The following is a 72,089-nucleotide window of genomic DNA, read 5'->3' on the forward strand; positions in this document are numbered from 1 at the left end:
GGTTATAGCCTACGCCTCTAGAAAGCTTAAACCCTATAAAAAGAATTATCCTACCTATGATCTTGAGTTGGAAGTTGTTGTTTTTGTCTTGAAAATTTGGAGTCATTATCTTTATGGTCTTCATATTTATGTGTTCACTGATCACAAGAGTTTATAGTATGTGTTCTCGTAGAAATATCTTAATCTTTATCAAAGAAGGTGGCTTGAGTTGTTAAAAGATTATGATATAAGTATGTTGTATCACCCGGTCAAGGCCAATGTAGTGGAGGATACCCTTAGTAGATTGTCTATGGGTAGTGTTTCCCATGTCGAAAGTGATAAGAAGGAGTTAGTTTGTGAGGTTTATCATCTTGCTAGATTAGGTGTTCAGTTGGTTGATTCAATGGAAGGTAGTATATGGGTTTAGAATCTTCATTGGTTGCCGAAGTGAAGGAAAAACAAGATAAGGATCCCAGTTTGGTTAAGTTAAAGAAGTCAGTTAGAGACTAGAAGGTAGAGATTTACTCCTAAGAGGGAGATAGTGTGCTTCATTGTCAAGACAGGTTATGTGTTCCATGTGCTGATGGATTAAGAAAATGAATACTTGCAAAAGCATAAGGTGCATGGTATTCTATTCACCCAGGATCCACTAAGATGTGCCGTGATTTGCGAGAAATCTATTGGTGGAATGATATGAAGAGGGATATTGCAGAGTTTGTGGCTAAGTGTTCAAATTATCAGCAGATCAAAGTTGAGCACCAAAAGCCTAGTAGTACATTGCAGGAGTTTAGCATTTCCACATAGAAGTGGGAAGTGGTGAACATTGATTTTATGATAGAATTACTTTGTACGCATCGTCAACATAATTTGATATTGGCCATTGTGGATAGGATTACCAAATCAATTCTTTTTTTGCAAGTTCATAATTAGTATTCAACTAAGGATTGTGCTAGGCTTTATCTTAAGGAGTTGGTTAAGTTACATGGGATTCCATTGTCTATCATCTCAGATAAAGGTACCTAGTTTACCTTACACTTTTGGAAGGCTTTTCATAAGGGTCTTAGTACCCAAGTTTATTTCAGTACAACTTTCACCCTTAGACAGATGGTCAGGTGGAGAGGACCATTCGAACCCTAGAGGATATATTGAGGGCATGTGTTATTGACTTTAGAGGTAGCTCAGATGACCACTTACCTATTAAGTTTGCCTATAACAATATTATCACACCAGTATTCAAATGGCTCCATTTGAGGCTCTCTATGGAATGATATGTGGATTTTATATTGGTTGGTTTGAAGTAGGTGAAGCTACTTTGATAGGGCTAGATTCAGTGTTTGACGTGATGGAGAAAGTTCAGTTAATTCGAGAGAGGCTGAAGATAGCCCAAAGATATCAGAAATCTTATGCAGATGTGAGGAGAAAAGATCTTGAGTTTGAGGTTGGTGATTCGGTCTATTTAAATATTTCGCTCATTAAGGGAGTGAAGAGATTTAGTAAGAAGGGGAAACTCAGTCCCCACTATGTTGGCCCTTATAAAATCTTGAATCATTTTGGAAAGGTAGCCTATGAGCTTGAGTTACCTGCAAATTTGGTATCAGTGTATCCAGTGTTCCATGTCTCTTTGTTAAAGAAATCTATTGGTGATTCAGTAGTTATTATTCCTCTAGAAAGTATGAAAGTTCAGGATAGCCTTTCCTTTGAAAAAGTCCCAGTTGAGATTCTTAATCGTCAGATTCATAGACTAAGGAACAAAGAAGTTCTCTTAGTTAAAGTTCTATGATGAAATCAGTCTGTTGAGAGAGCTACTTGGGAAATAGAAGTAGATATGCGAGCCAGGTATCATCATCTTTTCTCCACAAATTTAGACTCAGCTTAAGGTAACGATCTTCCTTAGATAGACTCTTTTCCCTTATTTTTTTTAGCTAAATAACCATTCTCATGTCATTTCATGCATTCACGAAATTAGTTCAATTCATGTATCATGCATCAGACTCAGTTATTTAATAATGTTCCAAGTCATGTGTGTTCAGTAATTAATCTCAGCTATCATAGTATTCTCAATCTAACCAGTCTCATTCGAGAACGGATGTTCCCAAAGGGGAGTATTATAATACCCCATATCTTTACTAGTCTCTAGACTACATACGACTCAGCCCACGAGTTAAAAGATAGCATACAAGTTGTAAGTTGGACTCGTACCCAAATCAGTGTAGCATGGCGAACATTTTGTTACAAGTATGACTTGACCCCTATGAGTCATCAAGAGGGGTATGAGTCATATAAATATAGTTGTAAGGACATCAGTGTTGACTTCTTGATTTCTATCCAGGATATGAAAGGGGGCATCTAGTCGTATACAAAGGTATGACTCATATGGAGAGAAGTTGTATCAATAACAGTATTGGTTCCCTAAGTTATCTGTTCATCCTACGAGTGACTTTACCAAATTGTATAGGCATCTTACAAGTTGTAAGTATGACTCATATCTAGACCAGTACATGTTAATTGGAATCACCCAAGCTTATGAGTCAGCAGTCCAATCGTACCCAAATATATAAGTCAAAAGGTCGACTCATACCGAACGTGAACGCAATTTTCTGCATGTTTTTCTAGGGGCTTTTATGTCTTTCCCCATTCCCTTAAAATCCAAACCCATGTCATTTTGGCTTCAGAAGTGGTGGTATAAAAGGGCCCAAATCCATAATTCACAACATAAAACATCAATTCATAAGAAATAAGTCAAAAGGGTAATTTCTTCCTCTCTCTCCCAAGCAATTAGAGTTTGCTCAAGAACAAGAACAACTTCAAGAAATTTCCCGAAGGCTTCTACTTCAGGTATGTGAGATGTTCATCCATGGGTCCCTTCTAACCATGGAGCCTAAAAAACTTCTTTTCAACTAAAGTATGGATTTTTTTCTCTTATTATGGAGTTTTGTAAATTCAAGGTGGATTAAATTCATGTGTTTCCTTAGAAGTTTGACTCAATTAATATTCAAGAATGATTCCATGAAAAATTAGGTTAACCTGTGCTCTAGGTTTAAATCTCTCATGTTATATTCAAAGGGTATTTCATGTTATATTATCAAGTTATTATCTTAGTCACGTAACCATGTTGGTTTTCCATGTTTTAAGATATTCCCATGTTCAAGTTCATGATTCTCACATGTTTGATGAAATATCCATGTCTTGGGATCTTTAAACCATGATTTCATTTTACTCAGTTGTTATGATCATGATGTCCAATATCAATTGTTATGTTCACTTAAATTTAGTACATTCCAGTATCAGTGTCAGTTAAGTTAGGAGTAGGATTTAGCATTGAGTAAACCCAGGGATGGGGGCTCACCTGCTAGTAAAGGGTGTGATCCCTAGTAGCAATTCTTGAGTTCTATAACTACGTAGCCAGTGTGGGTTTAATATGTATTCCTGCCAGTTTAGGGTTGACACATATCTCATGAGAGCACCTTCCAGTAGAGGGTGACTCATAGTCCTTTGGTATACCAATTTAATGGATCCGCACAACTAGTGTTAGTACCCGTGGCACGGTACTGACACCCTTTTAACTAGGGTTACAGATTGGGCCCCAATTACCACAGATTGGGTTATGTCGGTTACATGATACCTCCCATAGTCTCAGTATAGTATTCAGTGTATTCTCAGTTCAAGTTTGATAGACAAAGTGTACAGATCCTCATTTATTCAGTTATACATATTCCAATCTTTCAGTTTACAGATGATTTCAGAAATATGTTTATAATTGGTCATGTATTCTCAAATTTCACACTTTTCATGCATTCACGCTAGTTATTTCATGTTTTTCAGTTAGTCCTTATCTCATATGCACAATACCCCATGTATTTTAGCCAGCCCTGATCTCATATACTAATACATTCAAATTACTGACTGCATACTTGTAATACCCCATACTTTTACCTAGCTTAAATTTGTTCCGAAGATGTCAAAGACGTGCATTAAAGATGAGTACACTTTTATACATGTGGAATTTTTAAGATTTTGAATTTTTTTGTGTCGAAAATTGAATAAGCTTTCCATCGATACCAAATTTGCCTAAATTCGATAACTGGGTAAGAAGTTATGGTGATTTAAAGTTTCAGTCATAAGACACCATCATTTCAACTAGTGGCACATTGCACCATAAGCCAAAATGATGTTTGTCAGTTTCCAATAAGACTCCATGATTATAGCGTGTCGCGAAGGGCTCCTAAATCCCAATTGTTCTTCTTCTAGTGAATCTTTGCGATGTCTCCACATCACGCCAAACTTCCAGGTTGCAAACAAAGTGGCAACGTGATAGCTCCACATTACGCCATTCCCTAATTTCTCAATTGTCAAGTTCCAGAGATACAGCGCAATAGAGTCGTGTCACGCCAGCCTGCCAAATCAGGAAATTTTGACAAAAAATAAATATTTCATCCAGGGATAAGTTGGTCTTTTCCCAAGGTTTTAACACGTCCAGCTGCGGTATTTAATCCCTAAAAACATTTCAAATCATTATTTACTCACTTTTTCCCCAAATCAAGAACATTCTCTCCCAAGAAACAAAACCCTAGCTTTCAATAAATCAAAGGCAATTCTGAGAATCTCTCCAAGAACTTCAAGAAACTTTAAATCAAGGTATGCATAGTGTTTATTCATGGATTCCTTTTGTCCATGAAGCCCAAGAATTAAGTTTTAAATCATTTATTATGAATATTATGTTGTGGGTTGATTATGCTTAGGTGATTGTTGTTGTATGGTTTCCAAGGTTGAATCTCAATGTGTTTTTATGGAATTACATTTGTATATGAGTTTAAATCCATGAATTGAGTGGTTTATGAGGTGTTAATTGATGATTATACCTATTCCCTAAGTGGTGCATGTAAGGGTTTTGATAAAATGCCTAGAAGACTAGAAATTATGTAATATAGCTCAATTGTAACTTAAGTGATGGATTCATGTTTTACCCTTATGTTCAAATTACTCTCATTCTATTGATGTGCTATGTAGATGTTTCTTGAAATACTCATGATGCTAGAATATGGAATTATGACATTGATTATATGCATTTCTTCCATGTACAAGATTATGATAACCATGTACTTCATTAAATCCCCAATTTATTGTATTATGAATTATTGACATTGGTCATGTGTTCAAGAAGTGTCAAGTTTTGTCAGTGTCATACTATCGAGTCCTGGGGGTACTTGTACCCGATAATTTAGTTGTGTTCCTAGAGCCAGTATCAATCAGTCATGTGGCTCAGGAAAACTCAGTAAACTTCGTAATCCCAGTAATCTCAAAAAGTTCAGTACTTTAGTAATCTCAGTAGTATTTCCTTTGGTCAACAAAACTCAATGAACTTAGTCCAGGTCAATTTAGTTAATCATGTTCAGTGTCTATTTAGATGGGAGTAGGATTTAGCATCGAGCGAACCCAAGGATGAGGACACACACTGGAGGGTACAATTCTTAGAAGCAATCCTTGCATTCCAGAACTACGTAGACATCATAGGTTGATACATCAACACTGATAGATAAGGGCTAATGAGGTGGATAAACACTGTCAAATAAGGGTCCCATCATTCTCTTTTGGGGATACTGTCAGATGAGGGTCACCCACCACTTGTCTTTACAAGTGGTGCAGTATTGAAACCCTTCTAATTGGGGTTACAGATTGGACCCCAACCTAGCTATATTGATTTATTTGGGGTATATCAGTTAGATGGATACTTCCCACAGTTACAGTTTCAGACTTAGTCTCAGTAATAGAACTCAGATAGGTCTTCAGAATTTTTAGACTGTCAGATACAGTTAACTCAGAACAGTAGGAAACTCAGTCAGTTCCATCAGAACCTACATTGTCAGATATAGTTGCTCAGTATTAGTTATATTAGTTATCAGTGACTTATGTTATGAGTAATTAGACTCAGTAGTCAGTACCATCATGAATTCACTCATAGTTACTTATTCATGCATGTATTCTAACGTTTATGTTATTCATTCAGTTAGCATTGTTCATACATTTGAAGCCTTTGTATTCAGCCTACCTCACTTGCATACCAGTATATTCAAATGTACTGATGCATTTGTGCTGTGGTGTTATACACTATAGCTTCAAAAGCACGAGCTCTAGAGCATCAGTAGCATTCTAATTTCAATAGTAAGAGTTCGCAGTGAGTCCTCATCCTTTGAGGAAATAATAATTACTTTATTTCTTCATTACTTAGTTTATTTTAGTAGTTGGAATTAGTTGGGGACATGTCCCATCAACTCCTTAGTCTGGTAGTTTAGAGGCTTTCGAACTATAGTATTTTCAGACTAGATGTTTTCAGACATTGTTTCAGTTTTCATATTGTCGTATCACATTATTCAAATATGGTTTTATCAGATGTTTATCATTTTGAACCTTATGGTATTTTTCATCCTACTATTTCTGTATTTATACAGTATATTATACAGTGTTCAGGTACAGACATCAGTCATGGGTTAGTTTGTGGTCCTTTAGGGTCATGAGCACCGTGTAGCATTTCGAGTACCAGATTTGAGGCGTTACAATACTCTTCTTTGCACTATGATGTCTTATATCATAGGTTTGGCTGCTTATTTCTCGATCATACTTAGACAACCCAGTGTTACAGTAGCAGTAGCAGTGGTGAGTCCTCATCCCTCGAGGACATATTTTACTCATTCAGTTATTTCAGTATTTCATAATATTATGTCAGTCGGAGTTAGTTGGGAGCCTATCCCATCAAATCCTCAGTCAGTTTAGAGGTTTTCAGATGCTCAAATAATCAGTTAGACAACTAGTCAGTTCTTTCAGTATTAGCAGTTGTCTAGTCAGATAGTTTTGATTTTTATTATTTTTATCAGATGTTTCAGACATGTTTTTATTTCATATTTCAGTATCCAATTTTACATTTTCTTTCTAAGTTACCTTTCACATATGGATTGTTTTACTGTTTTATTCAGTGCTCACAGTAGGTACCAGTGCATGGGTTAGCTTATAGTTACTTATGGCCGTAAGCACCATTGTCATGACTAGGGGTAGTCTCGGTTTGTGACAATGCTTTATCCTAGATAATTAGATTGAATTTTTTGTTCAATTTAGCTACATCACTTTGCTTTTTCATACGTGTAACTACTGTATCAGTTGTCTGAAGTGGTATCACAATCTAGAATGAGCTGTACGACTTCCAGATAAAAGAGGTGTTATTACACCACTTGTCATCATTGCTAATGCTATCATTCCTCTTGATATAAGATGTGCACGTAATGGACGATATAGGAATATTTTTTGGTCTCGCCAGGTTCGTCGATAAGGAATAATCTTGTTTGACCAGACTCTACCCTTTGCAATATAATCTTGAATGATTGCTCTTGTTTAGGATTTAAATTTATTTGTGCATCCAAATCTTTTGAAATCACTATTATAGACTTATCTTCCTTTATTTCTATACATTCTGATATAATTCCATCATTCATACTCTGTTCAAGTTTAGGTATGTCATAATTTTCAATTCTCTTATCCATGCTCTCTAAGAATTGGTTTATGTTTTTCAGTGTGCATTAAAGTTGAGCAATAGGAGCATTTTCATGTATTCTCTTAAAATCTTGTGACATGTCATTATAATATATATCCTAGATCTTTCTAGCATCTGTCAGTTATAATGAACCAAAATTGAAGAAAATAAATTTCTCAGAGTTGCTGGCATTTTGAAGACAATCGCTTTACGTAAGCATTCAAAAATGTTGTTATCTAATTCGATTAAATCTCTTTCTTCTGCAGCTTCTTTGAATGTGTCACATATCCTTTCATTAATAGTCAACAAGTATTGAAATAAAGTCATTTCTCGTAAGTGATTTAATAATAATCTCAAATAATACCTTTCGTCTTTTACTGGGTTAGCAATGATGTTAAAGAAAAGAGAATAAATCAATAATATTTGAGTATTTACAAATATTAAGAGTTGTCGTGTTGAATTTCTTACCAACAACAATTTAACCAATTACTGATCTTGTCTTTCTTTGCGTCCAAATCTTACCCTGAGCGTTCCAAACAAAGTACTCTAGAAATTCTTTGAATATGTATTTACGTGCTTTATTGTTTGTTGAACATTTGTAAAAATACTCAGTGAGCATGGTTTTGGAGGCATATTCCCATGAGACAATGTTTTTCAAATTTTGGTTGCTCCAATAGAACACTACAGTGTGAACAAATAGTATTAGAAAGATTAGCAGAATATTTCATACAATATAATTTTATGGATTTTTTCATGGTAAATCATAGCTAAAAATAGATTATTATAAACTGAATCTATGACTATTTCTTCATAAGGGTGAAGCTGTAGGATTCAGATAGCTTAAGCAAGGTAATAGAATTGACAAAGAATCTCCAATCCCTAGATGGTGAAGCTAAAAAAAGGGCATAGGCAGTAGGAAAGAGTGTGTGTTTTAATATTATAAAAGTGGACTATTGCATGAAAGCGACCCCACTGAAATTTTTAAGGTACATCTCTTCTTCTTCTTCTTCTTCTTCTTCTTCTTCTTCTTCTTCTTTTATTTTGCTTTTATTTGTTTGCTTCGTATGTTCTTCATAATTTCACTGGTGGGAGTAGCTGAAATATTTTATAACATTCTTTTAACAAGCTCTAGTACTATGTTTTTTTATGTCTTTTTAGTTTTATAATTTGTATGTCTATAATAGATTCTCATAATTGAATTCTTTTAATGTATAAAGCTAACTGGCAAACACACTTAATGAAAAGTAGATGAAATTGAGGAATATTACATATAAATATTTAATGGAGAGTAGCTGAAATTTGTATTTGAAATAGTTTACCTGTTTGTTTATTTGGAAGATGTTGTTGAAGGTTAATAACTGGAGGCTGTATTTCACTGAGATCGAATTCATGAATTCCCCATAGAGATTTTGGCGCAGTAACCTAACACGCATCTTGAAAACCATTAATTTCATTAATGATTTTTTCTCCATCATCTGATTCGATATAAACAACGCACCTCTCATGTCCTTTATATATGTACTTATAAATATATTTTATTGCTTTTACCCATGCCCAAGACTCAACATTGATATGATAATTGTTTCTACTTAGTAAATAAGAATTATATAGAACTACCCACCAATTATTCATTGCCATGCCTGAGACTTTTTCTTTGTTTCCATCATTTTGCCTCTTGTAAATAGGATAGCCATACTTTCTTTGTATTGATTTATTACTAAATGGTCGAGGATAATGACTTTTACACTGACCATCCCTCATTTATGAATTCGTTAGATAATTTTTTCCACATGGGTCATGCATCATATGCTTGATAACCAAGTCATAGAAAACTAGAAATTCTTCTTTATCGGGAAGTTCAGCGAAAATAAATTTGTCATATTCATCCGATGATATCATCTTGTATCCTTGTTTCAGTATAAACAGAAGGTAAATGTGTGGTAGGCCTCTTTTTTGAAATTCAATCACATAAACATATGCTACAACCGGCCCCAAATTTTTTTTCTTGAAGATTTTATCTTTTAATCTTGCAACTTTGATCTAAAAACTCTAATCACCAAGTCAGGTCCGTCTTGAGCAAGTTGTCCTCCTATCGAATTCTCTTGGATCTCTGGTCAATCAGGATTACATGTCATGGTAATAAACAGATTTATTCTAAAATGTTGAATCAAATCCATTGCATCCATATATCTACGACACATATCCCTAGGTCCTCTAATAAATGATGTAGAAAGTATTACTCTTTGATCAACTTTTGAGCCTCTATTTTCTCCAGCCATAATATTATCAACTATGCCTTGTAATATTTCCGTTCTAAAATTTGATTGCTCAAACTTAAAATATTCTAGTCGAGTGGTTTCCATCTTGATGTACATGTCGATAACAAATTGCTGAAATAATCGTCCGCACAATAGTATTATCGTGTTTTCTCCAGTACATATTTGCAGCTTATAACAGTAGTACTCTCTACAAGAGACATAATTTTTAGCTACATGTTGTACACATACAAAATATTTATAAATATATTGATATGAGAGTTGTAAGTACATAATTCTAAGGCCAGTTGAAATTTTATTTTCAATTTTTACCTTGCTCCTTGTTGTCAAACACTTCATCAGCGGACATAAAATGTAACAATATTCTGGTTGAGGCCTGTAACTTCAGTTCTATGCTTATCTTTATTTTTTTTTATGTTGTTTTTGTTTTCTTTGGTACAAACCTAGTTCACCACTTGAAAAAAGCAAAGGATACCGTAGTGGCTCATGACAACTGTAATAGTATTTAACTCTATGAATATTGCCTGAATGTTTATGAACAATAATCTCTTGATCAAATGGTACATTAGGATTTTTTTCCTTTTATCCAAATGGCAGCAACTTGATCTACTGATGGTTTGTTGCAGACACGTAGATCTAATTTAGCAGTAGAAGCAATTCGAATTTCTACATACTTAAAGTTTGAATGATCCTTTAGCTGGAGAAACAATTGTGCATAAGGATTGTCATCCATTATCAGTTTAATTATTGTAACAACTTTCTTAGAATAATTGGCTTCTTTGACTTTCAAAATCTTACTGTGTGACTTATTTTATATGTCAAAAAAGTACATCTAAAAATAATATGGATTATTATCATGGGGTAGTAATGAGGGGAGGAGATCATGATTTATTTGACCCTTTGCTCGAAATGTATAAACTCCTTTTCACGAAGATGCCAGATCATTGTCAAGTTCAACATCAAAAGAAGTAAATCCAAATATGTTGTTATATATGCTCTAATGAGTCTTTGAAATTCTTCTGCTACTTCAGATTTAATGAAGAATAATTCATATAATTGAATTGAAACTTCAGTATTTATAAGTTTTATTGTTCCACTATCACAGCAAAATGTTGGAGTTCCATGTTGAAACCTCATAGCATGACAATTTGTGCATTTAAGAATATTTTTCAATTTTTGAATACACAATATTAATGGTATGTAGTCAATTTCACCTAATTTGGTGTGGAAAACATTAAAATGTTAGTAGATAATAAATTTAACACAAATATAATGCAAGTAATTTTAATTGATAAATTAGTATTACATTACCTTCAATTTCACACCTTTGTGATCGAATCTTTATGAACCAATGTTTTCTGTGAGGAAAATTCAGGATGATAGTTGTGCAGCTTTATTTCTACTAAAACTTATGACAAGAATATAGATAGCATGATCAATGTGCTTTACTGGAGTTAGAGTAGTACTCTAGGGGTTCCGATGATGCAAACATAAATATTCCATTATAAAATGGCATATGCTATGTTTAGCCTGCTCTATTTACCAAATTGTAACCCTTAATGCCCGTCTACTAAAATAGTTTTTTGGTTGCAGTCTAACATGAGAATTTTCGTAACATGACCCGACCGAGGGCCTTGTCGTAATGGGCATCCCAAGTCCAACCAGGATCGGGGACCACCCCTTATTACCTAACCCAACCACCATTAGCATACCTTGAGTCGACTGATTTTCCAACATATAACAAGATAGCATAATTATCCAGATTACAGGCTTTGGGATAGGTCTATCACCAAGATCGACCCAACCAAGTCCGACTGTCCCATATCAACCGTCTAACCATGCCAAGCCAAACCAAACCATAGATCAACCGATAACCAAATAAGTTTCATTAATGATAATTAAATAATCCCAGAATAAAAGTGGATGGAACAACCAATAATATCATCAACCGGTATCAGCCCCAATACTAATGCTAAGCCTGACACTAATACCGATGCCACCCATTCTGACCCATAGTGGTTTACAAAAGACTTTAACCAAAATAATACAAATATCTGGTTGGGTCATACCCTAAACTATATCCAAAACCAATATCCATAAATAACCCAAAGTGTAAAATGACATCCATGAAATAGAGCCTTCCGAATAAATGGAAGCATACCACTTCAATCCAAAGCTGACCCTCAAATTTTTGAATGCTAAGCAGGAGGAGTAGAACAGCCAGTTCCTCCATTGCATGGGGATACAGCGCCTGAAGATGGGTTAGCAGGTGAACGCTAGCATGAACTAAGGATAAGGATAAAATTATGCCTTTTATAAAACCAAGTAAAACCATCCAAATGTACACAAACCATACATATATATAGATATATAACCATTCTGGGAAAGGGAACCGGATTTGGTATTCCATTGAAAACTTTTACTTGGGTTGTGTAGCTCTACTGTCCTAAACCACCCATAGGCTGTACGGGTTTAGTTCCCATTGCTGAAAGGGCCCCAATGCGTGAAGCCACACGAACAGGATAGAAAACCTAGGATGACAAATACATCCCCTAAAATATAAAGTGTGACATCATGCACACGATCACTAGGACCAAACCTCACATCGACAAATATGACTTTCCAGTTTCGACCCCCCCCAACCCCCCCCCCCCCTTTTCCCCCCCCCCCCCCCCCCCCGAGACCTTCACCTTCCACGGCTTTGCTACATACCCCTCTCCTTTAAGCCTAATTAAAACCATTTCCAACTAAACCATTATTTCATTATTGATAACCAAGGATATTAGTAAAGGTATCGTCATACCAACTATAACTTGCAAGAATTATCCATAGCCAATCCTTAGGGGATTCCCATGTACCCCATATGATTTCCAATTAACCAAAAACATGGCTACTAAGGATTTTTCAATCCATTCAAAACCATTTAAACCATTCATATCATTTAGGGTTCCATTAGCAGGTTTAAACCTTGCATAAGTTCTATTGAAAAACAAATATTATAGTGAAAACATTATTATAGGTATTTTATCAAACACTTTGGGGGCATAGTATTCCAAAACCAAAGAACCATTACCATGAAACCAATTATCCAAAACCACCATTAATTCATATAAAAGCTTAATTTAAAACATTGGAAAACTATAACCAAGCATTTATAATCAAAACCCCCAAATCATATTTGAAAACCCAAAATCATACAACATTCAAATCATGAAAACATTGTATAAAACCATGCCTTTAGTTGGAACTAACAATGAAGGAAGAGAACATGCCTTAAAATTAAGATGATGATGGAGAGAAATCACCAAGAGAAGCCCCAATTTACTCCTTAAGATAAAACCCTAGCTTTATTTGCCCAAAAACTCTAGAGAGGATTTAAGAGTGTTTTTCAAGTGTTTAAGGATAGAATAATAGGGAAAATAACCTTCCCAGTGCAATATAAGTCATGGGACCTTTTTAGGATAAGTGTGGGAAGGTTTAGATTGCCCTCACTTAAACTGCATTAAATTCTTGTCATACTGTATGACTGACACTTACGAGTCATACCCATCTTGTGCGAGTGGTACCCACCTTTTGCACCCTAGGATTTTCCCCTTGGACCCAAAACTATCCAAGGTATAACATACCTAAACCCAAGTCGTATTCAAGTGTACGAGTAGTACCCATAAATCGTACCCTTTGCAGAATAGAATCTAGGAGGTTTGAACACTAACCACCATATGAGTTTTGGGTATGACTCGTACCCTATTTTATGGTTCATGGTGAGCCACTCCTACTAAGGTCCGAACATATCCACCTCATCAAGCTCCCCAACCAATAGGAGATCTATACCTCCTACCATACAATGCCTCAAAAAGGTCTATATCAATACTAGAATGATAGCTATTATTGTAAGAAAACTTTACCAAAGGTAGATGCTCAACCTAACTGCCACCATAATCAACTACACATGCCTGAAGTATATCCTCTAATGTTTGAATAGTTTATTCGGCTTGCCCATCCATCTGAGGATGAAAAGCAGTACTAAGACTTACCTTAATACCCAATCCCTTCTAAATAAACCACTATAAATGAGATGAAAATTGTGTATCGTGATCAGATATAATTGAAATAGGTACCCCATGTAGATTCACATTCTTCTAAAGATATAACTTCACATAATCCTTTAGAAAAAAAATATTCCTCCCTGGAAAGAAGTTAGAAGACTTTGTCATCCTATCCACGATGACCCAAATTGAATCATATTGATTTTGAGACTGAGGAAGACCAGTAATGAAATCCATATTGATTATCTCTCATTTTTATTTGGGTAAAATAATCTCTTGATATGACCCACCACGTCTCATGTTCTCAACTTTAAATTGTTGACACACCAAGCACATAGCCACAAAATTAGCCACATCCCATTTCATACCATTCCACTAATACATCTCCTTGAGATCATGATACATCTTTGTTGAGCTAGAATATACAACATAGCATGATTCATGCGCCTCAGTCAAGATCCTTTATCGCAACCCATCGACATTAGAAACACACAACCTCTCTTGGTACCATAAAGTACCATCACCAATAATCTCAAACACCATTACCTTCTGCATACCCATATTACTATTGATATTAAGATAGGATCTAGCACTTACTTCTCCTTAATATCTACACCAAGATATGACCAAACCAGTTCCTGTACCATCATCCCACCATCTTCGAAGTCCAAAAGATAAACTCCCAGATTTGCCAAGTGGTGAATACCTTTCACCAATTCCTGCTTTCCTTCCTCCACATGATCCAAACTCCTCATCGATAACCTGCTAAGAACATCATCAACCATATTACAATTACTAGGGTGATATTGAATACTCATGTCATAATCTTTGAGAAGCTTGATGTTAGGTGTATTTATGCATTCTAGCATTGTTATTCTAGCCTTTTTAGCCTTGTTTTGAGGATGATTCTTAAGCTATATGTATTGATAATGATATAAATGAGAATTTATGTGTCCAATTATGTGTTTACAATGTTTAATGGTGTTTTCATATGAGTTTTGATTCCATTTGAGCACTTAAAATTCAACCGAGAAAACTAATGTTACTAGCTTGAGCTAAGTGTTTATCTAGTCTATTATGTTGGGTTCTAAAGTGTTTAATGAGTTTATAAGGTTTTTATTGTGTATTTATATGTTAAAAAACTTTTTTATAATGTTCAAGGGTCAATTGGATCAAGTCAAGGGTCAAAATAATGGGTTAAAGATCAAAGTGAAATTAGCCTATGCTTAGCTTGTGTTTTTGATTCACCGTCTTGGGTATTGTGTTGTTTTGAGCTCTAAATTGCTGTTTTTAATGATATATGATGATTGGTGAATGGATTATGATGATATATGAAGTATATACAAGCTTCAAATTAAGTGGAAACAACTCAAAAAGGCTCAAAATGGCTCAACAAAAGTACAATACAAAAATTGATACAATTTGGATCCCTGAAATGTATTGGGCGCGTGGAAGCTGTAGGAGTGGTAAATGGATGTGTAGAAAATTGCAATAGATTCAGAAGAGGTCCAAAATATTAACCCACTGGCGCGTGTAGGTCCTAACGTAGTTTAAGGAGGCACTGCGATGCGGTGTTATCGCAGCAAGATTCTAGAATTTGACAATTATGATTTGGCTCAACCCCACGACGCGGTGATGCCCAAAATTGGGACAATTCTACCTAGATGAAATAAAATAGCATGGAAACCCAATCCAAGTCAGTTTATGACTTGAATACTATAAATATAATGTCCCAAACTCCATTTTAAACATCTTGGAACACCCTAGATCAACTTGGACATCATTGGAGGCTACCACAACTTCTTTTTACGTTTTATCATTATTTAATTTAGTTTTTTGTATGGTTATTATCATCACTCCAAGAGATTGGATGATGAATATTTCCATTCAAGACTAAACCCTCTTTCCGGGGTTAGGCCAAGAACATGATTATATTGTTTTGGATTAATTTTGTTTAATTCACTTATCATTATTGGTTGTTTGTTTATTCTTGATTTAATTATTTTGAGGAATGATAACCCTTAGAATATATATATATATATATTGTCGACCTTTTGATCTCGCGAGAGGGAATAGAGAGATAGAACATGGGAATAAACAAAGTATGATTCTTATTTCTTTATAAACTAAGGAATTCAAATTAGCATCTAGGACAGGGATGTACTTAGATGCCTTACTTGATTCAATGTAGGATGATAGCTTTAAAACTCTTAATTGGATTATTACATCCCCACTCAGCGATGTAGTTATAAGTTCCAAGTTAGGTAAACGGTTAGAGGTCGGGAGACCATGATCATCCAATTGACCCTATGAATCAACAACCAAGATAAGTGAATTAATGAATAAAGTCCAATAACGTTGTATGATTGTTCGAAGTTCTTCAACCCTGAGATTTACTCCATTGATTGTTCCAAGACTTTTACTTTACGCATTCTTTACTTGAATTTTTAGTTTACAATTATTAAACACTCTTCTTGGTTACTTTGTCTTAGTTTTTAAACTAGAATTGGATAGGTGTTGACACAAGTCCCTGTGGGATCGATACTTGGCTTCTTGAATGCCACTTTACTACTTGATAAGACCACATACACTTGTGTGTGTGCTTGGGCACTGTCAAGTTTTTGGTGCCATTGTCGGGGACTTGTAACTAGGAAACTATCTTATTTTTAGTTTTTCTATATTAAGTTGTAAATAATTTTTTTAGTTTCTTTTTATTTCCTTTGTTTCTATTTTCTCACACTCTTCTTAAGATGTCAGCCTGGGATAAATGGTTTTTAAGTGATGATAATTCTTGTTGTTTTTATGGGAGACCATATCATGAGGCTTATTGTCCAGATTTTGAAGAAAGTGTGTGGATGGGACCTTCACAATATGATGCGAATATTGTTCTATCTGTAGAGCAGACTGTAACTTGGTGTTTAGTTTATGGTTAAAGTGGTCATACTACAGCTATATGTGCTGTCAATTTCGATTTAGAGTAGTTTGTTGGCTATGCTTAAAGGCAAAATAATATAAACAACTATAATCAAATGGTGCAGAATCAGCCACAAATTTAATCATGGAACAAATAATAGCAGTTTCAGCAGTTAGGCCATAACTCAAACTAGCAAATTGGAAGAGATGCTGAAACAACTTTTAGTGTCTCTAGTATAGTTCTTGGAAGACATAAAGAACCATCGGGAGGTTGCAAAGCAATTGTATAATCATCTGGAGGTAGATGGAGAGTTGACTCATTAACCAATTATAGACAAAGTTGCTGATAATTCGAGGAAGTCTAAGTACTTGAAAACTAAAGTTGTTGAATAGGTTGATGAGATACCACCGCCACCATGTCTATAGATTTTAACCAAAGAAAAATATGAGGAGAATATTATCCAATTTGTGGATCAAACACAAGAATCGTAGCCACTCAACTGTCATCTTTCTTTTGGGACTAAAATTGAGAAGGTGAATAAGAGTGAGGGTGTTGAGGATAGTGTAAATTTTGAAGTGGGATTGGTTAGGCCTTACTCAAATCACTTTTCAACATTATATTTAGATGATTTCTTGTCTATGAAATCATTAAAAGTAATGGAAAAGTGTGAAGATGAGGAACAAGAATCCTATATTCTTAATTTTACACCGAATAAGCAACATAAGAACATACCTCACCTCAACGCCGAGTGGTTTTCCATGAATCATCTATTACTCGGTTCCTTAGTTTTTATAACAACACCCTATGAGTGAGGCAAAAAGATGGATGTGAAATTGGGGGTGAAATTTATATCCTCAAGGTGGAGGAAAAAATTGATATGGGTCGCGTTGCGACACTAAATTAGGTGCTTCTTGGGAGGCAACCTAAGCTAAGGTAAGTTTTATTTTTAGTTTTTGGTTTTTTATTTCATGTATTTTTTTATTTTTTATTGAGTTGTAGATTAATGGGAAGTTTGAGTACCGGAAACCTGAGCGAAGGAGCATGGTGAAGACTGAGTGTGGGGTCACGGACCTTGTTGATGCAAAATAATGCTACTACCTAGGCCTAGAGGACTCAGGGAGTATTTATATCTCTTATTTTTAAGTTCACTTTGGGGACAAAGTAGATTTTTAAGTGTGAGATGGGAAAATTCTCAATTTTTTGCTCAATTTAAAAAAAATTAGGTTAGGAATAAGTGAGATATTATTTTTGGTTCTATTTTTTATTACATGGTGCAAGTGGGTTGTTTGTAAAAGCATGTTGATTTGTGGAATTACTACTTTTGAGACTCTTAGGCTCATGTTTGTGACTCTAGCACTTTTGGCTTAAAATTTGAATTCATGTTATTATTGGTTGAGAGTCTATGATGATCCTATGTGAGTCAATCATATATCATGTGTGATGTGAGTTTTTGTATATTCCTTGTTGCATGTGATGTCTAGACCTTGCCCGATGTGTATGCAAAGCAAAATAAAGAATGTGAGTTTAGGAGATGGTATAGGCATTTCTTTGATAGCGTTGTTTTTACCTTCTATTTGACCTACCCTTTGTGCATAATCCTACTGAGCCCCGTTGACGCTTTAGATTTTTCTTTAGAATCCTCATATGTAGCCTAATCCCTTTTCTTATGGACCTTAATTTGATCCAAAAAAGCTCCTAAGTGCTTTAATTGTAAAATAATTGAGTAAGGAGTGTGAAATTCAAAAAGTAGGAGAATGGTGAAATTGATGCCCCAGGGTAATAGTTATTGGTGTTTATATTTGATGTGTGGTGGTTGGGAGTGATGTAAATGGTGTTAGAAATATTCCCATAGTTGTGAAAAAAGAAAAAAACAATTGAATATTGAAGGAATAGACCATACGCCCACTATGTGTTTGTAAAAAGGCTTAAAAGTGATGGGGCAAAACAAATAGATATGGGTAGATTGAAAAGGTGTGAATAGATTGTTGAAGGTGGTTTTATGTGAAAAATTGTGATGTATTTAAGCACTTAGGAAATATAGTCACTATTCTTAACCAAAGTAGTTTCTATCCGTCCCTTAGTCTACATTACAAACCCGAAAAGACCTATTTGATCCTAAAATTAACACTCTGATATTAGTGGAGTACTACACTAACGGAAAGCCTATGGTTCATTATATGTAACTTATGAATTTTTTGTGAGAGTGAGCATTTTTTTTATTTTTGTACCCAACATGCTATAAATTGCATTTATGTGAGTGATTATGGATAATTCTCTTATTATGAGGGAACATTTTTTACGAATATGGGTGATTCTTGTGATGTCTTTAATTGAGCAATATGCATGAGTTTGCCACTTGTGGAGTCCATTCTTGAGGTTAGGATGTTTTGCAGTAGGATTCTTGAGCTTTCAATTGCGTATAACATGCTTAGTGTTGTAAACTTGCATTCCGTGTAGTCATTGTAGTACTAGCTTGAGTATCTTTCTTGTTGTAGAAGTGTAGAGTTTTTCCAGATCATGGTATTTATAGTGAAGATTGGTTCGAGGACGAAAAAGACTTTAAGTGTGGGGTGGTGATGTTGGGTGTATTTATGCATTCCAGCGTTGCTATTCTAGCCTTTTTAGCCTTGTTTTGAGGATGATTCTTATGTTATATGCGTTAATAATGATATAAATAAGCATTTATGTGTCCAATTATGTTTTTATAATGTTTAATGGTGTTTTCACATGAGTTTTGATTCAATTTGAGCATTTAGAGTTTAACTGAGAAAACTAGTGTTACTAGCATGAGATAGGTGTTTGTCTAGTCTATCATGTTGAGTTCTAACTTGTTTAATGAGTTCCTAGTTTTTTGTATGATTTGTATCATCACTCCAAGGGATTGGATGATTAATATTTCCATTCAAGGCTAAATCCTCTTTCCGGGGTTAAAGTCAAGAACATAATTATTATTGTTTTGGATTAATTTCGTTTAATTTGGTTATCATTATTGATTGTTTGTTTATTCTTGATTTAATTATTTTTAGGATTTATCACCCTTAGAATACATATATTGTCGACCTTTTGATCTCGGGAGAGGCAATAGGGAGATAGAACATGGGAATAAGCAAAGTATGGTTCTTATTTTTTTATAAAATAAGGAATTCTATTTAGCGTCTAGGATAGGGATGTACTTAGATGCCTTACTTGATTCAACGTAGGGTGATAGCTTTAAAACATTTTATTTGGATTATTACATCCCTACTCAACGATGTAGTTGTAAGGTCCAAGTTAGGTAAACGGTTAAATATCGGGAGACCATGATTATACAATTGAACCTACGAATCAACAACCAAGATAAGCGAATTAACAAATGAAGTCCAATAATGTAGTATGATTGTTAGAAGTGCTTTAACCCTGGGCTTTACTCCATTGATTGTTACAAGACTTTTACTTTACGCATTCTTTACTTTAATTTTTAGTTTACAATTATTCAACACTTTTCTTGGTTACTTTGTCTCAATTGTTAAACTAGAATAGGATAGTTGTCGACACAAGTGCCTGTGAGATTGATACTTGGCTTCTTGAAGGCCACTTTACTACTTCATAAGACCACGTACACTTGCGTGTGCGCTTGGGTGTTGTCAAAGCTCCAACCATATCCTTTATCTGAGATTTCACTCCTTCTGAGGGAACACTTACTATAAACTCTTATGATCAGAAAAGATATCTACGTACACTCCATACAACTAATGCCGCCAGATTTTAAAAGCAAAAACCACCGCCAACAACTCCAAATCATGAGTAGGATAATTATTCTCATGTGCCTTCAACTATCTGGAAGCATACGCAATCACCTTCCCATGCTGCATCAAAACACAACCAAGCCCCACGCTAGATGCACCACAATAAACCACAAACCACTCGCTGGCCTCAAGCAATGTCAAGATCGGAGCCAAAGTTAGCTTATCTTTTAACTTCTCGAAACTCCCCTCACAAGAATCAAAATAAGAAAACTTCACCTTTTTTAGTCAACTTAGTCAAAGGAGCAGCTATCATCGAATATCTCTCCACAAACCGTTGATAATACCCAGCCAAACCCAAAAAGCTCCGAATGTCGGTTGGGGTCATGGGACTAGGCCACCTTTTAACCATAGCCACCTTTTGCGGATCCACCATGATACCCTCAATAGAAATAATATGACCAAGAAAAGTCACAGTGTTTAACCAAAACTCACACTTCGAGAACTTAGCATACAACTGTTGTTTCTTCAAGGTTTGCAATACCACACGGAGGTGATTAGCATGATATACCTCACTTTTGGAATAAACCAGAATGTCATCAATAAACACAATGACAAAGAGATCCAAGAACTGCCTAAAAACCCTATTCATCAAGTCCATAAATATAGCTGGGGCAGTAGTTAAACCAAATGATATCACCAAGAATTCAAAGTGCCTATACAGAGTAGAAAAGTCATCTTATGGATATCCTCCTCCATAATCATAAGCTGATGATACCCAAACCAAAGATCTATCTTAGAAAAGAAAACTTGGCATATTGCAACTGAACAAACAAGTCCTTTATCCTTGGAAGAAGATACTTGTTCTTGATCGTTACCTTATTAAACTGATGATAGTCAATGCACATCCGAAGAGAACCATCCTTCGTGTGCATGAACAACATCGGTGCACCCCAATGGGATATACTAGGACGAATAAACCCCTTATTCAAAAAATCCTTAAGTTACTCCTTCAGTTTTCTTTACTTATCCAGAGCCACTCTATAAGCAGGAATAGATATTGGACTAGTGTCCAGAACCAAATCAATACAAAACTTTATTTCCCTATTCGGAGGAATACCAGGAAGATCATTCGAAAAGACCTAAGGAAACTCATTTACCACTGGAACTGACTGTAAAGAAAGACCTTTCGAGTTAGAATCTTTAACCCAGACCAAGTGATAAAGACAACCTTCAGATATTAACCTTCGAGCTCTAGATAAGAAATAGACCTCCCCCTAGGAGCTAGGGAACCACCCTCCCACTCTATAATTCGTTCACTAGGGAACCTAAGGGTAAACTTATGGGTCTGACGATCCAAGGATGCATAACAAGAGTGTAATAAATCCATCCCTAGAATAATATCAAAATCCACCATATCAAGCTCAAACAAATCCACTAAAGTCCGCCTATCACCAATAGATACCACACACCCCCTGTAGACTCTCTTAGCAATAACCGAGTCACCCAATGGGGTAGAAATAGAAAAAGGATCTGAAGAAACCTCAGGATCAAAACCAATACATACAACCATAAATGGGGTCACATAAGAAAGAATAGACCCTAGATCAAGCAGAAAATACACGTCACAAGAAAAGAGTTGTAACATACCAGTAATGAAATCAGGTGATGCCTCAGATTCCTACTGAGATGCAAGAGCGTACAACCTATTTTGTACAGTGTCAGTACCAGAAGCAAGAGTAGACTTCAAATATACACTACTAGGCGCAGGAGCAAAAGATGAAGTAATCGGAGCTTTGACCTCTCCTGAAGCTCTCTTACCAACCGGAAAATTCATGAGTATATAGCCTGGCTGGCCCTATTTAAAACACTTGTACCTTTCTTCGTCATAATAACCCCAATGAAGACGATTATAGAATCAGCAAGGAGGTCATGAAGAAGCCAACTAATCCCCACTCACCTGAGATTAGGCACCTTGTGCCCAAAAATTATCACCACCTTGCTAACGCCTATCACCCGAGTACCTCAGGTATGAAGTTCTAGTAGTAGATAAGGAACCAGAACTTCCCCACTTCTTTTTCAGCCATTTACCTACATCCGACCACCTTGCAACTGAGTACCTCCCTGGTCAGAAAACTTGCTCCTCTTACCCTTCCTATCTTTGAACTCTGCCTATTTCTTCTTCTCATCCTCCACCTACTATATGTGGACAACTAACCTCAAAATATCCTATCCTTGATCAGTAAAGCAGTCTTGCTTTCAAAGATCGAATCTCGAGATAGACCAAAAGAGATCTTTCTTATCCTCACTCTCATGTCCACCACCAAATCAGGAGCATACCTTGATAGCTAATGAAATTTCAAGGCATATTCCTTGATAGACATTCTCCTTTGCTTAAGATTCACAAACTCCTCCATCTTCACTTCCCTCTGCTCTTGAGGAAAGAAACAATCCAGAAAAACACCAAAAAAGGCATCCCATAAGGACAACTTCTCCATATTACCTCTATCCCTATCCCACTCTTCGTACCATTGGTACGCAATATTCTTGAGCTGATAAGTTATAAAGTTTACACCTTCCATATTTGTGGCTTGCATCACCATGAATATCTTCTCTATTTCATCTAAGAAACCCTAAGGATTTTCCTCCACCTTCATACCAATAGAATTAGAAGGATTCAGTCACATAAACTAACCAACCCTTGTGGCCTCAGCAGACAACCCACCAGATGCATCCTGCTCAGCCTGAGTAGCAACCAACTGAGAAATAGTATGAATAGACTGGCAAAATTTTGCATTAGTCAGCTCACCCTGGGAAGGACTAGTAGCAACTGAAGGAAATCCAGAACGATCAGGGATAGGACCCTGAGATTAAAGACGAACTATAATATAGGACATACCCCATCAACATTGTCCCCAGATAGGATCGAAGAGTTTTCTTGTGTTCGAGATCGTTGAGGTATGATCTAAAAAGTGAACAACCAAGGATTAGAGAAGAATTCCAGGACTTAGACTCCAAGATTGAAAATAGAATAACAAGAAAGAGAAACACTCCTAAATGCCCTATAGCCTCTCTCTTATGAGTGCGGCATACTACACACCCTTAAAAGAGACTCTACCAGACACGGCTTTATGGACTCCCAATTAACCATGAATCTAAGGTTTTGATACCAACTTGACCGGGACTCCCAATTAACCATGAATCTAAGGTTTTGATACCAAATTGACACGACCCGGTCATGGACGTCGTCGTAATGGACATCCCAAGTCCAACCAGGACCGGGGACCACCCCTTATTACCTAACCCAAACACCATTGGTATACCTTAAGTCAGTTGAATTTCAAACATATAACAAGATATCATAACTATCTAGATTACAGACTCTAGGATAGGTCTATTACTGAGACCGACCCAACCAAGTTTGATTGTCCCATACCATCCGTCCAACCATACTAATCCAAACCGAACCATAGATCTAAGCATAACCATATAAGTTCCATTAATGATAATTAAATAATTTGAGAATAAAAGAGGATGGAACAACTAATAATATCATTAATTGGTATCATCCCTAATACCAATACCAAAGCTAAGGCTGACACAAATACAGGTCCCATCTATTTTAATCCATAGTAGTTCCATAAAAGCCTCTAACCAAAAGAATACAAATATTCAGTTGGGACATTCCCCCTATCATAGCCAAAACCAATGTCCATAAATAACCTAAAGTATAAAATTACTTCCATGAAATAGAGACTTCTACATAGATGGAAGCTCACCACTTCAATCTAAAGCTGACCCCTGAATGTCCGAATGCTAAGCAGGAGGAGTAGAACGGTTGGTTCCTGCATTGTATGGGGATACAACACCTGGAGATGGGTTAGCGGGTGAACGCTAGCATGAACTCAAGATAAGGATAAAATAATGTCATTTATAAGACCAAGTAAAAACATTCATATGAACACAAACCATACACATATATATAACCATGCCGGGAAAGAGAACCAGGTTTAGCATCCCATTTAAAACCTTTACCTGGTTTGTGTAGCTCTACCATCCTAAACCACCCACGGGCTATATGGTTTCAGCTTCCCTGCTGAAAAGGCCCCAGTGCACGAAGCCACACGACCAGGGAAGAAAACCTAGATGACTAGTACATCTCTCAAAATATAAAGTGTGACATCATACACATGGTCACTATGACCAAACCTCATATTGGCAAATATAAGTTTCCGATTTGATCCTCCTAGGACCTCTACCTTCCATGGCTTTGCTATACACCTTCTCATTTAAGCCTAAATAAAACCATTTTTCAACCAAATCATTATTATATTATTGTTAATCAAGGCTATTAGTAGTGGTATTGTCATACCAGCTATAACTTGCAAGTATTGTCCTTAGCCAATCCTTAGGGGATTTCCATGTACTGCACATGATTTTTGGTTAACCAAAAACTATAGCCACCAAGGCCTTTTCAATCCATTCAAAACCATTTAAACCATTCATATCATTTAGGGTTCCATTACTAGGTTTAAGCCTAGCGGAAGTTCCATTGAAAAATCAATATTATAGTGAAAACATTGTTATAAGCATTTTATCGCATAGTATTTCCAAAATCAAAGAACCATTAACATTCAACCAATTATCTAAAACTCATATTAATACATATAAAAGCATAATTAAAAACATGGGAAAACCATAACCAAGCATTTATAACCAAAACTCCCAAATCATATTTGAAAACCCAAAATCATAAAACATTCAAATCATGAAAACATTGTATAAAACCATGAATTTTGTAGGAACTAACAATGAGGGTAGAGAACATGCCTTAAACCAAGATAATGATGGAGAGAAATCACCAAGACAAGCCCCAATTTACTCCTTAAAATGAAACCCTATCTTCATTTTCCCAAGAACTCTAGAGAGGATTTAAAAGTGTTTTTAGAGTATTTAAGGATAGAATAATATGGAAAATGACCTCCTAAGTGGAATATATGTCATGGGACCTTATTAGGATAAGTGGAGAATTGTTCAGATTACCCTCACTTAAATTGCATTAAATTCTCGTCATAGGGTATGACTGACCTTATGAGTCGTACCCATCCTATACAAGTGGTACCCATCTCTCATACTATAGGCTTTCCCTCTTGGACCCAAAACTATTCAAGGTACGACGCACCTAAACCCAAGTTGTATTCAAGTGTATGAATAGTACCCATAAACCATACCCCTAGTAGAATAGAGTTCAGGAGGTTTGAATACTGACTACCAAACGAGTCTTGGGTACAACTCGTACCCTGGCTTATAGCTCATGGTGAGCCACTCGTACTCAGATCCAACTTAAGTTACAAAGTCTAAGGTTAAGTAAAATAACCAAATAATCCATACCCAACTATACAACTCGTACCACCCAAATTGTACCTATTCCAGTAACTACATCCATCCCACCAACCAACACTGATTAGCATAGTATGACAATTTACCTCATTTTTCTCATTCTCCATCAGTTTGTCAACTAGGTAAGAAGAATGAGGTAAATTTTTATTCTAACTTTTAATCATCAGTGGTTAATTCTAATTTCTTCACTTAAAATGGATGACTATATAGTGTGATGACTAACTTCCAACTAAGTTGCTTTGCTTCATATATTTGACATATTTCCAAACCTACTATTTAATTAATATGAAAAGAATGCATAGTTGTTGAGCTTTAATATTTCGTGATGTGCTAACCAAAGTTGTGGCTGATATTTCTTCTTTCTCTTTCAAAATTCATATGAGTCAGTGTAAAAGAAATGGTTTCCTAAAAAAGGTCAAATTGGAAGAAGGTTAAGGATGCAATATGTGTGGGTTCTTGAGGTCAATAAAATGGCTGGAAATTTCCACTTAGCACCTGGAAAGAGTTTTCAGTAGTCAAATGTTCATGTCCATTATTTGCTCACTTTTCAGAAGGTCATTCATAAAGTACGATATTTTTGAAACTTGGTTCATCTGTACATGCTTGTGTATTGGTGCCTTAAGGTAAATTTATCAAAAACTTCTTTTAATATATTAGTCACAAGATCAATAGATTAACATATGGAGAATATTTCCCAGGTGTTGTCAATCCTCTTGATGGGTACATCACTTTTTCTAGTCTATAATTTTTTCTCTCATGTCCTTATATGATGTAGTTACAGTAGTACTATACGGGTTTCGATGATGCAAACACAAATATTTCATAATAAAACCTCATATGCTATGTTTAGCCTACTTTTTTTACTAAATTCTAACCTGTAATGACCATCTACTAAAATATTTTATTTCTGGTTGCAGTTTAATATAAAAATTTTGGTTATTGGAGAAACTAGATATATTAGTTCTCACCTAGTTGACAAACTGATGGAGAATAAGAAGAATGAGGTAACTTGTTGTTCTAACTTACAATCATCTAAAGTCTCATTGGTATCTTCTAGCTTATAATCAAACTTATATGTTGTCTATCATAACTCTACAAAGTGCTCAGAGGTTAATTTTCACTTCTTTGCTTAAAGAGGATGACTAAATAGTGTGATGACTAACTTCCAACTATGTTATTGTGCTTCATATCTTTGACATATTTTTCATACCTACTATTCCATTAATATGAAAAGAATGCATAGTTGTTGAGCTTTAATATTTCATGATGTGCTGATCAAAGGTGTGGCTAATCTTTCTTTTTTCTCTTTCAAAATTCTTATGAGTCAGTGCAAAAGAAAGGGTTTTCTAAAAAAGGTCAGATTGGAAGAAGGTGAAGAGATGCAATATGTATGGGTTCTTGGAGGTCAATAAAGTGGCTGGAAATTTCCACTTTGCACCTGGGAATAGTTTTTAGCAGTCAAATGTTCATGTCCATGATTTGCTCATATTTCAGAAGGACATTTATAATGTAAGATATTTTTGGAACTTCATTCATCTATTCATTATTGTGTATTAGTGCCTTAATGTAATTTTATTAAAAACTACTTTCAACGGATTAGTGACAAGAACAAAAGATTAACTTATGAAGAATACTTCCCATGTGTTGTCAATTCTCTTGATAGGTACCTCACTTTTGTTAGTCTATATTCTATTCTCTTATGTCTTTTTATGATGTATATATGAGGACATTCGTGTATCTTGACTATTCCTTTTTTATTTTAAATGAAAATTGTAGTGTGACATGGACACAAGAAACACCCTACGACATGTATCAGTACTTTATCAAGGTTGGCATTTTTCATGTTTTTCCTTTCTTCCCTATTTCTACTATTTACATAAAGTTTAGTGAGTTTAGAATTTTTACTTGATTTAGTGTTTTCTGGCTTACTTGCCATAGAATGGTCAGGGATAAGCAAAATGCAAATGGTAGGCATGTTCAAAACATGTTCAGTGAGTTGTAGGCTATGCAGGAAAACCTGTGTACACTTTCTAAAAAAGGTCAAATTGGAAGAAGGTGAAGATATGCAATATGTATGGGTTCTTGGAGGTCAATAAAGTGGCTGGAAATTTCCACTTTGCACCTGGGAACAGTTTTTAGCAGTCAAATATTCATGTCTATGATTTGCTCATATTTCAGAAGGACATTTATAATGTAAGATATTTTTGGAACTTCATTCATCTATTCATTCTTGTGTATTAGTGCCTTAATGTAACTTTATTAAAAACTACTTTCAACGGATTAGTGACAAGATCAAAAGATTAACTTATGAAGAATACTTCCCATGTGTTGTCAATTCTCTTGATAGGTAACTCAGTTTTGTTAGTCTATATTCTATTCTCTCATGTCTTTTTATGATGTATATATGAGGACATTCGTGTATCTTGACTATTCCTTTTTTATTTTAAATGAAAATTGTAGTGTGACATGGACACAAGAAACACCCCACGACATGTATCAGTACTTTATCAAGGTTGGCATTTTTCATGTTTTTCCTTTCTTCCCTGTTTCTACTATTTACATGAAGTTTAGTGAGTTTAGAATTTTTACTTGATTTAGTATTTTCTGGCTTACTTGCCATAGAATGGTCAGGGATAAGCAAAATACAAATGGTAGGCATGTTCGAAACATGTTCAGTGAGTCGTAGGCTATGCAGGAAAACCTGTGTACACTTTTACACCCATGTAAAGATAATGACACCACAAGGAATTCCCCAGTAGGAAAGGAGGATTTCCAACCCTAATGTCAAACTACCCCAAAGTAATGATTGACTATCTTAGAGAGTGCAAGCTTTAAGTTATCAGAGTGGCAGTGATAATTATCAAAGTGGTCATCGAGTATCTTAGGGATTACAACCTATTAAGACAGATCCTGATGTTGATATCTTTATAAAGGTGAAGAAAATACACATAAAAATTCAGCATCAATAGGCTTCTAAATTTGGATGCACGCATCAAGCAAATAAAGCAAAGTGATGCAAGTCAGTTTATCCAATTTTTATGTGAACTTTCTGTGAAATGTGATATATTTTTTAATCTTTTATGATCTTTCTAAACAACTTGTTTCCAATTTGTTGCATGTTAGAGGAAGCTTAAGTGTACTGGTTGTTATTTATTTTCTGTATTTGGTGAAAACTATATTAAAGAAGATTTAAATTGTAAGTGGGTATCTAAATTTTCTAGTTCGTCAGAATTGCTGCAGCATCTAAATTTGTTGTAATTGTAGTAATATATTTATTATGCATTTGAATGACTTTATTAACTTTGGCTTGATGTATATTGAGAAAATAATAAAATTATTTATTAAAGTGATAAAAAATAGTTCAAGAAATAATGTATCAATTAATTTAATAGCTGCCTTGTGCCATGTACTTAATGAATAATAACCTGAGATATAGAAAAAGTGATTAAAAACATATTGTAAATAAGTGAAAATAAATATTACATAGCTATATTAAGTTATAGAAAAATCTAATAACCAATATTATTTGTTATGCCAACAAAATTTGCTTAGTGTTTAGAATAAGAAAAATCTAAAGAATGAATAAGTATCTAGACTTAGACTATCCGTTCTTAACCTTAACTATCATTAACTATCTAGATTCAAAATATGGAGTTTCTACTGCCTAGAGAACAAAACACCACTAATTTTTTTCCACTTTGATTCTTTTATGAGATAATGTGTCATCAGCGTCTTCATTTTTCTGGTCTACTTGCCTTAATTTTTGAGTTGACTTTTTTTTCTACTATGTCAACATAACAATCTTTTTAACTTCTTGGATTTCTTCTGCAATAAAGCATTTTCCCTCTTGATCTCCTTCACTTTTTGTATCAATTTTGATAAAAATATGTGAACACTTTTCCCTTACTTAGCATCAAGTTATGATAAAATGAGGATTCCTCTTTCTGTATCATTCAAAGGATGTATTAGTTAGCCTATGTAAAAGTCATGTTTCAAGATCATACAAAGTACATTATAATTCTTTTGTTGTTTTATGAGTGGGTTTGATGTATCTTAAGGCCTCAAATAACTCTCAGCTATTAGATGAATCAAAATACCTCTTACCGATTGAGTTTTCGGGAAGAATTTTGCAATACTCAATTTCAAATAAGAATATCTTTTTTTTTACTTAGAATTTTCAATAACAAGACTCACCAAATGATAGGAAATTGAATTAGCTTTCCAACAATACCAATTTTTCCTAAATTCGATACTCAAGTGACAAGTTATGGTACTTTTAGTGAAAAATAGTAGCCCAACACGATAGGGCCACATCGCCGAGATGGCCAAAATCACGTTCGTCCTTTTCTATTGGGCCACCATAATAATGCCGTGTCTCGCCAAGGGGTATATTCATGTTCAGTGATTCACCACAATGGCTCCGCATCGCGCCAAGGTTCCAGTTCAGAATTATCTTTTTCTAGTGGCTCAACGCGATTTCACCGCATCACGCCGCTGGGTAAATTCGGGATGGTCCCTTTTCCAGTGGGTCGACTTGATTGCATTGCATCATGGTGAAAGTCAAAATCGGTATTTTCAGTTTCACAATTTAAATTCCAGGGATTGTTTGGTCATTTTTTAGAGCCCCAAATCTGACCAAAATACGTAATTAACACCCTAAAGGGGCATTATGTGCCCCATTACTCACAAATCCTCTTCAAGAAATTTATTATCTTTCAAGAACAAAACCCTAGCCTTCAAGATCAAATCTCAAGAAAAACCCCAAGAACTCTCATGAATTCATCAATCTAGGTATGTTAAGTGTTCATCTATGGGTTCCTTTCACCCATGGAGTCTAAATATCCAATTCTAAATTCAAAGTTGGGATTTTTACAAGTTTTGATAATTTTAATTGTGATTTTAACCATGAATTCCCATGAATTGTAATTCTACAGCATTTTTACATGCAATTATTGTTGATATCTAACCCCACATGTTTGAACAATGCTATTTCCTGATTTAAATCATACTTAGTAATGTCGATGTTGAAATCATGCTATTTCTACAAGCTTTAAACTATTCTCATGCTTAGTTTGAACTATGAATATCAAGTATTTGATGAAATACCTACAAGAATGAATTTTTGATAAATGATTTCATTTTATGTCGTCCAAGTTTAGTACTATCTTACAACTATTGCTATTGAGTCCTGGGGTTATGAATACCCAAAAACTTAGCTGTTTACTTAGTATCAGTATCTTTAGAATAGTTTCAAAATATGTTATGCATATTATCAGTTCAGTCAGTCATCATAATCAGTTAAACTTAGAACAATTTAGTATTTCGATTAGTTTAGTTGGGAGTAAGATTTAGCATCGAGCGAGTGCGGGGATGGTGGATTCCCCATCAGAAAGGCAGAGTTATTAGTAGTAGTCCCTGTACTCCAAAACTACTTAGACAGCATAGGATATGAGGAGTCACCCATCATTTTAGGCTTGACTACCTTGCAGGGGTCACCCATCAATATAGGCTTGACACCCTTAATCCTTCAAGATAGTACATCAGTGGATCCACACTGCCAGGGTTAGTACCTGTGGCATGGTACTGACACCCTTCAAATCGGGGTCACAGATTGGACCCCAAATTTTCTCATTAGGGCCTGTCAGTTAGATGATAGGTCCCATAGTCTTAGTCCAGTAATCAGTTTAGTAGTTTAGCTTCAATTCTCTTGACCGTAGCATACAGATATCAAATATTCAGTTATAAGATTTCAGTTAACAAATTATATTTAGAACATGATTTATTCTTGATCATATATCCATCGATATCTACAAATTTCATGCACTCTTAGTATTTACAGATTTTATGCATTCTATTTAGTACCTCATGCTATTCATTTAGTTAGTTATTACTTATGCACATGAAACCATGCATATCAGCCTAACTCATTTAGCATACCAGTATATTCAAAGTACTGATCGCATACTCTTTTCTTGTGCTATGATATATCATATTATATGTTCGAACGCTCAGTTCCTGAATCGTGCATAGACCATCCAGATTATCAATTGTAGCAGTGGTAGTCCTCATATTTCAAGGATAAACTATATTTCTTTTCATACTTTATGTTCAGTAGTTAGATGGAGTTAGTTGGGGCTTGCCCTATCAACTCTTATTTAGTCATTTTAGAGACTTTCAAACACTTTAGATAGTCAGTAGTTTTATCTTTATTTTATCAATTTTCAGATGGTTATTTTTAGACATTTTTTCCCCAGATTTATGATAAAGAAATACTTTAGTATTTAAAACCTTATGCCTTATCAGATGTTCTTTTGCATATGTTATTGTATTATTCAATGCTCACAGTAGGTACCAGCTCATGGGTTAGCTTGTGGTCCCTCAGGACTATAAGCATCGTGTAACTCCCATGGTGTACTCTCAGGGCATTACAAACTTGATATCAGAGCCTAAGGTTTTAAAGTGTCCTAGGAAGTCTGAAAGCTGTATCAAGTAGAGTCTTGTGCATGGGTGTAAAGTGTGCCACACTTATGGACAAGAGGCTACGAGGCATTTTAAGAAAAGTTCTTTTCTTTTTGTGTTCATATCGTGCGAGTGAGCATGATCTCAAGTTAAACTCTCTGTCTAATCCAAATTTTTTTTCCATTTATCGAACATGCCTCCCAGAAAGACTAATAGAAGAAGAACTAGGAACTAACCAGCACCTCCACCCATTTAGGAAGATCCCTTGAATAAGCATATTTCTCATGCAGAATTCAGAGCTGCATTCACTACTCTAGCTCACTCTGTACCGGTATAAAATGTTCAGCCAGCTACTGTTCTGGTCAACCCAGTGGCCAATATTACCGCAGCTAGGATTTGGGACTTTACCCAAATGAATCCTCCTCTATTTTCAGGATCTAAATCTGAAGAGAATTTGCAGAAATTCCTAGACATGGTCCAGAAGGTAACAGATATTATGGGGGTGAATTCTAGAGAGAATGCTAAATTGGCTACTTATCAGCTGGAAAATATTGCCCATACCTGGTTTAAGTAGTGGAAAGGGGATAGAGGCACAGACACAGGACCTATTGAATAGGAGGAGTTTGCTACAGCCTTCTTAGATAGATTCTTCCCATTGGAAATGATGAAAGCCAAAGTGTTTGAGTTTATCAATTTAAGGTAGGGCAACATGAGTGTGAAGGAGTATTCCCTTAAGTTTACTCATCTAGATAGGTGTGCTCCTCATGTAGTGGTTGATAGCTGGTCTAGGATGAGCAAGTTCATATCTAGGGTGTCTAACAGTGTGGTCAAGGAGTGTAGAAATGCAATGTTGACAAAGTATATAGACCTATCAAGGATTATAGTCCATGCTTAATAGATTGATAAGAAAAATACTAAGGTGAGAAAGAGAGAGAACTAGTAGGATAGAATGGGCAGCTTTAATTTCACTCTACAAAGTTAGAGGGTGGTAATCATCCTTAATTCTGTCAAAAATCTTTAGTCCCAGCTCCATCTACAGCTAGTGCCCCAGTACCCAAATTCAGAAAATAATAATTAGGATAGAGTGCCAGGCTTTAAGTCCCAAGGCAGTGCTAATAGTGGTTATATAAATTTTCTTTTCTAAAAATATGATAGAAACCATCAAGGTGAGTGTAGAGCTGGCAGTGATGTATGCTTTGGGTATGGCAAGCCAAGCCATCAGATTTAGGAGTATTGGTTTGTTGCTTAAAAAGGTAGGGATTTACACTAACAGGGCCAGTCCCATCAGTCATCAGTTCCAGTCAGTCGCCTGACTCAACAGGATGCCGCTTCCAGTGCTACCTGTGGTAAACTTCCAAATAAATTGTATATCCTTCAGTCCCAATAAGATTAGGAAAGTTCTCCTGATGTGGTCACTAGTACATCGCAAGTCTTTTATTTACATGTTTATGCTTTATTAGACCCTAAAGCTTCTCTTTCTTTTGTAACCCCTTATATAGCCATCAATTTCGGAGTCAGTCCTGAAATCCTAGCAGAGCCTTTTTTAGTGTCTACCCCAGTAGGTTTCTCTATTATAGCCCAGCGGGTTACAGGAACTGCCTGGTTATAGTGTCTCAGAAAGTTACTTTAGTTGATCTTGTGGAGTTAGAGATGATGGATTTTAATGTCATTCTCAGTATGGATTGGCTCCACTCATGTTATGCTTTAGTTGATTATAGAAATAGAGTAGTTCATTTTTAGTTTCCAAATGAACTAGTTCTTGAATGGAGGGTTAGTACTACAGTACTTGGGGGTCAACTTGTTTCATACCTTAGAGCGAGGAAAATGATATTCAAGGGGTGTATTTATCATCTTATTTGAGTCAAAGACTCAAATTTTGAGGCTTCAACTCTTGAGTCAGTTTTAGTGGTGAGGGAATTTCTAGATGTGTTCCCCGAAGATTATCCCAAAGTTTCTCCTAAAAGGGAAATCGACTTTGGAATAGACCTTCTTCCAGATACCCATCCTATCTTTATTTCACCATGCATAATAGCTCTAACCAAACTCAAAGAGTGGATAGAACAGTTGAAAGATCTCCTAGATAAGGGATTCATCAGGCCAAAAGTTTCCCTGCAGGGCACACCAATTCTGTTTGTGCGTAAGAAAGATGGTCCTCTTAGTATATGAATCGACTACCGTTAGTTGAACAAAGTCACAATCAAGAACAAATATCCACTTCTCAAAATTGATGACTTGTTCGACCAACTTCAGGGTGCCAATTATTTTTCTAAGATAGACCTCAGATCTGATTATCATTAGCTCAGAGTCAGAGAATGTAACATTCTAAAAATAGCTTTCAAAACTTGGTATGGTCACTTATATTTTCTAATCATGTCCTTTGGTCTCAGAAATACCCCAGCAGCCTTCATGGACTTGATGAATTGAGTGTTCAAGCAGTACTTAGACATGTTCATCATAGTCTTCATTGATGACATTCTTGTCTACTCCCATAATGCAAACCACCTTAGACTAGAATTGCAGACTCTTAGAGCCCATCAGTTGTTTGCTAAATTCAATAAGTGCGAATTTTAGCTAATATCAGTAGCTTTCCTTGGCCATATTATTTTTGGTAATGGCATTAGAGTTGATTCTCAAAAGACCAAAACAGTGATAAACTGACCCAGACCTATCTCTCCATCAGATATTAGGAGTTTCTTGGGTTTGGATAGCTATTATCGGCAGTTTGTTGAAGGGTTCTCATCTATTACATCCCCCATGTCCATATTGACTTAGAAGAAATTTAAGTTTCAGTGGTCAGATTCTTGTGAGAAGAGTTTTCAAGAGCTAAAGATTCGACTCACCACTACCCCAATTTTGACATTACCAGATGGTTTAGATGGGTTTGTTGTGTACTGTGATGCTTCCTGAGTTGGTTTGGGGTGTGTTTTGATGCAAAGGGGTAAGGTTGTGGCCTATACCTCTAGACAGCTTAAGCCCCATGAAAAGAATTACCCTACCCGTGGGAGGCACTATTTGTATAGGGTGCATGTTAATGTGTTCATAGATCACACAAGCTTGCAGCGTGTATTTTCACAAAAAGATTTAAATCTGCGTCAGAGGAGATGGTTAGAATTGTTGAAAGATTATGATATAAGTGTTTTGTACCACCCGAGCAAGGCCAATGTAGTAGCAGATGCCCTAAGTAGATTATCTATGGGTAGTGTTGCTTATGTTAAGGATGATAAGAAGAAGTTAGTTTAGGAAGTTCATTAGTTTTCTAGGTTAGGTATTCATTTGGTTGATTTAGCTGAAGGTAGCGTTTGGGTTCAGAATAGTTTGGAATCTTCTTTGGTTGTTGAAGTGAAAAAAAAAAGTAAGATAGGGATCCTAGTTTGGTGAAGTTGAAGAAATCAGTCAAAGATCAGAAAGTAGACATTTTCTACCAAGGGAGAGATGGCATATTTCTACCAAGATAGATTGTGTGTCCCGTATTTTGATGAGTTGAGACAGAAAATTCTTGCAGAAGCATATGGTGCATATTACTCTATTCATCCAGGAGCCACTAAGATGTACCATGACTTGCAGGAAGTCTATTGGTGGAGTGGGATGAAGAGGGACATTGCAAAGTTGTGGCTACGTACTCTACTTATCAGCAGGTTAAGATTGACAATCAGAAGCCTAGTGGGTCTATGCAAGAGTTTAGTATCCCCACTTGGAAGTGGAAAGCAGTAAACATGGATTTTGCCAAAGGTTTTTCTTGTACTCTTCAGCAGCATGATTCGATTTGGGTCACTGTGGACAGGATGACCAAATTAGCCCATTACTTGCCAGTCCATACTTCTTATTCAACCGAGGACTATGCTAAGCTCTATATTAGAGAGCTGGTTAGGTTGTACAGTGTTCCATTGTCTATCATTTCTGACAGAGGTACTCTGTTTACCTCTCACTTTTGAAAAGTTTTTAGAAGGATCTTGGTACCCAAGTTCACCTTAGTGTAGTCTTTCACCCTTATATATATGGTCAAGCAAAAAGGGCTATTCAGACCCTTGAGGATATATTAAGAGCATGTGTAGTTGACTTTAAGGGCAGTTGGGATGACCACTTGTCTTTCATTGGATTCTCGTATAATAACATCTATCATTCCAGTATTCAAATGGCTTCGTTTGAGGATCTATATGGAAGGAGATATAGATCTCTGATTGGTTGGTTTAAGATAGGTGAAACTGCTTCAGTAGGTCCTGACTTGGTGTTTGATGCTTTGGAGAAAGTACTGTTAATTAGGGAGAGGCTTAAGGTAGCCCAAAGCTAACAGAAATCTTGAGTTTGAGATTAGTGACTTCGTATATCTAAAGATCTCTCTCATGAAAGGAGTAAAAAGGTTTGGTAAGAAAGGGAAGCTTATTCCCCAGTATATTGGCCCTTACAGGATTTTGAGTCATTTTAGAGAGGTGGCTTATGAGCTTAAGTTGCCTGCAGATTTAGCATCAGTTCACCCAGTATTCCATATCTCTTTGCTAAAGAAGTGTATTGGTGATCCAGCTATAGTGGTTCCCTTATAAAGCATAGATGTTCAGAATAGCCTTTCTTACGAAGAATTCTAGTCAAAATCCTTGAACGACAAATTTGTAGACTAAGGAACAAAAAAGTTCCCCTAGTCAAAGTTCTTTAGTGGAATCAGTCCGTTGTGGGAGCCACTTGGGAAGTAGAAGCAGATATGCAAACCAAGTACCCTCATCTTTTCTCCGCAAACTCAGGTTCAGCTTAAGGTAACAATCTTCTTAGAATTTCTCTTTTCCATGCTCAGTTTTAGCTACATATAATTCTCATGTCAGTCATGCATTCACAGAATCAGTTTAGTCATGTGTCATGTTTCAGACTCAGTCATGTAATCACATTTTTATCACGTATATACAGCATTTAATATCAATTCCTCAGTTCTTTCAGCTTAACCAATCTCATTCGAGGATGAATATTCCCAAGGGGGAGATATTGTAATACCCTGAAAATCCAAAGCTATGTTAGATTCATATTTCAAGCTCATACAAAGTACATTATAAATCTTTTGTAGTTTTATGAGTGATATTGTAGTATCTTAAGGTCTCAAATAACTCCCAGCTATTAGACGAATCAAAATATCCCTTGCCAATTGAGTTTTCGAGAAGAATATTGCTATAGTCAACTTCAACAAGTATATCTTTTGTTCTACTTATAATTTTCCAACTCAAAACCTACCAAAATGATAGAAAATCGAACTATCTTTCCAACAATACCAATTTTGCCTAAATCCGATACTCGGGTGAGAAGTTATGGCACTTTTAGTGAAAAACAGTAGCCTAACGCGATAGGGTCGCATCAAGAAGATGGCCAAAATCACGTTCATTATTTTCTAGTGGGCCACTGCAATAATTCCACATTGCGCCAAGGGACATTTTCACGTTCAGTAAGTCACCACGATGGCACCGCATAGCGCTAAGGTTCTAGTTTGGAATTGCCCTTTTTCCAGTGGCTCAACGCGATTTTACCGAGTCGTGCTGCTGGGTAAATTTGGGATGGTCCCTTTTCCAGTGGGCCGACTTGATTGCATTACATCATGGTGAAGGTCAAAATTGGTATTTCCAGTTTCACAATTTAAATTCCAGGGATCATTTGGTCATTTTCCAGAGCCCCAAATCTGACCAAAATACGTAATTAACACCCTAAAGGGGCATTATGTGCCCCATTACTCACAAATCCTCTTCAAGGAATTTATTATCTTTCAAGAACAAAACCCTAGCCTTCAAGATTCAAGATCAAATCTCAATAAAAACCCCAAGAACTCTCACGAATTCATCAACCTAGGAATGTTAAGTGTTCATCTATGGGTTCCTTTCACCCATGGAGTCCAAATATCCAATTCTAAATTCAAAGTTGGGATCTTTACAAGTTTTCATGATTTTAATTGTGATTTTAACCATGAATTCCCATGAATTGTAATTCTACACCATGTTTATATGCAATTGTTGTTGATATCGAACCCTACATATTTGAACAATGTTATTTGCTGATTTAAATCATACTTAGTGATGTCGATGTTGAAATCATGTTATTTCTACAAGCTTAAATTATTCCCATGCTTAATTTAAACTATGAATATCAAGTGTTTGATGAAAGGCCTACAAGAATGAATTTTTGATAAATGCTTTCTTATTGTGTCTTCCAAATTTAGTACTATTTTACTACTATTGCTATCGAGTCCTGGGGGTTATGAATACCCAAAAACTTAGTTGTTTACTTAGTCTTGGTATCTTTAGAATAGTTTCAGAATATGTTATAAGTATTATCAGTTCAGTTAGTTATTATAATTAGTTAAACTTAGAACAATTCAGTATTTCGAGTCAGTTTAGTTGGGAGTAGGATTTATCACTGAGCGAGTGCAGGGATGGCGTCTTCCCCGTCAGATAGGTAGATTTGTTAGTAGCAGCCCCTGTACTCCATAACTATGTAGCCAGCATAGGATATGTGGAGTCACCCATTAGTTTAGGCTTGACTACCTCACAGGGGTCACCCATCATATTAGGCTTGACACTCTTAGTACTTTGGGACAGTACATCAGTGGATCCACACAACCCGTGTTAGTACCCATGGCACGATACTAACACCCTTCCAACTAGGGTCATAGGTTGGACCCTAAATTTGCTCATTGGGGCATGTCGATTAGATGATAGCTCCCACAATCTCAGTCCAGTATTCTAGTTTCAGTTTGCTTGACCATAGCATACAGCTATTAGATATTCAGTTATCAGATTTCAGTATTTTAGTATTTTAGTTTACATATTATATTCTTGAACATGATTTATGTTTGGTCATGGATCCATCGATATCTACAAATTTTATGCACTCTCAGTATTTACAGATTTCATGTATTCTATTCAGTACCTCATACTATTCATTCTGTTAGTTATTACTTATGCACATGAAACCATGCATATTAGCTGACCTCATTTAGCATACCAGTACATTCAAAGTATTAATCACATATATTTTTTTGTGATATGATGTATCATATCATAGGTTCGGATGCTCAGTTACCGAATCGCCCATAGACCTTCCAGATTATCTGCCATAGCAGTGGTGAGTCCTTATATTTTAAGGACAGACTATATTTATTTTCATACTTTCAGTTCAGTAGTTAGATGGAGTTAGTTGGGGCTTGTACCATCGACTATTATTTAGTCAGTTTAGAGGATTTCGAACACTTTAGACATTCTGTAGGTTTATCTTTATTTTATTAGTTTTCAAATAGTTGTTTTCAGACAGTTTTTTCCCCAGATTTATGATACAGAAATGTTTTAGTATGTAAAACCTTACGGCTTATTAGTTGTTCTTCCGCTTATGTTATTGTATTATTCAATGCTCATAGAAAGTACTAGCTCATGGGTTAGTTTGTGATCCCTTGTGATTGTAAGCACCGTGTGATGCCCAAGGTGTACTCTTGGGGCATTACATGAATTCAAAATAAAGTAGAAAATTTTAATACTTGATAAGTATTAAAAGATAGTTTAATATGACCTTTTCCAAAATTGATTACCTATACGTTGTAACATCACAACCAATCTAGTATTTTTTTCCACCTCAAATAATGTAACAGAACATATTCATTTCCAGCTAAGACATCAAATTTTAGAAGAAATATGCAAAGACATCAAAAAATAAATATTCATATCATTTTTTGAATTTGTCTGAAAAGTAATTTGGTAGTTGTTATGTGTGTTACCTGCCCTCGTAAGTAATTTTTCCCTTGAATCATCTAGGACATTTTGCAATATTATCATAGTAGAGGTTATCACCATTCTCTATAGCTACGATAGTTCCAATAAATTTGCCATATTAAACCTACAAAAAAAATAAAGAAAACTTAGGTGTCATATTATATGCAGATGGTAAATAGAGCTAGAGATGGAATGTGGAACCTTTTGGTACATGAGTTCCCAGGTTTTTAATATTTTTTGGGTTCATGCATAAAATAATGCACTCATGCAGACAGAGCAATTTCAAGGTAAGAATTTTTTTCTTTTGCTGACTTTTGAAACAAATTTTAGCCTTACAAATCTCTAACGATTACCTATATGCAGGTATTATTGTTGCAACGGAGAAGTAAATATGAAAGATTATAAAAAATGAAAGGTACTAAAGTTGCATATTATTAGTAACTCTTCTGCCATCATATTCTCTGATCTTACTATTACCCTTTTTTTCTTTACTTTGTATATCGTACTATTTTTAGTTGCTATTCTCCCTTATTTTCTAGGATCTATGAAAAATAATTTAATATTACCTCCTCATCAACTAATATCACCATTTTTCTGAAGCCACCTCCATTTTTAAATAGTTTCTTTGGCCCACTTTTAATGATCAAGACTTTGATCATCCAGATACACTCATTTAGCTTCAAGATGTTGATTCCTACAACTTTGGTGATAGAATCCATCAAAAGATAATCTTTAAGAAAACATTCGTAAAAGTTAGAAAGACAAGAACGTATTAATAACAGAGGTAGATTTGTGAGAGGTAAATTTGTGAGATGAAAAAAATTATACCTGAATATGTGAATCTTATTGATACGTGATAGATAAAGAGGTTCGTTATGAGCAACAAAAATTAAAACATATTCAACTAACAGGAAATATTAAGTTAATAACGGAATCATTCGTAGAAGTTAAAATGACAATAACGTATAATGTCATAACAGATGTAAATTTGTGAGATGAAAAGAATTACACCTAAATAAGTGAATCTTGTTGGTAGGTTGATAGATGAAGAATGTTAGTTATGAGAAATAAAAATTAAAACATGTTCAACAAACAGACTGAAAGTTAAATAGATTAATGAACCATAGACTAATGAACACTTCAATCTAAGTAGATTAATGCATATCAGGATCGACTGAAAGTTAAATAGATTAATGAACCATAGACTAATGAAAACTTCGATCTAAGTAGATTAATGCACACCTCAAGCTAAGTTAAACTAAGTAATTGAAGCTGGCAAAACAAGTAATATTATTTTCAAATTAATTTAAGTTGGCATAGCAAGTAACATTGTCTTCAAATTAACAATGAAAAGAATGAGAGATGTTGTGATGCCGAAAACCTGAAAATAAAATTGTTGAAGTAGTTGTTGAGATGGAAACAATGGAAAATAATGAAAAATGATGAATAATCAAAAATCCCAAGTGTTTAAATAGATGGAGAGATGTACAAACCAAATAGGAGACGAAATAATATTTGTACAAACCAAATAGGAGATGAATATTTATGGAAGAAAGTTGGCAAAAGAAATAATATTTATGGAAAAAAGTTGGCAAAGGTGACAGTTTTTTTGTGAAAAAACTTGAGAGAATGTTGGGAAAAGATGGCTTTTATTAATTTGGACAAAAATTATTTGATAGTATAACAAATTTGGAAAAAATCAAATTCAAATTTGGACAAAAAATGTTGGGGCAAACCTTGAAAAAAGTCGGCTAAATTTTTGGGGTAAACCTTGGAAAAAGAATGTTGTTTGGAAAAATACGGTTGTTACAATTTTGGACAAAATTGGATGATTTAATTGTTAAAAATAATTGCTATATTTAATTGTAGGAAAAAGAGAAAAAATAATTTATCTAAAGCGGAGTTTTTTAAGGAAGGGTAAAAAATTTAAATCACTTTTTTAAGGGTTTTTAAAATTTTAATATTTCATATATATATATATATATATAGAGAGAGAGAGAGAGAGAGAGAGGGAGAGAGGAAGAGAGGCGGGGGGAGAGAGATAACAATGAATGTGGTATAGGGAATGTATTAATACGATATAGGGGTTGTATCAATATGGTATAAGGAGTGTATTAATATTGTACATGGACTGTATCAATAAAGTATAAGGATTGGAACATTATGATATATGAACTATATATACATATGTTTTCCTATATATATCAGATGAATGTGGCATGAGGATTGTATCAATATGATATATGAACTATATATGCATATGTTTACCTGTATATACTATATAAATATGGTATTAAACTATATCATTATAGTACATAAATTGTCTATGCATAGATTTTTCCATATAAACTGCATTCATATGGTGTACGAACAGTATAGAATGTGTACAGAAACTATATAGATGTATAAAATACGTATTTGAATAATAATTACAGCTAAAATTGTATAAAAACTCTATAATTAGTTTGTAGGATGTATATCTGTATAAGATATAATATAGAAACTATAAAAATTGTATAATTATTATATAGAATATGTATCTAAATAACTAATGCAGCTAAAGCTTGTATAGAAATCTAAAGTAAGTTTGACACTACAAATTAAACAATAAAACAGCTAAAAGACAAAAAAAAAAAAAAAAAAACAAGCAGGCAATGGTGACAAAAGGCCTAAATGGCTATATACTGGAAATGCGAACCCAATGTTCACTCTGTAGCAATTCTTTTGGTCGAGTGGTTATTTTTGTCCATTCCATTTTTTAGAAAATAAAATTAACATTAGTTTTGTCAAACTTTCAACCAATTCTTCTCATTATTGTCTAATCCCCCAATATGATCAAAACAAGAATTGCACAATGAAGGACTCTTGCTTATAGAAAGAAGATAGGTCAGTAAAAGAAAAATGTGCATCCGGCTTTTCACTCCTAGTAATTTCATGATTGAAGAAAACTAAATCGAGGTGTGCTAGTATAAGTAATATAGCATACAAAAAATGAAGCAGCAAAATCGCCTACAAACACCTACAAGAATTCCTTTGAATACCCCATGAGTAACTAACTTAACCAAAACAATTTAGCACTAAGTTACACTACATAAAGTGCAATAGAAATTACCTAAATAATGGAAGATGTTGCAATATTACGCACTCAGCTGCAAAAGATGAATTTATGCAGAAAGATATGGATAAAGTTTTAGTAAGATAATAACTAGATATTTTCCACAATACATAAGTTGGTTTTGATTATGATTACAAGTTAACCATGTCCTATTAATCTAAAATGTGGGGTAGTCGAGTTGGTGATAATTATAATGAGACCTATCAATCTAACGTTTAAGCATAGCTCATTCCATAGCACAATTTAAGTGTAACCTGGTTGTTACAAACTTGGGATCTGCAAGTCCTTCCAAAGTGAAATTGAGGGTGACGTGTCCTGGAGGAAATATCCTATGAGTTCTTTTTTTGAATACAATTGGTATCGCTTTGCTTGTTATGTCACCAGACCTTACCTTCCTTTCTACCTCGACATCCCCATTATGAAGAACATCAACTCACAGCTCACTTGCAATACAATTGTTCACTGTCTCTCTTCAATAATATTTTTAGCATTATAAGTATTAGTTTTCAAAAGCATATACTTCTTCGAATATGATTCGGTGTAGATTTTTGGATAACTCGTAGTTGATAAAGAATAAGCTCTTGAAGTAGATAAATCAATTATAGAGAAGGCTAGACTTAGTAAGCCATAAATCCCTCGAAAGATTTCCCAACTAAAGAATCTCAAACCAACTCTCAATTCAATAGTTCATTCAACAGTGCTACAACCCGAGTACACATCCGTTGAATGGCGGGAGGGTATCTTCAATTATTGTTTCTAACCTAGTTTTGTAGGCAAGCACATGCAGATTTTCCTAAAATGTAAAATTGTCGAGATAATTTCATTTTGTAACTTCTCTCTAGATGTTTTTGCTGGTTTTAAGTTCCAATTATTACTCATCTTACATACTGATGGATAAAGAATACCAAGAGTATGTTTTTCAATATATTATATAGAGAAAACAAACATACACAGGTTTCTAAGCGACAGCTGATAGGAACTCATGCTCATCCCTCTTGGGTTGCTTCCAGTTTGTACTATGTTCTGCTTTATATGTAAATGGATATTTGATATACATATTCAACTAGTCAGTGTTTCCTCAAAAAATTCCTTCCTGCAGATTGTAGGCAACAAAATTTTATTAAATTAAAATTCGTATGAAATTTGTATTATATTAAATTTAAAATATATTAGTCCCAAATAAATATTGGGGATTAATATAATTGGACTAATTACTTAAGTTCAAATATGTATGGATTTAATTAAAATCCAATTTTTATTGGGCTAGCACATTGATTTGATATACAAAAGATGAGCCCACTTTGTTAATCCCAAGATATTATCATATCCTAGAGGCCCAATTGAGTTCCACATGTCGAATGATGTGGCATTTCAAGTCAAGTGAATGAGCCAACGGGACTATGCCAGTGTCAAAATGATGCAGCAGGCCTAGTGAATTAAAAGCCGATAAAAGGTGTCATGTCACTTAAATCCGATTGGTCAAAGGAAGTTCATAGTTATTATGACCATGTCACTTAAATCTAATTGGTCAAAGGAAGTGCATATTTATGATGACTCTTTACTCTCTACAGCTATAAATAGGGGTCTCATAATTCAAAAAAGGGACCAACAAGTCTAGCAAGAAGCAAGAGAGATCTTGTGGATCAAACGCCGCATATTTCTCTACAAATTCAAGAACTTAAGATCAGTTTACCAAGGTTCAATATCAAGACTACAAGATTCAAGAACAAGCTCAAAGGTCCTTGAATTCAAGTACAAGTCGAGATCAAGTTCATCAAGATTCAAGATCAAGACCGCAAGATTCAAGAACAAGCCCAAAAGCCCTTGGATTTAAGTGCAAGTCAAGATCAAATCAATCAAGTTCAAAAATCAAGTTCAAGTTCAAGATCAAGCTCGAAGCCCTTAAATTTATATTTGAAAAAGTGAATTAGAGGATTCATAGAGATTGAAACACTCATATTGAAATCAATAAATCGATTGTTGCAGTATTTTTCTTGTCCAGAATATTATTTTTGATCTCGAGAATTTTACTGTCAAACAAATTCTGGCATGGCCAGTGGGACCATCTCTACCTCTCATCTCAACTTTTCCAACTTCAAAGTTCAACAACACTGAAATAACTTCTAAGAAGGTTAACTCTCAATCAACTACTTCCAGGGCTGCTGATTCAAAGTTCACTGCTGAAGTAGAAAGCATCCTTGGCGTTACTTACGGAAGCTTAGAAGCTGTCACAGGGAGCAAGGCAAGCTTTCTAGGACAATAAACACATCAAGTGTCGTTCGCGACAGCTCTAGTTTTTAGATCTTCAACCCTAAAAAAAAAGAGGTCCCATGCAAGTTATTCAGATGAAGAAAGCAATATGGTGGAATCACTTGAGAAGACTCTAGCTCTACTTGAGCATTCTGGCTCCAAATACTCTAGCGTAAAGAACGATGATCGTTCAACCAACTATCATCTCTGACTATACTGCATAAGGTAGTATTTCAAAGATCAATTTATGTGATAATCTGCGCTACTCTCCAATGTCCACAGTGATCATGCAAGCAATGTTGACTGATTCTTCATCTGTAGAGGAGCAACTTGCAAACCTAGCGAGGGAAATTGAAGGCCGCACTAAGTATGTGAAAAATCAAGATGCTCGAATTGATAAGTTGGTGGGCATGATGGATAGCTTAATAGATAGAGAGTCTAGATATGCATATGGAAAAGCTCAAGAAGTTCAGGATATAGAGTATATCATAAAACAAACACCACCTACTAAGGAAGTATAAGTCTCTTCCGAGGGATTGATCCTAATTGATCAATTGAGAGAGTTCATTGAAGGGACGCTTAAAGACAAGTATGATATTGTCACCAAGTCTTACCTGACATATGCCAAACCGTACTTAGCATGGATTAATAGCCTCAAAATTCCTACCGTCTATCAACCCCCTAAATTTTAATAATTTGAGGAAAAGAAAACCTAAAAAGCATGCCATGCACCTTTTGAGATATGTAATAATGCTGGAACTTACGGTGACTATCTTGTTAAATAGTTTGTTTGTTTCCTAAAGGAAAATGCCTTTGATTGGTACACGGACCTTGAGCCTAACTCCATTGATAGTTGAGAGCAATTGAAGAATGATTCCTAAATTACTTTTATAGCACAAGGCGTACGGTGAGCATGGTAGAGCTCACAAATACTCGGCAAAGAAAGAACGAGCCAGTCATAGACTTCATCAATCAATGGAGAAATGCAAGCCTAAATTGCAAAGATAGGCTCAGTGAAGCTTCTGCAATAGAGATGTGCATCTAAGGAATACACTGGAGCTCTTCTATATCTTGCAAGGCATTAAGCCAAAATCCTTTGAAGAGTTAGCTATGCTTCTCAAGATATAGAGTTGACCATGTCTACTAATGGAAATGGAATAATGCCTCTTCATGACCCTTTAAGGGGAAAGAATAAGCAGGAACCCAAAATATGGGGCAAGTTTATCCCCAAAAATGATAATAAAGAATCCATGAATGTTGACGTGTCTCCTATGAAGGTCACCACGAAGAGAGCAAGAAGCAAAGCATGAAGATAACTTATCGAGCATGTCTAAATCAAAACTTACATTTAAAGAAGATGTAAGAAAAAGAATATCCCTTCCTTGATTCAGATGGCCAAGATTTTTAATGAACTTCTTAAGCATAAGCCATTGAACTACCAGATATAAAGTGGCATGACAAAGCTGGAAGGACCAATAACCCAAATTGTTGCAAGTATCACAGTCTTGTGGGTTACCCTATAGAAAAGAGTTTTGTCTTTAAGGACAAAGCCATGCAATTAGAAAATGAGAAGAAAATCTTTCTTGATGATGAGACAGTCAGTTCTCATCAAATCTCTATCACTTTTGGATGTCTCGATCTGGCCTAAATATGTGTTGAAGAGCATAATGAGAAACTATTAGAGCATGAAAAGTCTTCAGTTAACAAAGGTGATAATGAAGATTAGAGTCTACTGACCAGGCGCAAACGCAAGAAGATAAATCTACGAAAGAAGTCATCCGAGTAACCAACTAGAAGGAGGATGGTGAAGAAACCAAGTAAATAAAGGTTGGTTGAGCTTCCAAAAAAGATGAGGGTAATGTAGCTTCACCACCAAAAACCCTGGCATCCAGTAAATTTGGAAGAATTCTTACCAAGTTGGTTCTGTGCAAGGACTACTCAAGTTAACCTTGAGGCATCTTATTTTAATACTGCCGAAGAGGGGGCAAAGGGTAAAAATCTGCCCATAGAAGTTCCTTCATCTTCTGAATAGATTGATAAACCTCTTGGACAAGAGGCACATTTATATGATACAAAAATCATATTTAGAAATAACGACCTTCTGCTTGGTGAAACCCTACATAATCATCCTCTGTACATGGTGGGTTAAGTTCTAAGAAAGAAGATAAATAGAATCTTGATAGGAGAGGGATCCGGAGTCAACATTTTGTCTATTCGCACAATGAAGAAACTTGGAATTACTACTAATGAACTTGTTGAAAGTCATTTGATGATCTTGGGTTTCAACCAAGGAGACTAGAGGGCCATGTGATCTGTTAAGTTGGGGATTTGTATGGATGATTTTTTATTAAATGCATTGATGCATATGAGAGATGCCAAAACTTCATACAATATATTGCTTGGTAGGCCTTGGGCACATGAGAACAAAATTATCGCATCCTCTTACTATCAATGCTTGAAGTACCTTGAAGGAATAGTGGGAAGAAAGATAGTTGCTGATGATAAGCCATTCAATAAAGCTGAGTCACACTTTGCCGATGCAAAATACTACTTGAAGAACTATGTTGTGAATGAGAAAAGGATTGACGACATCATGAAGACCAAGTGTGATGATTTCTCAGCCAATAAGGTCGCGGTGACTATCGAAAAAGCCTCTACCAAGAAGCCTCTCTCCACTTTGAATGAAGAAAGCATTGTATCGACAAAAAAGAAGGAAACTCCTATTCTTCTCTACATACCAAAGGTGGATAAAGAAAAAGATCATTTATCTAATGTCAAAGATAATGTACTAAAGGGGTTAACTTTACCTATCAGGCAAATTAATGCAATAAATCCATCCTTAAGGCTACTTGGAGAGTCTGTGGCTCAAAATCCACTACAAGATATGACACTTAAAACATACAAAAGAAGGCTTTGACCCAAATGCTTACAAGTTATTTGTAAAGGTTGGATACAATCTTAATAAGCCATCAAGGTTGGGTAAACTTTCATTAGAAAATACAATCAGGCAGGCACATAAAGGCCCAAGGTACAAACCTCTACCTCCAGTTTATATCTCTATAAGAAGGGCAGTTAGCAATTACATCACCGTGGAAAAAGAATTCGTTGCTTCTAATAAAATACCTTTTATCTTTGATCGACTTAGAGAATCAACTGCAAGAACTTTTTTTTTTTAAAGTTTGGGTCCTCTAAATAAGAATAAAAGTAACAAGCATCGGAGTAGTCATCAAAGTACAATAATGCACTCTTTACTTAAGATCCAAAAGGATTTCTAAAGTTTGATTCTCTCTAAAATGAGGCGGCAGACAAAAATGGTGGTTTTATGCAATAAGGTGTTAAAAAAAGGCTCGTACTATGGTTTATACCAAGGAATGTGAGAAATATGAAGAAAGTATTATCTCATCATATCATGTTACAACCCAAAATGAGAATGAGGTCTCATCTCAAATAAATGTTGATTAAGAGATGGAAGATACTTTCTGGTGTTACCACATATCCATCGACGACAATGATCCTAAAGAAGAAGAAGATACTGGAGATACTCCATCGCAATTTGAAGAAGGAGTGAAGGACACAATAGATCCCTTGAAAAAAGTTAATCTTGGAACCAATGAAGACCCAAGACCAACTTACCTAAGTGCTTTTCTAGAGATAGAGGAGTAAATTGCTTATATAGACATACTCATAGAATATATAAATGTCTTCACTTGGAGCTATAAGGAAATGCCTGGCTTAGATCCAAAAGTAGCAGTCCATCAATTGGCAGTCAAGAATGGGCCTCGTCCTATTAAGCAAGCCCAAAGGCACTTTAAGCTAAAGTTGGTTCCATTGATTGAAAATGAAATTAACAAACTCATTGAAGCTGGATTTATTCGTGAAGTTAAATACCCCATGTGGATTTTAAGTATTGTTCCAGTATGGAAGAAAAATGATCAAATTCAAGTTTGTGTTAAATTTTGGGATCTCAACAACGCCTGCCCTAAGGATGAATTTCCAATTCCCATATCAGAGTTAATGATTGATTTCACCACTGGTTATGAGGCAATATCCTTCATGGATGGTTCATCCAACTATAATCAAATCTGTATGGCACCGAAAGATGAAGAAATCACTACATTCATATGCCCAAAGGTATTTATTTCTACAAGGTAATGCCTTTTGGTTTAAAGAATGTTGGCACCACTTATCAAAGGGCTATGAAAAATATCTTTGATGACCTACTCTATAAAAATCTTAAATGCTATGTGGATGATCCAGTGGTGAAGTCAATAAAGAGAGATGACTACTTTAAAGACCTAAGAATGGTATTCGAGTAACTTCAAAGATATCAACTTAGGATGAATCCATTAAATCATGCCTTTGGAGTTACTTCTGGAAAGTTTCTTGGATTCATTATACGATATCAAGGAATTAAAATTGATCAAGCCAAGGTCGATATGATATTGAAGATTCCCAAGCCTTCGAAACATTCAAAAGTTAAAAAGCCTACAAGAAAGGCTGACATATTTAAGGAGATTTATCTTGAACCTGGCTGGAAAATGCTAACATTTATCTATCTCATTAAGAAGAATACTCTTTCAAATGGGACCAAGCTTGTAGCAAGGAATTTGAGAGTATCAAATCATACTTAATGAAGCCTCCAGTTCTTGTAGCACCGATACCTGAAAAACCATTGATACTCTACATCATGACACAAGAAAGGTCAGTTAGAGCACTACTGGTACAAGAAAATAGTGAAGGTAAAGAAAACTTTCTTTACTATCTGAGCAAGATGATGACACCAAATGAGCTGAATTATTCTCCAATTAAAAAGTTGTGTTTAGAATTGGCCATCTCAATTCAAAAGATGAAACATTACTTTTAAGCTCATGTTATCCGTCTTATGTCTAGGAAAAATCCCATCAAGTTTATAATGTCAAAACCAGTCCTTAGTAATCGAATAGCAAGGTGGTACCTCCAATTTTAATAGTTTGAGATCGTATATCCCCCAAAAGGTTGTAAACTGACAAGCATTGGTGGACTTCTTGGTAGACCACCTGATACCCGATGATTAGGAATTGGCTTATGAGCTTCCTAATGAAGATGCAATGGTTGTTGAAGTTAGATCCCCATGGAAGATGTACTTTGATGGTTTCGCACATCGAGATGGAGCTGGTGCCGGCGTAGTATTTGTCACGCTACAAGAAGAGGTCATCTCATACTCTTTTACCTTGACAAATCATTGCTTCAATAATGTTGCTGACTATCAAGTTTTAATACTCAGACTTGAGATGGTTGTCGACATGAAGCAACTACAATTTCAAGTCTTTGGTGACTCTCAATTGGTGATCAAGAAGCTTTTAGGAAGCTATGAAGTCAAAAATCCTGAGTTAAGATTATATCATGATTATGCACAGAAGTTGATGGGATGTATTAGAGAAGTAACCCTCCATCATGTTCTAAGTAAATAAAATAAGCAAGTTGATGCCCTAGCTACTTTTTCCTCAACTCTAACTCTTTTGAATCAGACATAAGTTACTATCTACCAAGAATGGATGGTAACTTCTCCAAATGAGCATGAAGGCATAAAAAACAAGGTTGAGCACCTAGTCGCCATGTCTGAAGTTGTAAAGAAAGATTAGCAACAACCTCTCATTAACTACTTATGTTAAGGAATACTTCCAGAAGATACAAGAACAAGAACTAACATCCTTCATTGTACACTTTACTTCCTTTACTATAAAGACAGGTTATACAAAAGATCATTTGATAGGGTACTCTTGTGATATTTAGGGGAAGAACAAGTAGTTCAATCTTTTCGTGGACTATGCTAGAACATGTAAAGCTTGTCAACTCCATGCGAATTTCATACATCAACCTCTTGAAGTATTACACCCAACTGTAGCATCCTGTATATTCAATGCTTGGGGAATGGATGTTGTTGGGTCACTACTAAAATCTTCTAGAGGACACTTGTATATCTTGGCTGCAACAAACTACTTCTCAAAATAGGTCAAAGTTGTTTTTCTCAAGGAAGTAAAGAAAGAAAATGTTGTAAACTTCATCCGAGTGAATATCATCTACCACTTTGGAATTCCTCAATATATAATAACTGACAATGGCAAGCCATTTGATAATAAGCTAATGAACAAAATTTGTGATCTCTTTGGTTTCAAGCAACGTAAATCTTTTATGTACCATGTCATTGCTAATGGTCTAACCAAAGCATTTAATAAGACTTTATGCAATCTGTTAAATAAAGTCATCTCTAATTTCAAACAAGATTGGCATAAATAAATAGAAGAAGCTTTGTGGGCATATAAAACAACCTACCACACACCAACGCAACCAACCCCATATTCATTTACTTTTGGAGTTGAAGTAGTCCTGTCACTTGAGCGTTAAATAACTTCTTTAAGACAGAGTTAGAAGCTTTTGATGAGAAAAGGTTGGAGGCTCAACAAAATCTTAAATGTTATTAAGCCCAACTATCTTGTTCTTTCAACAAAAGAGTTTGCTTAAGGTGCTTCCAATTTGTAGATCAAGTCCTTACAATAAAAAGGACCATCATTGCTTTTCATAAGTTTGGAGGCAAATTCACCCCAAATAGGTTGGACCATATGTCATACAAGAAGTATATTCAAATGGTTACAATCTTATTGATGCAGATGGCGTGAAGATTGGTCCTATCAATGCGTAGTTCTTGAAGAAATACTATCCTGGAAGGAAGATGATACTATTTAAGGCACAAGTATGAACTGCATGTCCACTCCTAGCCTGCGAGAGTATAAACTGTGTATGGCTCACAAAAAAGTTTACTAGGTTGTAAACCTCGAAAGAGGCATCCTAGAGAAAATTTAGGACTCCCGAAAAAATAAAAAAATAAAACAAAACAAAATAAAAAAATACTCACCCAGAACTATGTTGTGACTTGATCCTCTTCATTAAGGTACGTAGGTGCTTGAAATTTTATTCTGAGTTGAGTTGCATGAGTATAAAAAATACATGTTCCCCCTCACAAAATAAATTTAGTCTTCAAGAGACTTTTTATTTCATCAATCTTCAGACTTACACAAGGTGTTGGTAACTCAATGGGGGAAAACCCTATGAAATATGAGCTTCTTTGACATAAATTAAAGTCTTCAAATTCACTAAGTCTTCATGTTGGAGCTTTTAAATTTACCGTATTAAACCATACAAGTTCACGAAGTATGATAGTTGAAGTCTTCATATGACCTATGTCTATAAGTTGAAGTCTTTAAATTCACTAAGTCTTCATTATGAAGCTTTCAAGTTACCATATTAAAGCCTACAAGTTCCCAAAGTCTGATAGTTGAAGTCTTCAAATGACCTATGCATATAAGTTGAAGTCTTCAAATTCACGAAGTCTTCATATTAAAGCTTTTAAATTCACCATATTGAAGTCCATAAGTGGAAGTCTTTAGATGATCTGTGCTATAAGTTTAAGTTTTCAAATTCACTATTTCTTCATGTTAGACCTTTCAAAGTTACCATATTAAAGCCTGCAAGTTCACAAAGTCTGATAGTTGAAGTCTTCAAATGACCTATGCATATAAGTTGAAGTCTTCAAATTCAGCAAGTCTTCATATTGAAGCTTTCAAATTCACCATATTGAAGTCCACAAGTGGAAGTCTTCAGATGCTCTATGCTATAAGTTTAAGTCTTCAAATTCAATAAGTCTTCATGTTGGAGCTTTCAGATTCACCATATTAAAGCCTAAAACTTCACGAAGTTTGATAGCTGAAGTCTTCAGATGACTTATGTCTTAAGTTGAAGCCATCAAACTCACTAAGTTTTCATGTTGGAGCTTTCAAATTTACCTTACTGAAGCTAACAAGTTCACAACCTGAAGTCTTCATATGCTCTATGTCTATAAGTTGAAGTTTTCAAAATCTGCCATATTGAAGCCTTCAAACTTGGAAAGTTGGAGTCATCGGGTTCTTTGGCCTATAAGTTGAAGTCCTTAAATCTTTCAAGCCTTCTTGAGTTTACCTTTGTTAGGTCGGGGATGAGTATCCATCCCTATGCGTCCTAAGATTACCATGAAATTACCTTTTCTTAGGGAGGGGATAAGTAGTCATCCCTATGCGCCCTAAGATTACCACGAAATTACCTTTTCTTAGGACGGGGACGAGTATCCATCTCTATGCATCGTAATATTACCATAAAATTACCTTTTATTGTGGTAGGGATGAATAGCCATCCCTATGCACTGTGATATTATTATAAAATTACCTTTTCTTATGGTAGGGATGAATAGTCATCCCTATGCATCATAAGATTACCATAAGATTATTTTTTCTTATGGATGGATGAATAGCCATCCCCATGCACCATAAGATTACCATAAAATTACCTTTTTATTATGGAGGGGACGAGTATCCATCCCTATCCACCGTAATATTACCATAAAATTATCTTTTCTTATGGCGGGGGCAAGTAGTCATCCCTCTGTACCGTAAGATTACCTTCTAGGATTACCTTACTTATGGTAGGGAAAGGTTATCTATCCATTTGGAAAAAGGTTTTATCCTGAGCAAGATCTTGTTGTTCACCTAAGAAAAAGAAGAAGATCAAGAAAAAAAGGGGAGCGAGGGTGAAAAGTAGGGATGCTCACCTAAAGATGGTGAGTATCTCGATCGGCAAAGATGGATCAAGTTACACCCTTGAGTCTGCTTGCCTACAGAAAGTGTTGTAATATTAGAGTCCTATTTCCAACAGAAAAGGACACTCACAATTTCAATTTTTCCACTCCTAGATATGATTTGTCTCGTGATGCCACGCAAACCTAAAATTGAAAACGTATCAGCATGCAGAGGCAACTTCAAAAAAAACATATAAGATAATTCCGAAAGTTTAAAACCATGAATTTTGCATATATTACATATTTTTGAGTCTAATTTTTGAAAAATCAAGATGCTCATGATTTTGTCTTTCCTATTTTGAGATATGAAAGTTTCAGTAAAGGCATGCAAATTTGGAAGTTTCAGCATAGCAGAATTTAAAGTCAAATTCAAAATTTTGTCTAAAATAATTTTGAAGGTATTAAATCATTAATTTTTAATATGTTATATATTTTTAGTCCAGTTTCAAAAAAAAATCAAATTCCTCGTGATTTCGTCGTTCCTACATCTAGATATGAAGATTTTAGTAGAGGTGCGCAAATCTGAAATTTTCAGCATAATAAAATTCAGGACTAATTTCAAAAAATTATCGAGAATTGTATTGAAGGAATTTAAGATGAATTTTGGATATGTAGTAGGTCTCGAAGTCTAGTTTTTAGAATATCAAACGGTTCGTGATTTCGATATTGCAACAATAAGATATGAATTTTCTATCACTAACATGTTGTGCTAAAAAAAAGCGACGAAAGTAAAAAAAAAAAGTAGGAGAGAAAGAAATTTCATCAATATTATTGATGGCTTGGAAACCCCAAAATTGATACTAAAAAAGTGGGGTACCTACATCCTTTTATAGAGTTGCAAGATGGATATTTCATTCTCCAATACAAATTCAAATTGGAAGAGTTTTCATCTCCAATACAAATTTTTCATCTCCAATACAAATTCAAATTAGAGGTTGTTTCTTCTCCCATATAAATTTAAATTGGAGGTTGTTTCCTTCTCCACTACAAACTCAAATTGAAAGAGTTTTCATCTCTAATACAAATTCAAATTGGATTGTGTTTCCTTCTCCCATGCAAATTTAAATTGGATGTTGTTTCCTCCTCCAATGTAAATTCAAATTGGAAGAGTTTCTATTTCCAATAAAAATTCTAATTGGAGGTTGTTTCCTTCCCCATACAAATTTAAATTGGAGGTTGTTTCTTTCTCCCATATAAATTCAAATTGGAGGTTGTTTCCTTCTCCAATATAAATTCAAGTGAAAAGAGTTTTATTCCTGGTTAAGTAAGGCAGTAAAAAGTTTTTCCAAAATCTATTTGAAATTGGATATCATGCCTCACCAATGGGTCTTACTTTCAAGAAAAATATAATAAGAGAGTTTTTGAGAGGCGATATCAATATGGTTCAGCTTTAAATTTTCTCAACTAATGAATGGGGTGTTCATATGTATGAAAATTTTTGAAGCACAAAGGAAACATGTTTAAATAATCATACTTCAAGTCTAGTCTCTAAAGTATACACTCAACCAGCCTTGAAGTAGGGGGCATTTTGTAGGCAGCGAAATTTTATTAAATTAAAATTCGTACGTAATTCGAATTATGTTAAATTCAAAATATATTAGTCTCAAACAAATATTAGGAATTAATATAATTGGACTAATTATTTAAGTTCAAACATATATGTATTTAATTAATCCAATTTTTATTGGGCTAGCCCATTGATTCGGGCTACAAATGATAAGTCTACTTTGCTAAACCCAAGATATTATCATATACTAGAGGCTCAATTGAGTTCCACGTGTCAAGTGATATGACATGCCAAGTCAAGTGAAGGAGATAATGGAATCATGCCACATGTCAAAATGATGCAGCAGGCCTAGTGAATTAAAAGTCCATAAAAGGTGTCATGTCACTTAAATCTAATTGGTCAAAGGAAGTTCATAGTTATCATGACCATGTCACTTAAATCTGATTGGTCAAAGGAAGTGCATATTTATCATGACTCTTTACTCCCTACAGCTATAAATAGGGGTCTCATAATTTAGAAAAGGGACTAACAAGTCTAGCAAGAAGCAAGAGAGAACTCATGGATCAAACTCTGTTGATTTCTTTACAAATTCAACATTAAAGATCAGTTCATCAAGGTTCAAGATCAAGATTACAAGATTTAAGAACAAGCTCAAAGGCCCTTGAATTCAAGTTCAAGTCAAGATCAAGTTCATCAAATCCGCAAATCAAGATTCAAGATCAAGTCCGTAAGATTCAAGAACAAGCCCTAAAGCCCTTGGATTCAAGCGCAAGTCAAGATCAAATCCATCAATTTCAAAAATCAATTTTAAGTTCAAGATCAAGCTCAAAGCCCTTGAATTTATATTTGAAAAGGCAAATCAGAGGATTCATAGATATTGTAACACTCACATTAAAATCAATATATCGATTGTTGTTGTATTTTTCTTATCTCGAATACTATTTTCGATCTCGAGAATTTTATTGTCTAACACAGATCATGAAACTAGAGTTTATTAAGACCTTGAATACTGAGATGTTGGAAGGAACTCAAAAGGTAAATTCATATTGTATGTTTTCGTTAGAAACAAAGGATTGTCCATGATACTACGAACCACAACACCATGTTTTTTAATTGTTGGTAATAGGATTAAACTTATATAGTTAATGATTCACTAATGGGGAGGTGGATTACTCAATTTCCTTATCGGATGAACCGTTCGCCCATTAAAAATTATCATATTTATATTTTTAGCCTGGATATATTAATTATTTATAATAAAATCTTAAGGATAAAGCTCCATTCACTCATTCCGCAACATTCCTTGTCACTTCTAACTTATAACGTTGCCTCTTTCTAAAATTAGTGAAGCAAAATAAGTCTTCTCTTAGATTGAGAATTGATTCTCTGAAATAAGCTGAGGCTTCTACATTTTCCTTTTAGTTGTGATTCTAATTGAAGAAAAAGAAGAGTAGCATAATAGGAGTACTTGAGATGTAAAGTTAGTGATATAAGTAGTTTGTGATTAAACGATAAAAGAGAACATTTACATTCCAACAAAATTAAGGGACCAAATTAGTTTAAATATACTCCAGCAATGAGATATTAGGTAGTGAGAGAATCTCTTAGATTTCAGTTAATACACCATTCAGTAATCTGTCAGATAATTGTTAATACGATATCGAATCAACTGATATTATATTAGTTAGCTAGTGGATTAGTACATCTAAAGACCGATATCTGATAAGCCGAATCATTAAGCATAATTATTTATCTGATCCTCCCGATAAGAAGCCCTAGTTGAAGCAGATAAAGTATGTCACTCTCGATCAATATGTCTGCTTTAGTTGTTTCAATCATGATTTCTTATATAGGGCTCGCCGAATTTCTTTATTTTCTATTGGGCGTTTTGGTGTACTTTCTACTCATGTGGTCTCTATAAGTATTTTTTATAATAATTTTTACTCTAGCATCTTTAATTAATTATTATAAATTATCTAAGTATTGGAAAATAAGAAATAACAACAAGGGTAAAAATAGAAAAAATGATAATTAACTCCTTATTTTTCAAAGTGGACAAATAAAATTGAATAATTATTTTTAATATATTGAAAAGTAAAAATGGATGGATGGAGTACTTTTCAATGGTTATTTCTGTGCCAACAAGCATTAAAACAACAACAAAAAACCCAGTATATTCCCATATTGTGGGGTCTGGGGAGGGTAGAATGTACGCAGTCCATAGCACTACCTCCAAAGAAGTAGAAAGATTGTTTCCAATAGACCCCAGCACAGTAAAAGGACAGTATACAAAAAAAAACATACAAGGCATGAGACATAATAAAATAACATAGGCACGACATCCCCAAAAGTATTGAACATTACCAGAACCAAAGCCCTCTTAACTACTGCCTACTCGTCCACACGGCTTAGCCCTCTATCCTAATATTTTTTCTCTATAACTTCCTATCTAGGTTCATGTCCTCAGTCAGCTGAAATTGCTCCATGTCATATTTAATCACTTTCCTCCAGTATTTCTTCATTCTACCTGATGTATAAGCCTACGCTAACATATTTGAGGCTTTTAACTCTAAATAATTGTAAGGTATTAAGAAAATTTAGTTATTTTTTATTAGATTACTTTGACTTTTGCAGTAAATATTGAGATGTAGGAGAACAAAAAATAATGGAAGCAAAAAGGCTGAAAAGTGAAGCAAAATAAAGGACAAGTGTGGCTGACGATGTTCATGATAAGTTGTCAGCCTGGTGATAAGATGTCAAGGATGCCGTTAGTATTAAACAAAGAATAGGCGTTGAAGATATTTTTGTGACGACATTCATGATAAGACATCAGGTTGGTGATAAGGCATCAACATCGTCGTCAGCCTTAAGCAGCAAGATCCAAAATTACAGAGGAGCTGACGATATCAGTGATAAGCCATCAGTTGGTGATAAGGCGTCAACATCGTATTTATCCTTAGACAGTAGAAGCCAAAAGTGCGGAGGAACTGACGACATCCGTGATAAGCCGTCAGACTCCTGATAAGCTACACGGATGTCGTCGTCTAATCCGAGAAAAAAATGCAACTTTAATTTTATTTCCTTATTTAGGTTGAACTATTTAAAGCTTTATTTTAGGGTTTTCTAGAAGCATTTATAAATTCATTCATTCATTCATCATCATCATTATTCAAAAGAGAGTTCGGTACTTTGAGTCGGGGAGAATATTTTTTTTTTTGATATTTTTTCTCTATTTTTTTAGATTCGAACAATACAACTATTTTGGGGATTTTTCTTTGTGATCTAATATATGACTCACTAATTATTAGTCATCTACGTATCTAATCTTATCAATTATGAATTTAATTATGTGTTTCGTTCTTTGCATCATGAGTGGCTAAACTCTGTTAACCTAAATTATGGGATCTAGGGTTAGGTCGTGATGAGGTGATAAATACTCAAGATTCAATAGGTGTTAGGATTCTTGATAATTCTGAGATTTTAATTAATGTTTGGTTGTAAACAGTAGACACACCTACTTTGATTTTCTTGAGAAAGAAATCATATACAGTAGGAAGTGAATTATCAACAGGGACTCGAAAATACTTCAGTCAATAATCAGCACTGTAACAAGGTTAATTAACCTGAGGTAAAATTTGGGCAGCGAATAGCGATTTCCAAAGTCTGAGAGGATTAGGAAATTAGACGCTTAAATAGGTTGAGATACATTTGAGCATATCATCGATAAAGATATCTTGTTATCCTAACCACCGTGAGAATCTTGAGTCACCTTTAGCATCTGTCATGTACCGTAAGCCCTAGTGAACATAATTCTAGTTATTTCATAAAATCTTAATTACAATTATCGAAATTAAAGTGACAAACAATCATTTGTGAAACTTAAACCCCCATTTCAGGAAACGTTAAACTATCAGTGAATTAAATCGCAAGTGACTTGAGTTCACACCATATTCCCTGTGAGATTCGGCCCCAACCTAGTTGGGTTTTATATTGACAACGATCGCTTACACCTATTCAAGAGTGTAGTTTGAGTGTTATCAAAAATGGCACCGTTTCTGGGGAATATGATTGTAAACTGAAAGTTGTGTGCGCTAATTGACTATTAGCTAGGTTTCCTAGATTTATGTTTATTTTATTTTTTTGTTTATTGCAAGTTCCTTGTTGTTTATGCCAAAAATAAGAAGTTTCGGAGAACTGTTATTACCAATTAATCTGGAACCTCAACTAATTAGGAGAATAGTGGAACAGCAAGAGGCTAATAGACTGGCAGCCTTGGCCAGGGCTCAGGTGAACATATAGAAACAGGGGCAATAAGTACGTCGCCCAAACCATGATGATGAAGAATTGGGTGATGAGGAATTATTGAATCCTCAAAACCCAAGGCGAGCTGAGCAAATTGTTGTACCAGTACAGCAAAATTTTGATAGAAACCATCCAGTCAAAGAAAGGTATGTTTCATTACGAGGTTAATGACAAAGGAATGAACGGAGCAGGTGCAACAGGTGCTATCATTTCTCCACCGTTGGCACCTGGTGCAAAATTTAGTATAACAAGTACTATGATTCAATTCCTGAATCTGAAGGAGCTGTTTGGAGGCTTGTCTGGTGATGATCCGAACATGTACTTGGTGAACTTTATCACCATTTACAAATCTTTTGATAATCTGGGAGTGAGCCAGAATGCGATCCGATTGAGATTGTTTCCATTGTCTCTGTCTGGGGAGGCAACAATATGGTTAAATGAGCTAGAGCCCGATTCTATAACCAACTGGAGATAGTTGACAAATGCATTCCTAGAATGGTTATTTCCACCCTCCAGGAGGGTACAGTTGAGGGATAAAATCAGTAACTTCAGGAAGCTCCCAACTGAAGCATTGCATAAAACTTGGGAGAGATTTAAGAAGAAGATGGCACAATGTCCGAACCACAACATGACAGACTTGTACTTGATAGAGACTTTGTACAGAGCTTTTAACTCTGTGACAAAGCTAATTGTAGATAATGTCGTAGGTGGTTCGTTCATTGACCTTTCTTTTCAAGATGCTTCAGACATACTAAATGAAATAACCAACCAAAGTCGGGCTTGGCATACCAGGGATTCTGTGGTAGCTATCCTAACTGTTTCTAGTGGTATGACTTCAGAGCAATGCAGAAGGGATGAGGAGCGAGACCAAGACATGGCCCACTTAAAGACTCAAATGGACTTATTGGCCAAGAACTTGCTATCAGGCAAGACTAAAAAGGTTAAGGTTGTGGAATCTCAGTGCACTATTTATATTGATACAGATAAAGAGGCAAATTATGTTAATAATCAGGGGGTTTCTGAGGCAATAGCCAAGGGAATCAAGGTCAGAAATTTTATGACAAGCCTGATTACAAAGATAGGGAGTAAGGAAACTGGAAAAGCAATAATGACAGGAGTGGTTTGTATGTTCCTCCTGGAATTCGGGATATTGCACCAACTAGATCTGGCAAGATGTCCATGGAGGATATGATGGAAAAACTATTGAAGGGAGTTGAGGCTACCAACTCAAGGGTAACCACTATGAAGAGTGAATTCTCTACCCTGAGTCAGTTGGTTAGTTCACACTCCACTTCTATTAAGCAGTTGGAGCAACAGATGAGCCAACTTTCTGCAACACTGAACCAAAGAAAAAATGGCACTTTACCTAGTGATACAGTTCAGAACCTGCAGAATAATGGCTCATGTATGGAGATTACCACTAGGAGTGGTAAGATCTTACCTGGACCTTCTGTGGGAAAATCTATAGATGGTGAGGTGGTTGCTGATGAATCCAAAGAAAGCAAACCAGTAGAGTCTGAGAAGGTAGATAGTTCTATTGATGCTTCAGAGAAAGAAAAAGATAAGGAAGATGAAGTGGTGTTGAAATCTATCTCAAGACCACCACCTCCCTTTCCTCAAAGATTAAAAAAAAAGGCTGATAATGCAAAATTCAGCAAATTCATGGCCATGCTCAAGCAATTGACAATTAATGTGCCTTTGGTTGAGGCACTTAACCAAATTCCAGGTTATGCGAAGTTCATGAAATACATTGTAACCAAGAAATGAAAGGTTAGCCATGATCCAGAGGACAATCTTCTCCATTGTGGCTCTATTTCTACAAGGTCTTTAGTGCAGAAAAAGGTAGATCCAGGAGCATTTACCATTACGTGTACTATTGGCCCTCTGAAGTTCACAAAAGCACTATATAATCTGGGAGCTGGTATAAATTTAATGCCACTGGATATGTACAAAAAATTGGGTTTGGGGGATCCTACCCCAACAAATATGCGATTGGTAATGGCAGACAGATCTGTGAAGCGGCCTGTGGGCATCCCGCACGATGTTTTGGTAAAGGTAGCTGATTTTGTTCTGCCTGCTAATTTTGTGGTCCTAGATTGTAAAGTGGATTTTGAAGTTCCAATCATCTTGGGTAGGCCATTACTTGCAACTGGGAGAGTGCTGGTAGACATAGAGTTGAACGAGCTAAAGTTCAAGTTCAATGACAAAGAAGAACGCTTCAAAATATACTCATCCATGATTCAGCAACATGAGATGAGTGTTTTCTCAATTTTTGACATCTTCTATGATTATGGTAAAGGGGTATCAACAGGTTGTCTTAGCGAAGTCTAAGTAGTCAAGACAACCAAGTCGTGCCGTGACATTAAATCAGGTGCTATTAGGAGAAAACCCAAAGTTTTTATGTTTAAGCAAGTGTTTTTACTTTTATAATTAGGATTTAGAGAGAAGGTCAAAAATGAGGAGGTCAGCTGAAAGACCCTGAGACATCTTTGATAAGCCATCACAACCAGTGATAAGCTATCAGAAATATCATCAGATAGGCTCAACTTAAGGCAACCTCTGCTTAGGGGTGACGATGTTTGTGATAGGCTATCACACTTGTGATAAGACATCACAAGTCATCATCAGCCCAAAGCCTTAAAAGCTAAATTTTAGGCCCGATTTAAATCAAATCTAACCCGGCCCAGCACATGAACCTTTTCAAATTTCCACTAGTTTTAATTCTTTTCCTTTAGTTTAATTCTTTCCTTAGTTAGTTTATCTCCTACTTTTTACATAACACTTCAAGAAAACAAGTTCCCTTATGCGTGGGTTTTCAATTCACAATTAAGAGATTATTCCTAGTTCCAACTTTCTCTTATGTGTGCAATCAGATTAAGGCCCCCCATCAGGTATACTCTAACTTTAACTCTTCTTTTCTTATGGTAAGTGATTGATAGCTGACAACCTAAATCTCTAAGATGCTTGAACCAAGTTCAACTTAGAAAGGAGCAAAAATTGTACCTAGGGTCTGCTGTGCAAGTTCGGGGTTTAAAAAGACAGCTCAAACTCGAAATTCAAGTGGATTTTAAGAAATAATGGGGACCAAAAATTGATTTAAAATCAAAAGTGGGTTCTAATAAGAGTTGAAAAACATTCATGATAAGCTATCACAATTGTGATGGCTTATCATGAATGTCGTCAAAGGCTGACAAGAATGAAGTGGTTTCTGTTTAGAGCTGACGACATTCATAATAGGCTATCACAATTGTGATGGCTTATCAGGAATATCGTCAAAAGTTGTTAAAATTTTAAAGGTGCTGTCTAAGGTTGACGACTATTGTGATAAGCTATCACAGTTGTGATGGCTTTTCAAGAATTATCGTTACACCTAGAACCTGAAGCATGAATAAGCCGAAATGATAAATGTGTTTATGTTTGTGCTCTTGTAGACTAACCAATGGTTTTTCTACTGCTACATAAACCTTAAAATGGCACAAAAAATAAAGAGCCCCAAATCACCAAAGAAAGCGACCAAAGAAAGTGTATGTTGTAAGCTCATCGATGAGGAATCTGATTACGAGGAGGAGGAACCCCTGCTCAGGAAGCAAAAGGAAAAGCAAAGTCCAAAGAAACCTTCTCCACCTCCACCCATTAAAGTGGAGGATAGTGATGATACTGAGATTACAATACCACCAAAAAGTACAACTTCTGAACATACTGCCTCTGAGCATGAGGGTTCTAAACAGCATGAGTTTGACCATGTTGAATTTGAAGAAGATGAACAGGAAAGATCTGAGAGTCTGATTCTGAGGGAGCAGCATTTGAATCCCCGTCTACTGAACAACAAGATGATAAAGAGTCTTCAGCTCGGGAAATACTTATCAAATGTAAGAACCCCAAAGTTTGAGATAATGCTAGGTGGCAAATTCCCAAAGCAGAGATCATCTTTATCGCTGGGCTCCACAGAACTAATAGAAAAAGTGCTAAGAGGCTAATTCAGGAAGAAATGATGATTATCACCAGAGGGTTGAGCAGGTACCCTGAAGTGGAACAGAAGTTCCAAAAGTATGGCTTGGGACGGACCAAAAAAGGAGGAGGTTCATTTTGCCCTGCACTGGTTTAGGAGTTCTACGTGAACTACCAGGCTCAATTGGAAAATATGTGTAGGCCAGGTGAAAGAGTAGCAGACCGACCCCTGTTGGATAGAGTGTAGGTAAGAGGCGTAAGGGTTAATGTCTCAATCAGAACCATCAATAGGTTCTTACATGGTCCCAACTTTACTCCTCAGGACACCACACCATAAGTCTATGCTCGAATTAGGAATAGAGAGAAACAACGTTCATGGTTGTCCAACATCACAAATGAAGAAGAACCAGCATGGGTAGCAAACCCAAATGAAAGAACCTGTAAGTCCTTTTTAACTGAAGAGGCAAAGTTTTGGTGGGATATAGTGCGTGTCTGGCTAATGCCCACTGATGGAGACAATATTCTGGGTGATGACCGAGCTATTCTAGTAGCGAGCATGGTGCAGAACCTTCCCCTAAATTTTAGGGAAATCATTGCTCGTGAGATGAAGATTGGAATGTCGAGAACCAACACTGCTTACCCTTTCCCTTATCTTATCACAGAGTTGTGCCGATCTACTAATGTACCAAAGATTTTAGGGGTTGATGATGACATTCCTACTCGAAAGATTCACAACCCCATACGGTATGATAAAAATCAACCAGGATTGAGACTTGATAGAGGTACAAAGGTGGAGCAGACCCTTCAGCTACAGATGCAGGTGAAGCACCTCATATGGAAGTGTAAGATTCTAAGGCTGTGCAGCCAACTTCTTCAGCACAGGCAGGATCAGTGCCTGAGACTGAAGCCATCCCTTCAGTTCCTACAGCAGCAGCAGGTTTTACATTTTATCCGGTCGATATCCGAAAAGTTGCTAAACAAGCCAAGTGGTGTGAGGAACAGCTATATGTTTTTGCCAAACAGTTTGCTATTGTGGTGGACAAGAGAATCAAGGCTGCTTTTGAGCCTTTTGTGACTTTACCTGAGCAGGTTGCAGATTTGGAGAACTAACTTGATGTGAGGGAAAAAGAAATGTCAGGGGCTGATCTTGTTAGATTCAGAGCGACATTAGACAAGGTAAAGGCAGATGTCAGGGTGTTGCAGCAATACCAATTTATGATGCTAATAGGTCAGGCCATGTATGAATCTGAGGAAGAAATTCCAATGCTTGACCTCACTGGAGACTCACCAAAGAAAAAGAAAAAGAAAAGTGAGAAGAAAGGTAAGGGAAAGAGAGAGAGGCCCGACAGTGATAAAGAGTGAAAAGTAGAGAAGTGAGAAAGAAATAAGAAGGAGAAGGAGAAGATAAAAAGGGAAAAAATTGAGTCCTTCATTGATAACAAGAAATGGGAGGCAGTCATCCGAGCTAGGGCTGCAGGTGCCTCATCTAGCAGGGCTTCAGCTACTGCAAAGCCATATGCTCCCAATGGAGAGAAAATAGCAGATGATGCAGTAGTAGGGTCGGAGACCCACGATCTATATTCTTGATTGCCTTCAGGTATACCCTAACCCTTAGAACAGTTTATTTTTTATTTTAAGTTGAGGGTGTAGGATAGGTTGTTGTTATAGCATATTTTGTAGATAATTAGGAGTAATACAAGTACTTGAGATAGTTATCTTGTTTTGTTATTTTTGAGTACCTCTCCATTGGTCTGATATATTGTCTACTGTCTGAATTGCATCCATTTGTGACCACTATGCATTTTTTTATGGCATTAGTCTGGCAACTGAATAACCTTTGTTAAACAAGTACATGAACCGGATAAGTAGTGATATGCAAGATACTTATGTACCATGTGTGTGTAAGGTCTTACTCAGTTTTTGTTGTGTGTTGAATCTAGAACTTGCCTGATTAGTCTTGCCATGGTCATAGGATAGGAGTTAAGAAAGGACATAGGTCATTTTTTATGATTAGTCCACTTTTAGCATAAATGACCTTCCTAATGTGAATAATATCCCTTGATCCCTGTTAGAGCCTAATTAGCCTATTTCTTTCTACGATACCTCTCACCTTCCCATATACATCACAATGAACCTATTTTGGCCCTGGTCCTCCTTAGATACTGTGCACCTTGACTTAGACAAACAACCTAAGTTGAGGGTGGCTATCATAGGGGTGTGTGATACAAAATGAGTATGAAAAGAAGAAGAATAAAATAAAAGAATAAAAAGTTAGGTGCGGTGAAAAAGGAATAAGAAATGAGAAAGTTGTGTAAAAGATGATAAAAAGATAATGTGATAATTGAAAAGACCGCATCCATCTTGAGCATGTGTGATCAATAAAAGAGAGGAAGAAAAGAAGGTTGAGAGTTGAAACCCCGAGAGTTTAGTGTAGTGTCAAGGAGGCATAGTCACTCTAAAATATCCATGAATATCATATCAGCCCCGAGCCTACGTTACAAGCTTAAGAAAAGCCCTATAGTGATCCTAACTGACCTCTCTGAAAACTTGGGTACTGACTATAAGGGCAAGCCTATGGCATTTGACATGTAGTGTTTGGAATTTCATTTTGAGAGTGAGTCTTGTTTTATCCCTCTGCTTATGTATTTGAATTCTGATATGAGTAAAAAAAGGATTTCTTTGTTGTGAGGGCACACTGTGTATATTGCTAGTCACTGACTTGTTCAGATAAGTGTAATCTTGGTATGGCATGGTTGTTATTGCTAAATTTTTGTCGTATCTTGATTCTTGTGAGTTGCATGGTTATTTTTCAAAACATCAACAGTGAGCTTTAAAATTGACTGACTTGGAGGTCGTGAATGTATTCTGAACTAGTATGAGTAGTTAGCTGTCAAATTTTACTTTGTATTCTCTTGTTATGTTATGGTTGCTTGAGGACAAGCAATTGTTTAAGTTGAGGTTGTTGATGTGTGATCCTACGCTAACATATTTGAGGCTTTTAACTCTAAATAATTGTAAGGTCTTAAGCAACTTTAGTTGTTTTTGATTAGTTTACTTTGATTTTTGCAGTAAATGTTGAGATGTAGGAGAACCAAAAATAATGGAAGCAAAAAGGCTGAAAAGTGAAGCAAAATAAAGGACAAGTATGGCTGACGACGATCACGATAAGTCGTCAGCCTGGTGATAAGCTATCAAAGATGTCTTCAGCCTTAAACAACGAATGAGAGTTGAAGACATTTTTGTGATGACGTTTGTGATAAGCGATCAGGTTGGTGATAAGGCGTCAACGTCGTCGTCAGCCTTAGGCAGCAAGAGCCAAAATTGCAGAGGAGCTAACACCATCACTGATAAGCCATCAGGTTGGTGATAAGGCGTTAACGTCGTCTTTATCCTTAGACAACAAAAGCCAAAAGTGCAGAGAAGCTGACGACATCTATGATAAACCGTCAAAATCTTGATAAGTTGTCACGGATGTCGTTGTCTAATCCGAGAAAAAGCTGCAACTTTAATTTTATTTCCTTATTTAGGTTGAATTATTTAAAACTTTGTTTTATAGTTTTCTAGAGGCATTCATAAATTCATTCATTCATCATTATCATTATTCAAAAGAGAGTTCGATACTTTGAGTCGGGGAGAATATTTTTTTTCGATATTTCTTTCTTTATCTTTTTGGATTCGGACAGTACAACTATTTTGGGGATTTTCCTTTGTGATCTAATCTACAATTCACTAATTATTATTCATCTCTGTAAGTAATCTTCTCAATTATAAATTCAGTTATGTGTTTCGTTCTTTGCATCATGAGTGGCTAAACTCTGTTAACCTGAATTATGGGATCTAGGGTTTGGTCTTGATGAGGTGCTAAATACTCAAGATTCAATAGGTGTTAGGATTTCTTCATAATTCTGAGATTTTAATTAATGTTTGTTGGTTGCAAATAGTAGACACACCTACTTTAATTTGCTTGAGAAAGAAATCATATACAGTGGGAAGTGAATTATCAACAGGGACTCAGAAATACTTCATTTAATAATCAACGCTGTAACAAGGTTGATTAATCTGAGATAAAATCTGGGCAGTGAATAGTGATTTCCAAAGTCCGAGAGGATTAGGAAATTAGACGCTTAAATAGGTCGAGAGACATTTGAGCATATGATCGATAAAGATAGCTTGTTATCCTAACCACCGTGAGAATCTTGAGTCCTATTTAGCATTTGTCATGTACCGTAAGCCCTAGTAACATAATTCTGGTTATTTCATAAAATCTTGGTTACAAACATCGAAATTAAAGTGACAAACAATTATTTGTGAAACTTAAACCCCCATTTCAGGAAACGTTAAACTATCAGTGAATTAAATTGCAAACGACTTAAGTTCACACCATATTTCCTGTGGGATTCGACCCCAACCTAGTTGGGTTTTATATTGACAACGATCGGTTACACCTATTCAAGAGTGTAGTTTGAGCGCTATCACTACCTCTACCTCACTTGAAGCCATCCAAGGCCAACCTCTCAAACCTATGAACAGGTGCATCCGTGTCCCTCTTTATCACATGACCAAACCATCTCAACCTCACTTCCCATATTTTTTCCTCTACCGACACCATACCCACCTTCTCTCAAATAATCTCCTTCCTAACCCTATCAGCCCTTGAAAATCCACACATCCAACGCAACATTCTCATTTTCGCCACCTTCAACTTTTGGATATGAGAGTTCTTAACCAGTCAACACTCCGTTCCATATAAAATAGCCGGCCGGACTACAACTTTATAAAATTTGCCTTTCATCTTGGGGGCATCTTCTTATCGCAAAGAATTCCTAAAGCGAGCCTTCATTTTATCCAACCTGCCCCAATACCATGAGAGACATCCTCATCTATCTCTCTATTTCCCTAGATCATAGACCTAAGATACTTAAAATTATCTCTCTTACAAACTTCTTGGGACTCCAACTTCACTACCACATTCTCCTCTTGCCTCGAGTCACTAAACTTGCACTTCAAGTACTCCGTCTTGGTCCAACTCAATCGAAAACCTTTAGACTCCAAGGTTTGTCTCCAAACCTCCATCTTATCATTAACACCGTGTCGTGACTCCTCAATCAAAACTACATCATTTGTAAAAAAACATACAACAAGGCACTTCACCTTATATACTCTGCATCAACACATCCATCACCAAGGCGAATAAAAATGGACTAAGAGTTGATCCCTGGAGCAATCCTTTTAAGACCGGAAAATGATCGGAATCCCCTCCCGCTGTACTTACCCAAGTCTTTACCCCCTCATACATGTCCTTAATCACTCTACTGTACGCCACAGGGACCTCCCTCGCCTCCAGGCCAATAAGAATTACATTTTAGAAAAATAATAAAAGATATACAAGAAAAACAAGCTTACCTTTAATGAGTTAATTTACTCCAATATAACTTATTTTAAAGCATAAATTTAAAATTAAGACATAATGTAAAATATGAATAGACCACTAACAATATATGAAATAGAAAGTTCACATATCATCTATTTTTTCTAAGTACAATAAAAATGCTATTACAAAGAAGATAGTAAAAAGAGTAACATTGGGTTTGTGCATTGCGTGAAAAATAACATCTAATACTATATATAAGTCTCAAAAGTGATAAGCAATAATGCATCAAGCTATTCACAAGGGTCAACTTGATCCTCTTTCCCAGAGATCTCAGATGATAAAACCCTGGGAGTGCTGGTGACTCCAACTACCATTTATGTATAATTCATACTAGTTTTGAACAACTGCTCATGCTACTCTTCTAAGTTCTTGAAATCCCATTTTTGTTTCAATATAGTCTTTCAGTAGCACGTTTCAGTCATTTTATCCAATACTTAGAAAAAATAAGTCATAATTCAGGTACAAGATACTGTCATTATCACCTGGACAATTAGACATCCACCCTGTAATTGCAATGACCCAACTGTAAGAGCAAAGCTCTACCGAGTTATATCCTCCTCGAGCCAAGTGGAGCATGCATAAAGTAGTCAGATGTTTCTTCTATTCTTTTCCCTAGTGTAGTTGGACCATCTTTTAGGTTCAAATATGACCTTAAAATGGGTTGATCTTGATATTTTTGGAGAATTTTTCATAAGTAGCAAACTTATAGCTATAATTAGAACTTTTATAGCAGCTATTTCATAATTACGAAAAAATAGCATTTTGTATTTTGTATTTTGTATTTTGTATTTTGTATTTTATAAAAGTATTGCTACTAAAATACATATACAACAAGATTTATTTTGCAATAAATTATTTTTTCATAAATTACTGTAGTAGATTTATTTTCCATAAATTACCCTTATTTCAATTAGTAGATTCCTTTTTCAAATCAAACTCAAATTTGAAAGATTATTATCTTCATGATTTTCAAAAATTCAAAATAAAGCATCATTATTATTTTTTTTTCTCTTTCACTCTCTTAAATCACTAATTTTTTTTTCTTGTTAGTTTTTTTTTATCGTTTTACTTTTTTATTTTGATTTATTTTTTCTTTCCACTTTATTTTATCTCTTCTATTTCTCTTTTTTTTTTCCTTTTCTATTTTTCTTTATTTTTTTCTTTTTCGTTTTCTTTTTTTTTTCCTTTCTCTTATTTTTTTTTTCTTTTCCTATTTTCATTTTCTTCTTCTTTTTTTCGCTTTTATTTTTACACTTCTATTTCTAACTTCTATTTGTCTTTCTTTTTTCCCCCTTTTTCACTTATTTTTTTCAATTTTTTTTTCATTTTTTGTCTTTTTCTATTTTTTTCAGTTTTTTGGCTCTTCAAACTCTATCTTTTATTTTTAAAAGACAAATATATATATCACATATACATATTCAAAAAATATACAAAATAAATTGACATATAAATTTGCATATGTATTTACAGTACAAAACATACATATATATTTGCATATGTATTTACAAAAATACATATCTGACTCATATATATATATAAGCATATAGGACACAAAATCTCTATAACAAAAAGGACAACTATATACATATACATATAGGTAATCAAAAAATAGATGATACATATTTTAAACAGTAAAAAATACATATCATTATACATAGTGAACAAAAAAGAGGGAAAAGTAGGATGGTTATTAATTATAGAAATTTAAATGCAAAAACAATGACTTATAATTACTCAATACCAAACAAGATGTTAAAAATAAGGCAAATACAAGGATATAATTATTTTAGTAAATTTGATTGTAAATCAGGATTTTACCATTTAAAGTTAGAAGAAGAATATATGTTACCCCCTAAAATGACATAAAACAATTCAAAGATAAAGCCAACACCATACAAAAATACATATGAATATGCATTTGTACATACAAAAAGGACAACTAAATATACATACATATATATAATCAAAAGATACATGATACATATCTTAAACAGTAAAAAAAATAAATAAGTACATATGTTATCCTCTAAAATGACATAGAACAGTTCAAAAAAAATTCAACACCGTACAAAATACATATAGCTCTGCATATGTATTTACAAAATACATACTTGATACGTATGTATATTCTTATTTTATGTGAGTCACCTTTGTATTTCTCAAATACATATGAAGATATATAGTATAGTTTTGTTTGTTACTGTTTAATATGAATATGATATGTATTTGTAAATACATATCAGAGCCATATTTGTATCTTTTGTGTAGTAATATACATATGGATCAGGCATGTATTCTGTAAATACATATACAAAGCTATATGTATTTTTTTATAATGTAATATATATTATGTAAAAGAAAACATATGCATAATATGTATTTTGTATTATGTTTTTGTGAAAAGTACATGTAATATAGATTTATATCATTGTTTTATTCTATAGGTGTTGTGTGATCATATATTCATGGAAAGAGTACTTCCAAAGTTTGCACCACATATAGAATTTCACACAGTCAATGATATTGAAAAACGTATTAAGGTAATGTTATCAAAGGAGCAGTATACGAATTTTTGTCATAAGAATATTTGTTGTGTCTACATGAATAAGAAGAAATGTGTAGTTCAAGCGTAATTAGGCAGATGTATTATGTCACAAATGTATTATAAATTTTTGGGGCATGTGCATGTATTTGTATTTTGTATATATAAATGGATATCTATATGTATTTTTGTACAGTGTTGGATTTATTTTTGAACTGTTCTATGTCATTCTAGATGGTAACATATGTATTTATTTATATTTTTAACTGTTTAAGATATGTATCATTATTTTTTGATTACTTATATGT

Source organism: Capsicum annuum, chromosome 7 (assembly GCF_002878395.1).
Source record: "Capsicum annuum cultivar UCD-10X-F1 chromosome 7, UCD10Xv1.1, whole genome shotgun sequence".
Lineage (NCBI taxonomy): Eukaryota > Viridiplantae > Streptophyta > Magnoliopsida > Solanales > Solanaceae > Capsicum > Capsicum annuum.